General features: G+C 45.6%; 1 protein-coding gene and 1 pseudogene across 2 annotated transcripts; one reads left to right on the forward strand and one right to left on the reverse strand.

Annotated features, from left to right (window-relative positions):
* Nucleotides 1–4,839: 4,839 nt before the first annotated feature.
* Nucleotides 4,840–4,956, forward strand: LOC146039976 (5S ribosomal RNA; annotated as a pseudogene).
* Nucleotides 4,957–20,040: 15,084 nt separating this feature from the next.
* On the reverse strand, nt 20,041–50,270 carry GPBP1 (GC-rich promoter binding protein 1). 2 transcript variants are annotated; one of them, XM_083153411.1, is made up of 10 exons: nt 50,132–50,270; nt 43,313–43,432; nt 33,970–34,093; nt 33,353–33,576; nt 32,187–32,253; nt 29,738–29,913; nt 27,074–27,208; nt 24,845–25,011; nt 23,444–23,546; nt 20,041–20,820 (listed from the first exon to the last, which is right to left on the reverse strand). In XM_083153411.1, exons 2-10 carry the CDS (start codon nt 43,373–43,375, stop codon nt 20,662–20,664), a joined length of 1,218 nt encoding a protein of 405 aa, XP_083009537.1. In that variant the 5' UTR covers nt 43,376–43,432; nt 50,132–50,270; the 3' UTR covers nt 20,041–20,661. The 2 variants fall into 2 exon arrangements, with proteins under 2 accessions (XP_083009537.1, XP_083009528.1); XM_083153402.1 differs by lacking the exon at nt 50,132–50,270 and adding an exon at nt 49,785–50,070.
* Nucleotides 50,271–72,089: the final 21,819 nt, after the last annotated feature.

Here is a 72,089-nt window from a genome sequence, read left to right on the forward strand (position 1 = left end):
CTAATGGGTTTTTTCAATGTTAAATGGTCCCCTTATACGATTTTTTATTGTATAAGCACCTTAATAGGTGCTTACAATGTTAAATGCACCCCCATGCCACCGCCACTATCAAAGCCAACCAGAAGCGTGGCGAGCGTGCCCGCGAGGGGTGGCGGTACGCGTCCTCCGACCTTTTCATACCCCCACTATCCACGTCAGCGTGGAGTTGGTTTTATATAGTGTGGCGAGCGCAGCGAGCCAACGAGCCCGAAGCCTGGTGAGCGCAGCGAGCCCCGCAAGGGGCCCCGCATTACTTCACATGTATTCCGCGTCCCCTCGTGGGGCTCGCTGCGCTCGCCACGATTCGGGCTCGGTGGTTCGCTGCTTTCGCCACACTATATATTATCAACTCCACGCCGACGTGGATAGTGGGGGTATGAAAAGGTCAGAGGACGCGTACTGCCGCCCCTCGCAGGCTCGCTGCGCTCGCCATGCTTCGGGTTGGCATTAATAGTACAGGTGGCGTGGGGGTGCTTTTAACATTGTAAGCACCCATTCCGGTGCTTATACAATTATTTATCTTATAGGGGCACATTTAACATTGAAAACGCCCATTAGGGTGCTTATACCATTTAAAATCATATACCATTGTATATGCCATACAATGGAATACAATTCGATGGTATACAATTTAAAATTGTATAACATCGGCTAACATCACATCGCATACCATCGTATGCCTTATGGTATGCGATGCGATGGGCGCCGTGCTAGGAAACAAGTACCAATATAATTTATACCCCTTTCACACCGCAGCTATAACACAGTATATTGCTGATTTATAAGCGCTGCGTGTCAACTTGGTTCTAGGTGCAGTATGAAAACTCCATAGCCAAAATACCGGGTCAAAAAACCAAGTAATTCACCCGTGTTTAAAGAAAGATCCTACATGGTTCAAAGGCAATTCATTTTGCAGTGCAGCCTCAGACTCAGTATATTGAACACATGACTGTGCCACAGATAGGCTGTCTCCCTGCCTGATGACGCAATCCTGAATCAGGAAACAAGAGAAATAGCGTTGGAAGTAGTGGAGAAGCATTGCTGGCATATTTCTACACTACAGAGCATACATTTATGGCAACATGGACTCATAGGTGCCGATTTATGTTTTTATATAAAATATAGAGGAGTGGCTTCATGGGGAAGGGGTGTGGCCACAAAATAATACCAATTTATATTACGGAGCACAGTTGTCTCCAATATTCAAATTACGGCAACAGAGTTCCACATCCATAAATGCCCCCACTGTGCAGGTACTCCACGGACAGAATACACTCTTCCCGGCATACTGTTTCCCAGGTGGCGGGTCCGGCAATGTGGGTGCTGCAGCTGCAAATTAGCAAGTTAATATGCAGTCCCAACAGCGGGACTCGGGCCCGTCGGTGTTCGGGCCCTTGAGCACCCACAGAATCGGCACCTATGCATGGACTGATGAGGAGGGGAGGGAAATTCTTAGAATAAGAGGGGAGGCAGACATTGCCAGGCTAATCACTGGCACTGTAAAGGATTCTCTAATATATATATAAAAAACATTTGTAATAGGTACCGAACATAAGCCTCAACAACCTTATTTTTAGCTATAATACAAATATGTGAGCAATAAAAGTCCATTGCAACTGACATTACACTGTTTTCTATGGGTGAACTTGGTTCAGTGTGAAAGGCACCAACCTGGTAATAACCCAGTAATAAACCGGAGCCTACACGTCCACCTCACTCATGATCAGCCCTGGTGTGCCCAAGGGATATGTCCTCCCCCCCCCCCCCCCCCCTGCTCTTCTCCCTCAAGACAGTTGAAATGGTGGTAGACTTTAGAAGAAAACCGAACACCGTGGACCCACTAGTCATCTCCAACAGCGCGGTACCGCAGGTCGAGACCTTCAAATTCCTAGGGAAAAGAATATACCGCAACCTTAAATGGGGCCCCAACATAAACACCACCATCAAGAAGGCCCAGCAACGGCTATTCTTCCTGAGACAACTCAGGAAATTAGACATCCCACAAAAGCTGATGTGTATCTTCTACACGGCAATCATGGAATCCATCCTATTCTCCTCAATCACAATCTGGTACGGAGTCCGACAAACGCAGTCTGCAAAGGGTGGTGAGGACAGCAGAGAAGATCATTGGGGCTGACCTCCCCCTGTACAGGAATGGCACTCAGCCAGGGCAAAGAAGTGAGCGGTGAAGACAAGCTTCGCCCTGGGCCCTGGGCACAACCTATTTGACATTCTCCCATCGGGTAGACCCTTCAGGTCGATCCCTGCCAAGTCATCCAGATCCGCAAGAAGCTTCTTTCTGATAGCTTTCCGCCAATTAAACAATGTACAACAAACTAATGCTAATCGATTCATCTAACTATGCTTGTCTAACTATGCTTATCATTGAAACCTAAAACATCCAATGTATGTATGCAAAAAAGTTGAAATGTCTCTGTATATCACGCCTCCCCTCGTGGTCCCTTGCTTGTAGCTGCTCTGAAACCCATAAAAAAAATTCCTAGTATGTGCGAGAATACATCTGATTCTGATTCTAAAAATGGGATTCCCAAATTTACTCCAATATCTGCTATACTGTATGCGATGGGTAATTGTGTTACCTATGATCATGTTACCTATGATCGCTTGTATTTGAATATTCATTGACATATTGGAAGTTATCATTCTTACTTTTCCAATAATGATCACATAAACAGCCAACATTATAATACAACAAACCAACCACTTAGTAAATGTGAGCTCTTCTATGTCATGTGTTTCCCCATACAAGTGTTGCACAATGGTACAAGTAAAAAACATAGAACAGCTCTACTGCATTTTAAGCCCCATAGTCATGCCCTAACTCACAAAATGCCACAAAGTGCACCCAGTTCATATTATGCTACATTGTAGTGCCCCCAGTGCACATTATGCCACATTGTATTGCCCCAGATCCAGTGGCGTAACTAAGTTTTGGGCGCCCCCCTGCCATTAGGGGGGGCGCCCCCCCCCCCCGCCGCCCCCGCCCCGCCAAGCACCCCCAATCCCCCGCCGCCCCGCCGCCCATGCAAACCCCCCCCCCCCCCAATCCCCTGCAGCCTTACCTATCGCGCTGGTCCCGGCGGCTCCGTTCTTCTGCTGAGGACCACCACAAAATGGCCGCCCCCATACAGCAGACAGTTTCAGAGAACTGTGTGCTATATGGGGGCGGCCATTTTGTGGTGGTCCTCAGCAGAAGAACGGAGCCGCCGGGACCAGCGAGATAGGTAAGTCTGCGGCAGATTGGGGGGGGGTGTAACTATAGCACCGCAGCCCCCGGCGCCCCCACATGCACAGCGCCCCCCCACGGTGGCGGGGGCTGCGGAGCTATAGTTACGCCGCTGCCCAGATCATATTACGCCACATTGTTTTCCCCCCAGATCATATTATGCTGCATTGTATTGCCCTAGTTCAGTTGTCTCCAACCTTTTTTGGGGCCTGAGCTACTCGCAGTAAAATAAGCCACCAAAGAGCTACTAAAATTTTAAAAATAATAATAAATAATGCCCTTTACACATGATGCCACACACTGTAATGCGCCTGACACATGATGCCATATACCACAATGATCCAGACACAATATGCCACACACTGCAATGTCCAATATGCCGCATACATTCCTTTCCAACACTGGAGGCAGAGGCCTTCGGCAAGAGCATGAATTTAGGTGGCAAGACATACTTTGTGAAACTCCTACGAGGCTACATCCCCCATTTTTTTTTTTGCGCTATGGGGGCATTGCCAGTGCTCTGAGAGATGCTGGCCATGCCCCCAGCCTCTCTGAATAGATGCTGTGCCATATATATGCCACCAATACCTGCACTAATGCCATAAACACAATGCCCCCCAGCAGTGCCAGATAAACAAGGGCTGCCTGATTGTGGTGCCATTGTAAATAAATACTCTGGCAGTACTGTGTGCACGTGCCATAGGCGCATGCCAAAAAATAGAATAGGTGTAGCCACATGCTGTGCAGCCAATTAAAGTAGGGGTGTCATACACATATGCCCCCAATAGTGCAGTGCCAGATATACATATATGCCCCCAATAGTGCAGGTATGCCCTCAATAGTGCCTGATACACATATGCCCCCAATATAGTGCCAGGGATGCCCCTAATAGTGCTAGATACACATATGCCCCCAATATAGTGCCAGGGATGCCCCTAATAGTGCTAGATACACATATGCCTCCAATATAGTGCCAAGTATGCACCCAGAAATGCAGGTATGCCCCAATAGTGCCAGATACACAAATGCCCCCAATAGTGCCAGGTATGCCCCCAATAGTGCCAGGTGTTCTCCCAATAGTGGAAGATACACATATGCCCCCAATACAGTGCCAGGTATGCCCCCAATAGGGCCGGGTATGCCCCCAATAGTGGCAGATATACATATGCCCCCAAAAGTGCCAGTTATGCCCCCAATAGTATTAGATTTTGTTGGTATATGCATGTGTTATACGTTATTGTGTATGCTGCTACTAATGATTCTGTGTCCATTGTGCACATACACTAATCCATGAATCATAAAGACCTTACTCACCCCTGCAGTGCACAGTATTTCCCATTACTGGTACAGTAACTACAAACCCATAAAACTCCTGCAGTGGGTACATATACCTATTTTATCTGTGCATTATTCCCTCCTCTCTTGTCTATTTCTACCTACTACCATCTCTCACCTGGACTCGTTCACTCTCTCATTCACCTGGGTGACACCGGGTGAAAAGCAGAAGTGACAACTGGCTCCTAGTTACATTGGAGGCTCTCTCATCTGACGATATATACTGCCATACATCGCTGTGCCGCCTGATCCCATCCGAACTCAGCAGCTAAGCAGTGACTGGCTGGATCAGTACCTCTTGGGAGACCACCAGGGAATATCCAGTGCTGTATCAAACATCCAGACAGCAGAAGTAGCGAATGCACACGAAGAGCATTCCCCCCTTTCCTCTCATCTACAAACTCTGCTTCACCAACAGTAACCTAAACCTGTAACCCTTACAACTATATATGGGTTAAATTATTGTATGATATCAATTGAGGGTCCGTAGCAAGACTCAAACAAAACAATCAATGCACCTTGGTTGTTCATTCTATTATTATCTTGTATTATCCTGTCTTGCTCATAAATTGCTTATTGCCTGGTAAATTCCCTGTAAATCATTTTCGCCTACTTGACATACTTTGTATTACGACCCTTTTTTCTGCATTGTGTATTAACTATTATAATCGATTACCATAGTTTAACTCACATGCTATTTTGCATATTAAATTGTCCTTTGTATCAAAATTGACGTGTGCATGTATGTATTTTAAGTGTTAATAAATAAAGGTTAGATTTTACGTCACCCATTTGTTCACAATCTTTTCACCTACTTACTATTTAAAGTGTGCCCCAAAAACCCGTTTTGTTCTCCCTGCGTCTTTCTGTAGACACTTATTCTAATTCATGCCCCCAATAGTGCCAGGTATGCCCCCACAGTCCCAGCAACACAAATGCCCCAAGTGCCAGAAACAAATTTTGCCCCAATGAATTTCCGAGCAGCAGTACAACTCACCATTGTTGTTCCTGCTGCTGCCGGGGAGAGGAGGTAGTGTAGGCCCTGGGAGCTGACCTGCAGTCCAGTGAAGCAGCGGCAATGACGGAGTTCAGCACCAGCATGTGTCCTACTAGTAGAAGGCGTGCCACGGCCAGTGATCTCACGGTTAGGTCTAAATTGAAGCGGGCTAAAGGACCTCCTGACATCACAGAGGAGGAGAGGGGGTGGAGAGAGGAGGAGCAAGGTCGGAAAAAGGGTCCCAAATGGACCCTCGCGTGCTCGCTTCACTCGCCACGCTTCGGGCACGCAAAGCAACCAGTGGTGGCGTGGATAGTGAAGGAGCAAGCCCCCCTCCTATATGAAGTGGCCGAAAGGGATAGACTACTCAGCACAACCTAGTGGATAGAACATAGACTGAATAGAATAGGTAATAGTATTGTGGCAAGTAGCCATTAGATTATACCTTGAGGTAATCAATACTGTGTTACACATTCATTCTATGGGATCAGTATGAAATCCCGGTGGTCGGAATTCTGGCGGTCGAAATACCGATGCCGGTATCCCGACAAGCCGACAAGGGGGGGCCGTGGATCCCCCCCCTTTCCCTTGCGGGCTCACTGTGCTCGCCACGCAGCGGGCCCAGTGCCTCGCCACGCTCGGCACACTAGTTTATTCTCCCTCTATGAGTGTCATGTCACTTCCTTCGATGGCATCGAATCCTTCAGATTTCTGGCACTCTGATACTTATTTCAGTGTTGTCTGCTGCTGGTGCAGACATGTTTATTAACCCAGTACTTGTCCTACATTGTCTTGAATCCTGTAAGGGAGAGTAGTACTGAGCCATGAAAAGTGATAAAATGGAGAGTGATAAACCACAAACCAATCAGCTCCTACCTGTCACAAACACAGCATGTGACATGGCATGTAGGATCTGATTGGCTGATGGTTTATTACTATACATTTTATCACTTTTCAAGCTTAGTACATCTGGCCCAAGGTCACTGTGGACTAGATCTATGTCAGCCAATCAGCTGCTCTTTATAATATTATAGTATTCAAATTATAAATGTTACTTTAATGCTGATTAGTTCTCCACTGGCTCACTACTCCACTTTTATCACTGATTTATACATTTACCCCACGTGTTCCTGTTTTGCATATTTGTTTGTGCACTCTGTAATTGAGAGCTGAGGATCCCTTGTGGGATATTAACAATAATAATAATAATAATAATAATACCCATTTAATGCAGACACCTAAGGATATATTTAATAAGGTGCAAGCATTGTGCTAGCTGCCTAATGTATACAGAATGCATTCATTCTGCTAATAAGCTGGCACTGCCAACAGTGGCGTAACTAGATACATGTGGGCCCCATAGCAAAAGTTTGTAAGGGCCCCTATTTATCACCTTATGCTGAAAAATGTATACAGCATATCATACTTTGACAGGCAAAGTGGGCCCCCCTCAGCTCTGGGCCCCATAGCAGCTGCACTCCCTGCACCTATGGTAGTTACGCCCTTGACTGCCAAGGTAGGCATCTCTGTTAGAGGGCATTGACTTTAATAATAAAAGACCCAGACATACCCTATATTCCGTAAAGTGGGTGGGGCCTTGGATGGAGGAGGAGAGCCTCGAGTGGAGGGGGCTTGGTCTCACTACACAACCCCCATTATCGGCATATTGGGGGGGGGTGTCTAGCATGTTCTGAGCAGCAGCCTCCCCCCCCCCCCCCCCCCCAAAAAAAAAACACTGTTATTTAGTGATCACCGGCTGCTTTGCAGAGCATAACAGAGTTGATCACAAGCTACCCCCATCTGACACACACACTCCTGCCCGCGGGTGGAAAAATGGGACTGTGTTCAAGTAGCGAGAGTTGGGAGGTATGATGCCCTAATACATAACAATTTAAAATTTCCTGTACAACTAATAGAAATAATGTATGTGGCCACAGCGACAACGCAGCAGGGTGCAGCCATGGGAGCAGGAGCAGCAGAGGGAGCGGCACAAGCAGCAGAAGGCAGCGCCACAGATGAGATGGTAAGATAGCGGCTAGCTGCTTCGTGCTTCCCTCCTGCTTCTCTCCCTCTGCTCCCCACTATTTTTTCTTTAATAGGGTTCATTTAAAAGTGCTACGGTACTATCTCAAAATGTAATTTATATAGTTCCGCCCATGGCCACGCCTCATTTTTGTGCCATAAATGGGGCGAAGCCATGGGCGGAGCTATCCAAATTACATTTAAGAGCTCCCACGCTCCCTAATTAGCTGCCCTCTCCCTGGTCTCCCGCAAAGGGGAGATGAAAAGTCAGCAAGTATGCATCACACAAGTCAGTCATACTTGCCTACTTTTGAAAACTAATTTCAGGGAGATTATAGTTGGCAGGAGAATTTTGCACAGCACCCCATTGAGGGGGCATGTCGGGCTCCACCCAAAGGGCGTGTCTAGTTCCATATAAGGAGAGATTGTGAAAAGAGATTGTGAACGTGACACCTAGAAGCGTGGGTGTGTACTGCTACATCTGAGAGGAATGTTTTAAAATGACTTGTATACAAATGTAGTTGAGCCCCAAAGCAGTTAGTAAGAGCTACTGGGAAATGGTGCTGATGATTCAATGTAAATACCGGTCTATAATTCCTTTCTTACCCCAAAAATGTAACAGTGTAATGTGGGCTAGGTGAAATGAGGGAGATTGCTAGACTAATGAGGGAGAGAGGGAGATTGCTGCTATTTCAGGGAGTCTCCTGCAGAATGCAGGAGGGTAGGCAAGTTTGAAGTCAATATAACCATTGTATATTCAGGACACTGCTATGTGTTACAGTGGTATCAGACGGAAGAAAAATAAAGCACCTGTCCTATTAAATCTGCGTATCTTTCACCCTGCCACATATATACTGTGTATACAGGAGTGTGAGAAATGCTGTTGGGAAAGGATGGGGATATCGAGAATGTTTCCTATTGTCCCATGACTTTCCCATCTTGCACAGAAAGTTAGTATAAACATCCTGTTTAAATGTATATAACTAGGAAAAATAAAAGGAAAGGTCAGATGACAGTAAATGCCAAGCTAAGACATTGGGCCTGATTCACAGATGCAGGCAATCTCAATTCGGTTGCAGATGGTTATAGGTAAGCGCAGATGTCTGGCATGTACTGTGATGCTACTGCGAACCTAGTAGTCAGGGTTAGTTTCTTAAAACAGAGGTGGGATACCTCCATTGTGGGGACTTGTTGAAGCCAGTGTCTGGGTCTTTGGAAACAGATTTCCTGAACAATAAAGCAGGTCAATTTTGTCAGACAGTGGCCCTTATTCTGGTTCGCTCGCAAAGGCAAATTCCTTCTCAAATGGACAAAACCATGTGCACTGCAGGTGGGGCAGATGTAACATGTGATTTGGGTGAGTTATTTTGTTTCTGTTCAGGGAAAATACTACTTTATTTTTATACTGCAATATAGATCTCACTTTGAAGAAAAACACCACCCAAATCTAATTCTCACTGCACATGTTACATCTGCTCCCCCCCCCCCCCTCCCCCTGCAGTGCAGCATGGTTTTGTCCATTTGAGAAGGAATTTGCCTTTGCGAGGGTCGAAGGGCCAGCGCCAGACTTTCAATGGCTTAGCCGATGCGTGTGATAGTGATCGGATGCTGTATCTTAAGATGCGGAAGTGTGGCATTTACATACAGTATGCACACAGATCCTGTGGTACCTGAAGCACCTATTCCGCCTTCATATGGCCACGGATCCTACCTACTGTTGTTAACTGATAATGTGTTCACACTACGAGTGTGAACTACATGGCATTTAAATGCCAGGAGCTGCGGCGAGGGACCCCCTTTCTCACTGCTAGGCAAATTCCCGGGTGAAGCAGTTCTACCCAGTAATTTGCCTTTTAATACAGGTTTTTTGGCAGTGTGAACGGGTCAACCCGTGTCTGCATAAAAAGAAGGGTTTTACCCGTGTATCAGATCCGGGAATGCAGACACGGTTGACCCGTTCACACACTGCCAAAAAACCCGTGTTAAAAGGCAAATTACCGGGTCTACATGCTAGACCCAGGAATTTGCCTGCTGTGAGAATGGGGCATGAGTGTTCCACAATTCTTAGTTATTATTATTATCATTTTATAAATGGATATATGAAACAAGTGGTTTGATGGATTTTCAAGTATAAGGCAGGGTTGCCAACCCTCCCGGAATGGCCGGGAGGATACCGAAAATCGGGGCCCACTCCCGGCCCCCCGGAAAGGGGGTCAACTCTCCCGGATGCCGGCTGTCCCCTTCCCCCCTCATGTACCCGGTGGTGGCGGACGCGGAAGCGTTAAATTGCTGCGATTCGTGGCATTTCGGCGGAAGGGGCGGGGCTAAATATGCAAACCGTGCATATTTAGCCCCACCCCCTCATCGGAGACCCACGTATTGCGGTATTTGCATTACTGGGGGCAGGGACTGATGATGTCTCCATCAGGCCCCACCCCCCAGAAGCGATGGTGACAGTCTCCTCTCCGGGGATCTCCCAGAGAGGAGATTGTAAAAGTCGGCAACCCTGGTATAAGGGGCAGATGTACTAAGCCTTGGAGAGTTAGAAAGAAGAGAGAGATTAACTACCAACATCCAGCTCCTATAATTTCTTAAATACAGCCATAACATGGTAGTAAAGAGATTTATCTTTATCTTTCCCTACTACGAGGCTTATTACATCTCCCCAACTTATGTTGATAGTGATAGGTCTGATTGTACAGGGAAGATCCTACCATCACCCTATAGATTAATAGCCTCTGTAAGATGCCTAATTGAGGCTGCTATGATTTGGTGTGAGTTTAAATGTAGTAAACTCAATTTTAGTGTCAGGTAATTACTAGGACAACCATATTTAGTAAGTATCATTTATCGCTGTTTAAATTTGCTAATTGGATAATTTTTCTCTCCAACCGTACTGTATCATCCTCATGTCCCCTCTTCTCCGGGAATGTACAGGTCACCCTCCTCACTTCTACATCATCACCCAATCTTCTGGCCCCTATAGTACATCTTTAACATCACCCCCTATCCAGGAATTAGGGGGTTATTCAATGTGAGATTCCGACTGTCGGAACATCCCGACAGTCGGAATCCGAGGCCGTTTTCGCCCAGCTCGACTGAAACTCGACAGTTGGAATTAAATTTTCCAGGGAGTGTCGGAAAGTGGGCGTGATGGCGTAAATAGCTGAGGATTGTCGAAAAACGCCTGTGAATTTGACAATCCGCGGACGTTTCCAACAAAACAGATCTGACTTGTTTTTAATTCGGAACTGTTTTGTCAGAATCCACCTTCAATGCTGTCAGAAACGGCAGCATTGAATAGGCAGAGGCCGTTATTTTCCCTACATTGAATACCCCCCTTTAGAGTTGCTCTACTCTTTTGGTTTAAAATCCACCTCTTTATCAAACTCTATCAGCTCGCCTCCTAACCCACCCCCTTTATCAATGCACCCTGACTTACCCCTCTGTGTAACCATGGTTGGGTGCTTCTCTCCTCCATGGTATAAGCTCTGGCAAAGCGGGCCCCTTTCCCTGGTATATGTTTCCTTTCTGTACCTACACCATCGTCTCTTCTCATTGGATATCAGTGACTGTGATGCAGCTATCAGTTGGTGCATAGGCTCGGAATGCGTTACTTTTTAAACATTTCATTTTACTTTTTTATTATTTTACAATGTGCCAAATACTGTATACAGTATATATTTTCTAAAATAACCCAACAGTTGCAAAACTTGTGTCATGAGCTTTGGGTAACAATGGAAACTTAAGAAAATGAGCTTTAGAAACCATCTGAATGTTGACAGCAGAAAAGGGGATTAAGATTTAATTTCTACCGAACATGTATCAATGTAGCAACTAATTCATAACTATTGACAGCAAAGGTACAGAACTGTTTCCTAAGGGGCCCTGAGCCAGTGTGTATTAGAGTACCAGGCATTTTACACAGCTATTTTTATTGATGGTGAGTCCAGTGTTCTGATGCTGTATCCTAGGACGCAGGTTAAATCACTACTGCAGAAGGATGTGTCTGCTTGTAATTCCAAGGAACCAGAAGTGAGAGCAGCTCCAACCACATCTGATCCAGCACCATTGTCCAGTGAGAGCAGCTCCAACCACATCTCATCCAGCACCATTGTCCAGTGAGAGCAGCTCCAACCACATCTGATCCAGCACCATTGTCCAGTGAGAGCAGCTCCAACCACATCTCATCCAGCACCATTGTCCAGTGAGAGCAGCTCTAACCACATCTCATCCAGCACCATTGTCCAGTGAGAGCAGCTCTAACCACATCTCATCCAGCACCATTGTCCAGTGAGAGCAGCTCCAACCACATCTCATCCAGCACCATTGTCCAGTGAGAGCAACTCCAACCACATCTGATCCAGCACCATTGTCCAGTGAGAGCAGCTCCAACCACATCTGATCCAGCACCATTGTCCAGTGAGAGCAGCTCCAACCACATCTCATCCAGCACCATTGTCCAGTGAGAGCAGCTCCAACCACATCTGATCCAGCACCATTGTCCAGTGAGAGCAGCTCCAACCACATCTCATCCAGCACCATTGTCCAGTGAGAGCAGCTCTAACCACATCTCATCCAGCACCATTGTCCAGTGAGAGCAGCTCCAACCACATCTCATCCAGCACCATTGTCCAGTGAGAGCAACTCCAACCACATCTGATCCAGCACCATTGTCCAGTGAGAGCAGCTCCAACCACATCTCATCCAGCACCATTGTCCAGTGAGAGCAGCTCCAACCACATCTCATCCAGCACCATTGTCCAGTGAGAGCAGCTCCAACCACATCTCATCCAGCACCATTGTCCAGTGAGAGCAGCTCTAACCACATCTCATCCAGCACCATTGTTCAGTGAGAGCAGCTCTAACCACATCTCATCCAGCACCATTGTCCAGTGAGAGCAGCTCCAACCACATCTCATCCAGCACCATTGTCCAGTGAGAGCAGCTCCAACCACATCTGATCCAGCACCATTGTCCAGTGAGAGCAGCTCTAACCGCATCTCATCCAGCACCATTGTTCAGTGAGAGCAGCTCCAACCACATCTCATCCAGCACCATTGTCCAGTGAGAGCAGCTCTAACCACATCTCATCCAGCACCATTGTCCAGTGAGAGCAGCTCCAACCACATCTCATCCAGCACCATTGTCCAGTGAGAGCAGCTCCAACCACATCTCATCCAGCACCATTGTCCAGTAAAGAAGTAAAGTCTACTAAGTATACTTCCCATCTGGGATGGACTAGGGCAGGCATGCCCAAACTGTGGCCCTCCAGCTGTTGTGAAACTACACATCCCAGCATGCCTTGCCATAGTTTTAGCATTCCCTAACAGCAAAACCGTGGCAATGCATGATGGGATGTGTAGTTTCACAACAGCTAAAGGGCCCTAGTTTGGACATGCCTGGTCTAGAGGCAAGAGCCGTCGCAGCATTTTTGTGCCACACATACAGGAAAAGGGACCATTTTCTGTCGCTAAACTCCAGCCAAGCAAAGCACGCTGTTGGAGTTGCATAGCCCGGCCTTCAGTTGGCAGGACTAGCACACCAGGCCAGAAATGCCAGACCAAACCTGTTACGTATGCACTCCAGATGAAAAAGGTGAACTTAAAAGACTTGTAGAGAATGCTTGGAAAACTAATATAATTGTAAGCTAAAATCTGCTTGTCAAATATGATGGTAAATATATTTTTTCAGCATTATGGGCCCTTTAATTGTTGGTCTTTAATCACTCAACTGTGAGCAGTGAATCCTGCAAGGATGTCCTTACTTTCACTTGCTCTGATTAAATGCAGTATTTCTTTGTGTAGAATCCATTTCCCTTCTGTTATTACTGTAGAAAAGCTATTATCATTTGTAAAACCTTCTTTCATTCATCTCTGTAATAAAAGAGGCAGTCACCAATTGCAAACCCTTTGTGGATGGGATGAAAGCCATCTTTGATCTGTATTTCTTGTGATTGTGAATTGTATATAAATAATGACATGAGTTGTCAGGGATGGTTATCTATTATAGGTGGTTATGAGGCTGCAATGTATTGACTGGGGAAGACTTGTCTGTTTTGTGCGTGGATCTTTTAGCACCATGGCGGAGGGTACAAAACTATCAGCAATTACGGGCAATTCAGAGTCCCCGTGTCTCAATCACATTTCCAAATGCAGCTGAGTCAGTGTAATTGGGAGACAATGGAGTGTTTGCACCTAGGCTAAAGAGGCTACACACGTAGAAATTTGCTGAGCGTTCTGAGAAAAGCTAGCCAAGGAACGCCATGGCTGTCAGAGATTTATCGCTCTGGATCAGTATTTTAGCCCGCCTTGGTTTTGCATCGCTGTGCCTGGTTAGGCCACGTAGTGCTCAAGGTCATGCGGATTACCATAGCCAACACATGATACAGCATAGGGTGTTGCGGTACAGTGTCCATGTCTTTGAGGAGAGAAATTAATCCAAATTTATCCAAGCAATTATATGATTTAGAAATGAATTATAAAATTACGGCATTCAGTATACATCTTTCAGAGGTGGGAAATTACGGTGTGGTGCCTGCTGCCTTGCAGGTGTAGCTGGACCAGTTACCTGGCATCACACCCTCTCACCTTCAGGCCGTGAAAAACGTGAATGGTCCTGGTAACTCGCCTGCACTGGACGTGAGGATCTAGGAGGAAGGCCAGGAGGTGAGTACTGTCCTTCCTTAGCGCAGACTGGTGCACCCTCCGTCCCGCGATGTTTTCAAATCGAACTTTGGGCTTATGTGAAGGTCATCCTCAGCACCATTGGCCTCAGAGTCCGAATTAAGAACTATCGGCATCCTGCGCACCAGGTAAAAAACTCAACCTTGCAACGGAATACAAGGTCCACGGCCCACCCAGACGGAAGGGAGACAGGCAGAGACAGACACACAAAGAAAAATGGACAGAGATGATACTCACCCACACTAAACTTGCACTTAGCAAACAGAATGGATATAGTACAGGATGATGTCTTGCGCAAAAACAACACAGTGGACTTCTTTTATCTTCAAAAAAGAAATGTTTTCCTTCTTCGAATAATGGAATGTTCTCATACAATGTGGAACCCAAAAAGAGTACAAGGGATCAGCAATTGTGAAACGGAAATACCATATGGATTTTAATCAGAAGTTAACTCTGTAGGTGACATATGTTAGGGGAGACAGATGTCTCTCCCTATAAATTTATGTCACCCGAGAGAGTACTTGCAGGTGGCACTTACAGAAAAGTGGTATATAAGAAACCCATAAAGGTATCTTTAGATGATCAGTGGAAGAGAGGTGCTTACATATATCGTACATAAGGATTGGTGAGTTGAAGCCCATAAAGGTATCTTTCGTGGTGAATGATCGACAGATAAACACCTCGTGGCAAAAAAACATCTTACATTGAAAAGAAATATGCTCACTCTATGTCTTACTTGAATCATATAGCATATGTACTAAAGCCCCTCTGCATTGGTACCCCGGCGGAGGGGCTTTAGTAAATATGAAAATGGGATAAAACCCCAGAAACTGTTGTTTTTACCGCATTTTTACTTTAGTGCATCCCGCCTGAAGTCTTCTGGCCTTGCATATCTTCTGTGGGAGCATTGCTGGCAGACTTACTCCTCCTCCTGCTCTCACATTGGGCCTTATTCTGGTTCACTCTCAGAGGCAAATTCCTTCTCAAATGGACAAAACCATGTGCACTGCGGGTGGGGCAGATGTAACACGTGCAGAGAGAATTAGATTTGGGTGTTATTTTGTTTCTGTGCAGGGAAAATACTGGCTGCTTTATTTCTACACTGCAATATAGATCACTTGGAAGAAAAACCCCAATCAAATCTAACTCTCTCTGCACATGTTACATCTGTCCTACCTTCAGTGCACATGGTTTTGTCCATTTGAGAAGAAATTTGCCTCTGAGAGTGAACTAGAATAAGGCCCATTGTATGGCATGGTGTAAATAACCCACCGTGCAGTCACATCAAGCAGAACATGAAGCAAGCCCTATTTGGATCACCAACATGCTTGCTCTTGCAGGGAACCGTTCTGTGGAGGCAGTCGGGGGGGGGGGGTTGCAGTGGGCAAAATGAGCTGCCAACAGCACCCCCCTGTCTGGCTGCCACGGTCTCTAAGAAATGTCACCATAGAGCAGAGGTTCCAAGGAATGTTTGCAGCACCTTGTCGAAATCCACGCAATGAAAAAGTAAGGCTTTTCAACATACAGTAGTACGGCATTGGTGTACCTAATAAAATAGGGCACAAAGTAAATATACAATTATGAAAATTAAAAACTATTTATGTGTGTGCAAAATTTACTCCCATATAAATATTTTGAATAAGCACGACACTAGCTGTGCATTTATTTTGTTAATGTGTCAAGATCACTGTGAAAGAGTAGTATGCAGTATATTTTGGGGAGGAAAACTGTATTTCTTCTTGAAATTCAATCTACATTAGATGCATCATTTTACAGACTTGGTTTTATTTTTAACAGTTACAGTGATATTTTTGTTTAGCTACTGACTTCCTGGGGTAAAGTTAACAACGTGCCAACAAATCCAAGGGAGCGGGGGATAAATTGTTTAGCTTATAAGATCCCTGTTGTTGCAAGTTTATGGTTTTGCTAAATTTCCCGGAACTTGACTGTCTGACGTAGGATGACCCTCACAATGTTACACAGTTATTTTATTTTTACTGTAGATGTCAGTGTCTTTGATTACTCACTAATTAGATTCAACAAACTCATAGGAAAGTCATCAAGCACTTCTAACATTTGTAATCACATTTAGTAAGCGCAAGAATGATACAGTCCAGTAGGGTCATGGATGAGTCACTGGGCCTTCCGAACTTGCCTTAAATCTGTGTTTGTTCCCAAATATCAACATGGCGGAGTTCAGATTCGTGTTCTCAATGTAAAGCACCATACTGACTCAATTAGGCAGCATTGTCCATCCCATGTTATAATTAGTATCCACATGGCCACCGAGAATTGCGGCAAGTCCAAGTACTAGGGGGACGTGAAGGTGCGAGTGTGCACCCTTTGGAAAAAATATTATGTACAGCCCAGCACCCTGCGAAGAGGAACATGTGGCCCACTTAATAGCACTGCAACGCTGCTGCTCCACGCCCCCCCCACATTCTCATTGGTGGATCAAAGTGATCGCAATATTTAATTGATTCATTGCTATAGGCATGTTCGTATATCCAAAAGGAAGAGATGAAAAAAAAATTGCGTCAACATTTCTACGCTTGAGTAAGGCACGAAACTATTGAGCAGAGTGGTTGTCACCTGCATGGTTTGACCTATGCAGGCCCATCTTAATAGCATTGTAGACTTTGGGCAAGCATCGCATTGGGGCTTCTACTCAGCCATCATGGGAACCAGCTCTAAAAACAATCATAACATGCCCCTCCTGCAGTATTTTGGCGTCTCTCCACATTCTTCCATACAGTGAATGCTGTCCGTACTCTGGTTGGTGGATAGCACCATTCACTCACCAATCAGCATGCTGACAGCTATTCACAGTCTGGCTGTGGGCTGGGAGGCAGATAGAGATGGCTGCCTCGCTGCTCTGGACCAACGCTCGTCCATGCCCAGAGACCCTCAGAAATGTGGGGCCAATCGCAGCTGCCCAGTGAAACCTATACATTAAGAGGGTCCTGGCCTAAATATACCCAAGTGCTTGGTATAACACTCTTCTGTGTAGCGAAGACACTGCAGTGTTACGCCCTCTACTGCAGTGGTTCCCAACAATGGTACTCAAGTACCCCCAACAGTGCACGTTTTCCAGGTCTCCACACAGAATCACAAGTGACATAATTAGCTCCACCTGTGGATCTTTTCAAATGTGCCTGAATAATCTGTGCACCTGCTGGTGACCTGGAAAATGTGCACTGTTGGGGTTACTTAAGGACCAGGGTTGGGAACCACTGCTCTACTGCACTAAATAGAATTAAGCCAGTACCCGCAATAAATGTAAGGTATGTGTAGAGGGCATAATGCATATAGGGCAGAGGTTCCCAAACGCGGTCCTCAAGGCACCCCAACGGTCCAGGTTTTAGATATATCCATGGCTCAGCACAGATGGTTAAATCAGACTGACAGTTACTAATTAAGTCACCTGTGGCAATGCATGGATATGCTTAATACCTGGACAGTTGGGGTGCCTTGAGGACCGCGTTTGGGAACCTATGATATAGGGTGTAAGTAAAGTGTAATATCTTACAGGCGCTTTTATGTAAAATGTAGATTTCTTCATTTATAAAATGTATCATATTCACAGTGTAAATCAGTAGAATTCGCTCTTAGGGGCCATTTAATATTTACAGCTAATTCTACAAAAACACTAATATTTTGGGGGTTAGCCACGCATATTAAGTACCCCTGGCATGTAGGGGACTGCAGCAGTAATCTCCCATATCTGCGGCGATCCCTCCTGTCCTACAGGCAGCAGCATCTCCCATAGGTTTTTATGAGGGATGTAATGCTTCCTGAAGCATTCCAAATATCTGGTCCGGCAGCTACCACCATTCTGAAGGGATAGCCCATTGTAGACTACGGGCTACTTTCCACAGTGCAGGCTGAGCAATGCAGTCAGCTCTACCCACGTATGCGCAGATCCCCGCACCCATTAGAGCAGTTCAAAAGGGACAGGCTCCTTTCGGAGCTCGTGTCTCTGCACAGACACAAATTCGCCCATTAGGGTTGCATATTGCAATGCGATCCTGGGCGGTAAGATCCCAACCAGATCACATTGTATAGGCAATGCATAGTTATTGGACCCACTAGTCTGTAATATACATAGAAAAACTAAAGGGATTTGTTTTATTCTACTGTCCATACACCGAGCCATTTACTGTCAGATGTAAGATTAGAGCACCCTCTGCTGGTTCCACATATGTATAACCTAAAGAAAACAGTATCAGAGTAGAGCATCAATAACATTTTAAACGATTATGTTTATTTGCAAAACCAGATGTCATCTACATATGAATTAATGTCCACAGTCATTGTTTGTATTACGCAACGCATTTATATATTATTGGAAATTAGATTTGTAGAGTATGGGGTAGGTCTTATTCTAGTACGTCTTGTAGAGACTGCATACAGTTCTTAAATGTTGCATGGAGCCTTCCTCACCAGACTGCATTAATCTGTGCTCCTCTAATACCCCTTTCACACTCGCAAGCCGGGTACAAAATCCCGGCTGTGATCCGGCTTGCAAGCGATTTCACACTAGCCGCCCAACCGGGCATAAAGCCGGATGGGTGAGGTCATCTTGAGGCGGGGCCGGGGCGGCGCTGGGAGATGTCAGCACCTTCCAGCTGCGCCTTTACACTGCAGTGAACGGGACCTGGGTCACGTTGACACAGGATACCCATTCACACTGTGCCTGGACCCGCGAGCATTCTGGTCAAGACCTGAGTAGAAATCCCAGAACGCTGTACCCGGCATCATCTAACAGGACCCTTTCAAACTCTGACCAATATGCACGTTCATGTGCAATAACCCAGGAAATATTTGTCAGTGTGAAAGGGGTATTAATAGCATCTCCAAAGGTAAGAGAATGTGTGTGTGGTGCACGCCAAGCAGTAGGTAAGTCCATAATACCAGTAGGAAAAGCCATTGCTTGAGCCCTGTGAACACCGGTGGTCCGATCTCATGTGGTCTGAGGCTTCTCTCTTACACACCAAGTGTGGACCCCTCACAAGACTAAAGGTGGCCATACACACGCAGATTTATCTTCAGATCCAGCTGGTTGGAACAAAAACCTGGTAATGGATGAGAGCAAATGACAGTTGACCATTTGCTTGGAAATGCTGGAAAACTGCCAAACTGTCACTCATCCATAACCATGTTTTTGTTCCAACCAGCCAGATCTGAAGATAAATCTTACTAGTGTATGGGCACCTTAAGGACCACTTGTAAATCAACAGATTGGGATGCAGTCACAATCCCGGCGGTCAAAATCCCGATGCCGAAATCTTGGCACTTTGTCCCTCTGTGGGTGTCCACGACACCCATAGAGGGAGAATAAATTATTTAGTGTGCCGAGCATAGCGAGGCACCGGGCCCTTGTCGGGATTTCGACCGCCGGGATTACATACCAATCCCAACGGATTATCGTCTAGCTAAACCGTGAACTGGATCATGGCCTGCAGAAAGTGTGGGCAGACTTCCAGTAACCAATGAGTGGAGCGTGATTGGCCTGCGATATACATCTTCCCTGCAGACGTACTGTATAGCGGTCTCATTACATGTCCGTGCACATAGAACATCTGTTACATAAGATCGTCTCTGTGATTATCCCAGCTGAAGGCTTCTCATTGGTCTCCAAATTACTGTAAGGAATAGAAAAGAAAAAAAAAACGTCCTGCAATATTTGTTAAAGCATTGGTCAGGCTCCACTGTTTATATCAAAATAAGTTTATTTTGAACAGAGTTTAGTCCATGTCACATCACAAATGCTAGCCGGAAACCCAAATAAAACCTTGATAGTGAAACATTGGAAAGAAAAGAAATGCATTTAATCTGTGTAATTGCAATAACGAAGTAGTTTTGTTTCAAGGCCTCAAGAAACAGAATATGCTACCTAGTAAACATGCTACATCATTTGTATGAGACAGAGAGGGAAGGGGAGAAACCAACAGGGAAAAAGAAATAATCATTAAAGTGCTTTTTTGTGTGTTTTTTTTTTTTTTTAGAAGACAGTTTAAACAGAAACCTTGGCGGAATATGACAATTGGCTAATTTTATTCTAGAAATAACCCTTTTTATACCGTCACATTACCATTCAGAACACAGCTGCTACGAGGAAAGAACATATGCTGAGCCAATCAGAATCTTCAAAGTCTACAGTGTCCTTTTGCAAATAAGTAGAGGGAGATAAAACACAGCGTAATATTCTTTGTGTAATGTCGCCACCAACAGGATGAGCATTGAACTACAGCAAGTTTTCACAACCTCCAGATGAAGAAAAAAAAAAGGGAGTGGGAGAAATTTTGTGTCACGCAAACTTCTTGGTAAATTCCTCACAGGTTGTCATCATCTGAAGTGTCACTGCTACTGGTCTCAGTGTCCTCATTGTCATCTGCGGCAGTAAAAGTGCCGTGTTTCCAGAGATCAAACTTTAAATCGAAAGAAAGCCCGTTTCTGAGGAGGCCGTTCTTCCTGAGCCCGTTCTTCTGCAGCTGCGAGAAGATTAGCAACAAACTGGTCATTGGCTGTGTGTGAAGCAGTAATTACCTTTATTTACTGATTTTAGGCCAGATGCACAAAGCTTCAATAGTGATCAAATAGTTATAAAGCATGAAAAACAACCAGCTCCTACCTGCCATGTCATAGGCTGTGTTTGAAGAATGGACAGGAGCGGATTGGTTAGTTTATTATCACTTTTGAATCTTATTGCATCTGGCCCTTTATCATTGATAACATTTCTGATTGGATTATTGAAAAAAGCTACAAGGCCAAACCGCAAAGTAAACTTGGACTGTAGTTTTAAATGTAGACAAAAAAAAATAAATCATCATTTTGAATTTCAGTGAGTCTGCACTCTACAGTAAAGCTGTATATAAGAAACTGTAAATAAATAAATAAAGCTGGGTACACAATTTTTGTTAAACGGTATGAACGTTAACAATATCAGCTATTGTGTATACTATTGTTAACGGTGCGTGCTCCTGCAGGTCATTATGGACCCATTCTTTGGTACTGTACATGCAGTAAAATCCTGCGTATTTTGTCAACAGCTATACTCCTCAATGTGGCCACTGATTAATATAGTTTGTAAAATCGCTCATTGTGTATGCCCTATATAGTTTGCTCAGGGAGTTCGATGGAAATTGTTAGTGATACTGTTCATAAATTAATGGACATCAGCTAACGTTTACCCAGCCCAGCTATAAGGCCTCCCATACACTTGTGCGAGTTTGCATGCGATACCTAGGCAACTACCCGCCAGGGTGCTAACTAGCTCTCCGGCTACAAGCATCACATGCGTATGCGATCCCCCTCGGTTGTAGGATACAACGGATCCCTGTGGCAGCCATGATGATCTCTGAATCCGACATCGGATTGGATGACCCTTAACTTATATATGACCAGCACCACTCGTCTTATCGGCACGATGGGTGGATGAAAAACTGCCAAATCGCACTAGTGTGTGGGCACCTTAAGTCACACAGGATAAACATGCCTATGCTTTATGGCCAGCTTTTCCTCGCTGTAGGATCTTATTATTATTAGTGTTCTTTATACTACAGCACGGATGTATGCACCAAATAGGCCCTTCAGTAGTTTATCACTTTCCCAGGCTTAGTACATCCAGCCTTTGGAGAGAGATAAAATAGATGGAAAGTGCCAGCAAACCAGTTACTATAATTTCTCAAACCTAGAACATGGCCGTTAGGAGAGGCTTAGTGCATAGACACTAAGGGTGAAATTTCATAGGATGAGAGATTCAGAAAGTGAGAGATTTGGTAAGAAGTCTTAAAGCGGCAATCATTTGCACTTCAAAATCAAACTGGTTTTGCCGTGTATATGATTGCCGCTTTAAAAAAACTGGAGACTTCTTACCAAATCTTTCACTTTCTGAATCGCTCATCCTATTAAATTTCCCGCAAAGTCTTATTATTAATATTGCTTTATAAATGTACCAGATTCAAAGACTAAATTACAAACTACTAGTTCTTAGTATACAGTAGGATTTCCAACAGAGTTGTATTAGGTCAACCGACCCAAGATATGGACATAGCAGCAATTTCAAAATGTTCCTTCCTATGAGCACTGAAATGGTGCTGTAGCTTCCCGGCACTGTGTTCCAGTAATTGTTATATACTGGCTGCAGTAATTGGGAACATTGTCTTCCCTTTCTGTTTCCCTATTAAACTACATATTAATGTGGCTTACGGTGTACCCCATCTGTCTCACTCGTTTGTCTGCCCCACCCCTTTAGAATGTAAGCTCACACTAGCAGGGCCCTCTTCCCTATTGTGCTTTTCCTTCTCTTACTTAAACCGGGATGCGGTCACTAGGTCTAATGTGTGTCAACATTAGGTTGCATCACGAGCAGACGCAGTACACTTATACTGCACCTAAAAAAAAACATGAACTCACATGTCGACCTATTTAATGTGTCAGCCCTAGTGACTGTTGACCCTGTGACCCATACCCCTTAAACCATCTGTGATGGCACCAAATCCTGCAGTTTACTGCTACGCTGACACTTATTGCAGTGCCCTCTGCTGATGCAGCTATGGTTATGTTCCCTGTACTTGTCCACTCCAGTATTCAACTGTAAGTCACTGGTTTTGCTTATTCATATATGTACTCTAATTGGATGCTGCTGATCCCTTGTGGCACCATATAAATAAAGGATAATAATTATACTCACTGGTGGTTTTGAAGAAAGTAGCAGCACTGCTTTAAAAACATTTAGTGGGAGATTTAGCAGAATTGCCCCTAGCAACCACCCTGATTCTAATTATAAAGAAGGGGGTGGGGAAACTTAGGCCAGGGGGCGTAGCCGGTCTGAATGGCCTGCCCACCCGGCAGCTCTGCCGGGAGTCAATTACAGGGGAATTCTCGTGAGAGGTCGGTAGTTCTCGCGAGATTCCTCTTAATCAACAGCAGTCGGAGACTGTCAGTCCTATTCAGCGGCGGCCGCCGGAGCGTGGGACTTCTGCAGCAGGACAAGTTATAAAATACATTTTTACATATGGCTCCCAAAGGATTTTTTCCCCATACAAACGGCCCTTGGCACAAAAAAGGTTCCCCACCCCTGTGATAGAGTATGGCAAGGTAAGTCCCCATTACCTGCTCACTAATGGCTTGGAACTCCTTCATCTCATCTTCTGTTAGTGGTGCATAGGTCTCGTCATTCTCACTGTCCTCTTGCCATCCCATTTCCTTCAACAACCTGAAAGTCACAACATCTGCACGTCATCTTAGTAGCAATTATCTCGGTCCTCAGATATATAGAGATTTTGGATCTTATCTTAGCGAAGTGTTACAATGTGGCCTACAGGAGAGTAAAGCCCCGTGCACACAGGGTGATGGGAGCCCCATGCTGAGCGACGTGCTTAAGCACAGCTCGCAGAACGATCGCTTGGAAATAGGGCTCAGGTCGCCCTGTGCGAATGCCCATTGACACACCCCTTCATGGGTCCTATTTTACAAACATGTACTACACACACAGCAAACACTCATCCATGCGTATCGAATACGTGGTCTCTACTTGCTGCGCTGCCCTCCACCACTGGATCAGACTCTCCACCTTGCACCAGAGCTTTAAAAAGGCTCTAAAACCCCCCCCAAATTTTTTAACACATTAAGTATAGATTAAAATATTTGGATACTCTAGAATCTGCCATTTAAATGGACATAGAGATCTGAATGGCAGCCGTCATCTCAATACAGTGTACACAATACATTTTTTAATAATGTCCATTTAAATGGACAAAGGATAATCAAGGCTTAAGCACCGGTACTTTTTCCAGTTCATGTTACCAGTCTGTCCACCACTTCCCTGTAGATTGTATGTCCTGACAAGCAGGGCCCTCGTCACCTTTGTGCTTATGCTTCCCTGACCTATACTATGACCTCCTGCCCATTACCAACATTGCAGCCAATGGCGGATTTATAATGGGTGCAATGTGCGCAGTGCACAGGGGCACCTGAGTCCCAAATGGTACCCATTCCTTAATAATTACCCTCCGGAGTCCCGCCATGAAGTCAGCAGCCTTCATCGCAGGACCACCACGGCGGTTTGTGTATGCGCAATACAGTGTGAGCGCTCTGGTGCTCAGACCCTACAGAGCGATCAGCTAGCAGGTGCTGCTCCAGCAGAGAAGAAGAGGCCCAGCCGGAGAAGACTGCACATGGGCCACATCCTCCTCTCTTAACCCCCTGACAGCAGCACCAAACCTTTGCAGCTGGTGCAGTCTTTTGCAATATTGTGACTGCACCGCCTGCAATGCTTACATGGCATGTACTAATGTTCTGCAAACTTTTCCATGTAAGTCACTGTGGACCACTTGAGGCGACAAATTTGGTTCATACAAAGTGACTCAAAGGGCCCGCTATCCTGCAAACATTAATGACGTGCAAAACCGCTAAAGTCCAATTATCAGCCTTTCATATTCTGGGACTCTGCATTCTACATCCCGACCAACGTAAGGTGACAACATTCAAATCTACAGCCAACTGTTTCCATACCTGTGCTCTGCTTCCAATGAGCTTGACAGCACGTCCCCCTGGGTGAAGGCAGAAGACTTTGTGATATGCCTGGAAGTGTAAGAGTTGCTGTTCCCTTGAGGGATCTCACTCTGATCAAAGTTCAAGTTTATGTCCCTTTCCTGATGAAAAATGGAAGCATCCTCCTCCTACAATCACACCAATTATGCTTTAAATCTTTGTAGAAAGACACATGGGGAAAAAAACCAGGGACAATGCGAGAGTGACACATTCTAATTACAGAAGTGATTCAGAAGCTGGTTCTGAGCTCAGAACTGCTGCCAGTGACAGATTCAGTGACTAACGGCCAATAATCTCATTAACAATTTATAAATCCGATACATGAACACTGCTTAAATTGACCGTACACCTAAATATCTTCCGTCCACCAATAAATGGTCTGGAACAAAAATCTGGCCATTTATGGAAGCAAAATCACAAAGATGTATCAATTTGTCTGCATGTGTACTCCATTGCATTGTTTATACACTTCTCAGACTGTTCCTATTGTTTAGCCTTTAAAAATAAATATTGAAGAGGATTATTTGAAACACACACAATTTCTTCTATCCCCAATGCCAGCAAGCACAAGCTTATTATGGTTGTAGAGCAGTGGTTCCCAACCCTGGTCCTCAAGTACCCCCAACAGTGCAGGTTTTCCAGGTCTCCACACAGAATCACAAGTGACATAATTAGCTCCACCTGTGGATCTTTTAAAATGTGTCTGAATAATGAGTGCACCTGCCGGTGACCTGGAAAACGTGCACTGTTGGGGGTACTTGAGGACCAGAGTTGGGAACCACTGTTCTAGAGCACCTACACTGACCAGCAAGTGCTTATAACACACACGAGATGCAGCAACATATCTCCTGCATGTACAGTTGTTCTAAACTTCAACCATCAGGTTTTCTCCAAAAGGTTAAGTTATGTGGGTTCCGGTCTGTGGAAACAGGTTGGGATGATGACTGAATCTGTATTATGAGTAAGGACATCCACATTAAATGGCCTGTTGGCGAGATTGAGGGCTGAAGTTGCAATCCTCGGATTTAAAACATTAACAACTATGGATGTTGTAACATTCATTGCGTGAGATCTATCTACAGTACGTCTACTGCCCGTAAACGCCTTAGGAATTAACAGCCAAGAAATACATGTATACATTAATAGTTCTTGTATACATTAATATAACATCATACATGTAGGGGAGTATTCAATTAGCCGTGGGAAAGGGCTATTCAATCAAATAGCCTTTTTACCATGCTGAAAAAAAAAAATCAGCACTCCTATGCAGAAACACACTTTAAATGGCGCAATCATTCGTTTTTTTTCACCCGTGCAATCCAAGGTACTTAGGTACTATCTGGGCGCCCGATTTTTTGATTGTATGCCTTAACTTAAGGCATACCATCAACTTGATGCGACGCGATAATCGCATCGCATGCGACCAAATCAGATGCGATGGACCCGATTTTTCCATAGGATTCAATGTTAAAATGGTCTGAGTCCATTTTAACATAGAATTCAATGGGAAAAAGGGGTCCTGTTCCTTGCCCCACTATCCAAGTGGGCATGGAGTTGGATATAAACCTGTGGCGAGCGTAGCGAGCCACCAAACCCGAAGCGTGGCGAGCCCCGCAAGGGGACACAGATTTTTAAAAAAGTATTCTGTGTCCGCTCGCCACGCTTCGGGCTCGGTGGCTCGCTACGCACGCCACAGGTTTATATCCAACTCCATGCCCACTTGGATAGTGGGGCAAGGAACAGGACCCCTTTTTCCCATTGAATTCTATGTTAAAATGGACTCAGACCATTTTAACATTGAATCCTATGGAAAAATCGGGTCCATCGCATCCGATTTGGTCGCATGCGATGCGATGTGCCCGATCCAACCCGATTTCTAAATCGGGCGCCCAGATACTACATAAGTACCCAATCCAATTTTGTAGGTTTTCTGCTGGTTAAGTCCAAGCGTGGGGACACGCACATGGGAGAGTCACTGTAGTCACTAGCCACATACCTGTGGCTAGTGGATTACCGTAGCAGGTGTCTTTTGCTGGTCCACTGCGGTGTGCTGAAGGAATCTGTTTGTTTTCCTAGTCTAAATGAACCCCTCCCTTATATGCACCTGATCTGCAACAGACCAATAAATTGATTTCTGCAACTATCAAAGTTCTGATGCATAGGATGAAACACAGAAACGTGAATATCTACCTCTTCCACTGAAGTCTGCGATACAGCTAGAAAATCAGGATTTGCACATTTATTGTCCCCATAGTTTTCATGAGAAGATTCCAGACAGAAAGTTGTTCCCAGCGTATTGACTTCTAACTGCAGATAGCGGTGTTCCTGTGTGACAAATGGTACATTACATAGTGTACATGTCCTGTATTACAGTGGTGCCATACACAGAATTAGAGGCAGCTATTTCCAAGAAGTTCATCATGCCTCAGTGACATCCTAGCTGTGAAAGATCAGATAGTATACTGCATCATTTTGACTACCTGTATTGCTATAGTCATACAATCCAGCAGTTAGGAAAGAACTGCTACAACATACCATAAAGTAGGGATAAACACCGATCTACCTGTTCTGCATTTATACCAAAGGCCACCTACAACTCCTGCAGCCACCACAGCACAGAGCTTTTGGAAACTGATGCACAGGCCAATAAAGTTTTTAAAATTGCAACACACACACACAATATGGCAGCGGGATATGCAATCTCACGCCGCTATTCCCGTTGGGGGAAATAGCACGGGGCCCTATTCAATGCTGTCTTTACCGACAGCATTGAAGAGGGATCATGGCAGAACGAGCCCGACTTTAGAAGCTGTTGGGCCCCATTCTGCCTGTAACGGACGCGGATTGTCGCTATCCCAGCCGCAGATCGACAATCCACGGGCGTTTACGTGGACACGCCCACTTTTCGCTGATCGGCAGGTGGGTCATTGAATCCCGTCTGACGATTTGCTGTCGGGCAAAACGCACGGCTGTCGGGAGGGATTGACAGCAGTGATCCGGGATTGCATACCCCCCTTAGATCACTATGACCCAATCTCCCCCAACAGAATAGATCATTTGGTCATCCGTAAATCTGTAGGAACATGAATAGAGGAAATTAACAGTTCTGGCCGCTGGGCTATCTACACAAGTAGCGAGATTACAGCCGAGCAATTTAACGTGTATTAGAAAAGCAAATAGAATACACCTTAACTGCCCATTTCTTCCATCACAACTAGGGTGGCCAATCCCGGGATTGGAGTTTCCAATCCCGGGATTTCGGGATTAGACTGCAGTCTAATTCCGGGCAGCATCTGAGCACTTGCTCAGACGCTGCCCGGCTTCTCCCATACCCGGCGTGCGGCCTGCGCAGCGTGACGAGGTCAGAGGTCACGCTGCGCAGGGCACAGCCGCTCAGCCTTCCTCCGGCCCGCCCAGCCATCACGACCGCCTGCCGGTCCGCCCCGCCATCACACCCAGCCATTCTTCACGGCCACCCAGCCGGCAACCCAGCCAGCAGCCCTCCCGCACGCATACCTGGCTCCCGGCCACCCAATCAGCCCGGCCGCCCACTCAGCAACCTCCGCAAATGTAAGTAAATAGTGGGCGGCCAGGGCGTTTTTTATTATGCATGTGGACATCTGTACTTAATGTTAATCAAGTAATCAAAAGCTTCAAACCTGCATCCACCTTGGTTCTAGTAATCGTTTGTTCCTTTTCCAGTAAACTTTAAAATATCTATGCCACAGTCTAACCTCTACACTTGGCTTTATCTCGGAGCCTGAACACTGCCGTTCAATTTTTACACTTGTGATAGATAGAGAAAGGGATGCCAATCCCGGGATCCCGGGAATCCCGGGATTGAGCATTTTTCAATCCCGAATCCCAGGATTGAAAAAATGCCCCGGGATTGGCATCCCTAATCACAACTGATTAATAGTTTAAACGAAGGTTAATGCATAGTGGCGGAGTCAGCTGGCGATGTAATGAAGTAGTGTATGGCCATCTGACCCCGGGCAGCAGGATCGCTTGCGATGCATCGCATGTGGTCCATTCACATGCGACTCAGACCCCCTAACATGGGGGTCTGAGTCGGCAAGCAGGTCCGATTCTCCGGATCCCACCAGAAGCGCTTGGGGCCACGCATCAGATGTCAAACACATCCCATCTGTCAGAATCGGGTCACTAGAGTATCAGGACCTTAAAGAGCAAAGTAAAAAAAAAAAGGGCAAGCCACTTTGCACCTTAATGAATTCAGCTTATACGGTAGGGGGCAGATGTAAAATGTGCAGAGATTTGTGCATTTATCCTGTATGCAAAAGAAATACATTTGTATCCTTTGCAGTGCAATGTGGTTTATTCTAGATACAAAGCGATTTGCTTTTTTTTTTTTGCTGTGCTTCCAACTCAGAATCAGCTGCATAACATATTCAGGTGTTACTATGGGAGCATTTACCAAAGCATGACGTGAAATAAAGGAGTAGCCAATCAGCTTCTAATTCATGTTACAGGATGTATTTGGAAAATGACAGTGGGAGCTGATTGGCTAGTGCTTTACTTCTCTTCATGCTTTGAGCAATATCCCACTATATGAATGTAAGCAGTCAGCCCCATTCCATGTACTCAAAAGGCTGGAAATGCTGGTTACAAAGGGGCAGCTGTATTAAGCCTTAACAAGAGGTAAGTGCAAGGGTGATAAGCAGAGATAAACGTCCAGCCAATCAGCTCCTTACTGACTTTTTCAAACACAGCCTGTGACATGGCAGTTAGCAGGTGATTGGCTGGACGTTTATCTCTCCTTATCACCCTTGGATTCATCTCTTGTTAAAGCTTAATACATCTGCCCCAATACTACTATACAGAATCGGCAATTACCTTGGTAGGACTCGTTTCTTTGGGTGCTAGGCCCTTAGCAATATCTGTTCCACCCCTTATTGGAGGACAGCGGGTGCTTGTTGCAATTGGATATCCACATAACGAGAAATCATCTTTCATCCCTTTCCTAATGACCAGCATTCGAGACGTTCTAGATTTAGAATTTAAAGGGTATTCTGTGGAATATGAACACAACAAAAATGCTCATTTTAAAAGCAAACCTAGTGGAAAAACAAACTAAATAAAATATCTAAACCACCCTTAAACAAACCCCATTGTTTTAACATTTCAGAGATGTAATTATCAGACAATTAAAACTGGTATGGATCATAGGGTAGACAGCAACTAGGCCGACATACATGAAGGTCAACATGCAGGAATGTCAACAGGGTCATTAGGTCGACAAGCATTACATCGACAAGAGTTTTTTCACTTTTTTTAACCCGAATTTCGACATGGACACTTAAACGTATCCCCGCGTCCCCTCGCATGGCTCGCTACGCTCAGCACACTATTTTATACTCCCGCCACACCCTAGTAGATGGTAGGGTATAAAATACCACCTGTCAGCTCGTAGCACATAGGTAAAAAAAAAAAAAAAAAAGGCAAAAAAACCCATGTCGACCTTCCCCATGTCAACATAATACTTGTGTCGACCTAATGACCTTCAGTCATGTCGACCTAGTGACTGTATCCCATTAAAACTCCCAAGGGCTGAGATGCCAGCCAATGATACCCATTGTTCTAAATATGGTAAGAAAACTCATGGGAAATAATATGCATTCTATTGCATCACGGCTCTGCTTGCACCCCGGGATCCACCACCAATCCTGCCTATTGGAATAAGCAACAGTAACATGAGATCTGACTCCTGACCCTTTATGGGAACACTGGGTCCTGCTCATGCATTGGGAAAATAACTGAATACATGGCCAATAGCGGTTCACTCCATTGCCCAAAATGCCCACTAAGGATCTTCTCAGCTTTGATGAGATGCCCGATATAGCGTGGCATATTGCAGTGTGTTCTTAGCAGTATCCATCTCACCACATTTCTTGTGTTTTGATACCCAAAAATAGCTGAGTCCCTCTCAGCAGCACAAGACTGACCTTCATGCTCAATCTTCACACAAGCAAAAGCTTCAAGTGTCTATTGCTTTAAAGCTGCAATCATCACTTAGAGAACACAGGAATATAGAACGCCAACTTATTATAGCAGGTCAGGTTAAAAAGACACAGGGCACTGCCATTGCATCATTTCCTAAGTGGTACACTTTACACCAGTCAGACGTCCGCAGGAGCCGAATACAGAATGTTCAAGATGAGCCACTGTATCTATCGAGACACTTAATAGACGCGGTGACGTAAATATCCCTTTTGCTCGGACAACAATCAGGAGGTTACAAAAGGATGAATTCTATTGACGTCGAACAGCTGGTAATGCCGAAATCTGTGTGCGCGATACGGAGCATTTCTCATCCAGCACATTCATAATAAAGAAAGTGATAAGGGAGGAGAAGTGGCCCATGGCAACCAACCAGCTGCTCTGTTTATATTATGCAAATTATAGTTGTAACTTTAGTGCTGATTGGTTGTCATGTGCAACTGCTTCATACATCTCCCCCAGTATCTCTAACGCAGGGATCTTCCCGTGAGAGTCGCTATTCTGTCCCAGCGTTACATTTCACATAAAGGGGCTGATTCTATGGGGGAAATTTACTAAGACCAGAGTTCTATTTCGCATAGGATGTTGCTATGGGCAACCAATCCTCTTCATTTTTAGAAGCTGTAGTAAATTTACCCCCCAAGTGTCTGTTTTTGTGTTATGCCACAGAAGCCAGATGATATACAACCTTATACTAATGCGGGTAGATTGGCTTCTGTGCAGCCAGCTAAATTCCGCTATATGCGGCCATGTTACGAGTGGCATCTGACTGGTAACCTTTCAGTCTTATGTTAACGCTCATCATGTTCTGGCCGTTCAGCCTGAAAGCTTACGCGCCTGGTATAGAGCCCAGGTACATCGTTATATTATAACCATGTATAATGGGAACAGGATATACTATTACATAGGGGGGAGTTTGTGGCTCGGGCAGGTGCAGCGGGGAGAGTGGAGTCCGGGAGGTGGGACCTGGTGAGGGTGGCAAGTCAGAGGTCACCCACGCCCCCAAGGTGTGGCTATTGCTACTACCCATCATCATATCACTGCTGCCTGTATTATTACAGCTTTAGGAATATTATGGTTTCTAGAATTTCGGATAAGAGGGACTCTGGGGAAAGAAATGTCAGAGGAACAGTGACGATATCATTTTTATCTATATTTTTTAAATACAGAATTTAACACACTTTTGGTATAAACCTAGAAAACACCAAGACGTTTCTATCTGCATCACATAAATGCGTCTGATACTTGTATATTGACACACAGACCACAGACAATGCGATCTTACCCCACACTCCTGCAGGAGGAGACTTGTTTTGGTTCAGTTCCTTTTCATGCTCAGGGTTTAGAGAAGGCTGGAAAATAAAGGTCATTTTTGCACGGCATTATCAGATTTTCGGGGGGGGGGGGGTAGGGTCATTTTTATACAATAACTGTAATCACTTTGTGCACGAAACAAAGGGCCTGATTCAGGTGCCAACGGTCCCAGGCGTATTCGCTCCAGGGAATGGTGTTTTTGCTCTGCAGGGGGCAGTCAGAGGGATGGCGCATGACACCCAGCATTTTATGGGGGTCCCCATGAAAGCACTGGGCGTTCCTATGGGTGTATCTGGGAAGGGGGGGGGGTTGCCTGCTGAGAGCGAGCGGATGAGGTCACAAAACGTCAGTTGCCCGCCCCGCTCTTGGAGCCGCAAATATAAATCAGTCAAGACTTATATTTGCGAACAAGGGGAAAATCATTTGATGGTCGATGACCATGGAATGATTTTTTGCCCCGTATGCTCCCGTGAGAATGGATGTTTAGGCGGGTGTGGATCATTTGGTCTACAACAACTGGGTCGACATGGGTCTAGGTCGACATGGGGTTTTTCACTTGTTTTTTTGACCCGAATGTCGACATGGACACAGTTTGTAGTGCACTGCATCGCTCGCTGCGCTCGCCATCCTTCGGGAACAATATTTTATTCTCCACCCACGCCCTAGTGGATGGTAGGGCATGAAGTACCGCCTGTCAGCACATGGCTCATAAAACAGTGAAAGACCCCATGTCGACCTTTTGACTGTCGACCTAATGACCTGTGGACCTAAACCCATGTCGACCTAGTGGTGTCGACCCAATGACCTAGTTCTTGTATACCAAATAAGGCTAAATATCCATTCACATTGTGGCGGTGATGTTAAGGCGAGGGGTTTGCAGGCATTAGAGGGCTCGCTAAGCAGCAACGCGAATCAGGCCCAAAGTTTATGTCAACTCAAAGAAATGGGAGACTCAACCTGTGGAAGCCAAGATCTTATAAAAGGCTGAAGACTTTATCATTGTACATTGTAGATCCATGCTGAGACAAGTACTTGTAGCATGCTGTACTGGTCCTGTATGTTACATATACTGTCAATCCATAGGGGTCGTTCTGTGGGAGATCGGGCTGCATACATGGATATCCGCTCTATACTTACAAAGTCTTCAGCTTCAAACTGCTTGCGTCTTTCGCGGTCATCCCTACGAGTCACGTCGTTCTCTGAAGAACTGCCCTCCCGGCTCACGTGGCTTTTCCCGCCGTGGAACGTGCTGCTACGAGAACGGGAGCTTGTACCATTGAAAGAGCCGCTGAGGTTTATATTCTCTGAGCCGTTCCTGCTCTGCGAGCGCCAGCCATTCTTTTCCTTTCTTCCAAAATTACCTTTGACCGTAAAGCACAGATATAGGTCGATTAGCTTGGAGTCACGTGAGAGGTTAAAGCGAATCAGTCTGATCGGTCTCTGTGCTGACGGCTGTAGCCTAATTCTACGGTCTGAACTCAAGGTAACAGGGTGCTGGAGAAGAAGTCACCTTATTAACAAGAGGTCCACCAATAGGAAAGTTTAAGAGACCTCGATTCCCACAGTCAAGGTCACAAGTGCTTCTGGTACTTTATCACCGACCAATCAGCTCATGACTGTTAAGTTACAGGCTAATTTTAAAAAGGGACAGTCCGGAGCTGATTGGCCGGTGATAAAGTACCTGGCACTTTATCACTTCTCCCTTATCAGTGCTTCATACATCTACCCCTCTGTGAGCAGCGCACAGTACTTACCACCACTGGGCCGGCCAAGAGCAGCATCAAACGCATCTGAAGAATTGTGACGTCTCCGGATCACGTGGTAACGGCTGTCAGGACGTGTCAAGCTTTCAGGCTGCTTCTCAGTGTTCAGAGAGGTCTACAATGGGGGAACAGTCTACAATCAATATCTGTAATCTTTACGTGAATCCATGCCAGATGTGAAGCCTTGTACTCACTGGCTGGCCAAGAGACCAGACCTCTGGGCAGCACATGTCAAGATGAACGCTAGTCAAGAATGATTTATATATAAAACAAGCAAAGTGCATAAATAAATAACGATTTGATTGGACAAGGGAAGACTGGGGAGATCCTAGTTGGGAGAAGTGTGAGCTTATTCCTATACAGGCAGCTTTAAAGTCACCTATATGGGGTGAGCAGATACTATCAAGCCTTAGTAAAGCTGGACACATGCACACAGGCCCACCAAACATATACAGGCCGATAGAAGCTTTAATCATTATGGATCTATAAACAGGTTATAGAAAAATGTAGGGTCAACCGCAAGAAAATAGCAAACCGCCCATACTGTCATAATTCAGCACTTTCGGCATCATACAGGAGGGGATGTATTGGATAACAGTTTGCAGAGTGTTGCATGAGATTCCTATGTGTGTATACCTATGAAATGGTCTATCCAGGGAGCAACAGAGGGTGTTAGGATAGCATACATCTGAAAGATTTATAATTCTGATCTGAATTGGGAAAATCATTCAAAATACAGTCGTGTGTAACCAGTTTGCATATTTACAGCTAATGCAGATCTAAGGAAACATACACTCCAGTTAGGAAACATTTTATTAAAGCCATCACTGGGCAGGTTCAAATATACTCTGATGAGGACTTTGTCGTATACACGGCAAATGTATTGCAGTTTTTTTTTTCTTTTTTGAAGTGTTCTTAAATGTAAAGCATTATTAGAGATAGACAGGAGCACACCAGCAGGATAACAGTCAACAAGATCTACTACTGTCAAACTACTTTGAAGGAACTGCGCTTTGGCTCAGACATTGTTTGAAAGGGGCAATCGTTTACAAGGTGAAACAATGCCTTGCAATGGATTGACTCTTTAAAAAAAAAAGTCAGCGTTCGGCAGGCCGCCATCATTATATCCCACCCATTGTATTTGTAAAATTGTTTTTTAATTTTATTTTTTGATCACAGAAAACTGTTGGATTGACTACACACACACACACACACACACACGTGTATCGATATATATATATTAAAATCATCACATACAATGAATAGCATCAATTTAATAAACCATTTGGTTAGGGTTAATTCTGGTCCATCCAGGTTGGATGTCAGGGTTGTGCTGTGACTGGTAGTCCACCTAACGTGTTTCGCTGTGATAAAGCTGCTTTACAGCGAAACACGTTAGGTGGACTACCAGTCACAGCACAACCCTGACATCCAACCTACTGCCCGAACCAGCCTGGATGGACCAGAATTTGTCTCAAGCTTACTAACAGTGAACTCTCCATGCCTCTTACCTGGATTACAAAGGGACTTCTCCTGTATTCATCCAAAAGGAGCTACCAACAACCTGTCAAGGACTCGGATCCCTATTCCAGATAGGCGGGTGGTAATTATACCCACTCTATCTAGCTATCTATCTGTGTGTGATGTCAATCCAACAGTAACTATACAACTCCTGCCCCCACCACTTTCTTTTCTCCATGCTTTCCTGGAAGGTGGAGAGAATATCTGTTCTCCAATAATGTGGGACAGCAGCATTATAGACACTATGTTAGAGTAGGCTCGGGGAGTCTTTAATACACATTTATGGATGTACATAAAACAAAAAAACGGCCTCAGTCCCTTGACAGTCTAAGTGTATGGGTGTGGTATGGGACTCCGACAGTCGGGATCCCGACAGTCATTATCCCGACGTTGGGATCCCGACTGCCCGGAGTCAGACAGCATGGCGAGTGCAAAAAAGCCCCTTGCGGGCTCGCTGCGCTCGCCACGCTGCGGGCACGGTGGCTCGCTACGCGAGCCACCTATTCTATTCTCCCTCTATGGGGGTCGTGGACCCCCACGAGGGAAAATAGCGGGTGGCCGTCGGTCACCCGGCTGCCGGCGTTTTGACAGTCGGGATCCCGACGTCGGCATAATGACTGTCGGGATCCCGACTGTCGGGAACCCATCCGGCACCCAAGTGTACCGCTGCGCTCCGCACACTGTTTTATTCTCCCACCACACTGTAGTGCATGGTAGGGCATGAAATATCATCTGTCGGCACAAGAAAATGAAACCTGAAAAATTCATGTCGACCTATTTCAGTTGTCAACCTAAGGTCGATCGCTGGGTGCTGTGTACACACTTCATGGAATTGAGCCGACAGTCATACAGATATAAGTTCCCCCGCAGACCTGTAGTATGTGTTTTTGTGACAGTTATCGCGTTTAAAAAAAAAAATTACATATATTGGATGTGGTTTTGCCTGCCACCAAATCCATGTCGGTGGTAATTAGCCCTAGCTAATAGGATGCCACCCATAGGAGCTTATACTAAGTTGAGAAGAAAACTAAACAGAGCAAGTAACTGTGCACCTGGGGACCACCACGCTGACCTACAGGTGGGCAGACAGAACATGTGCAGATATTTCGATTTCAGAGGGGGGGGTGCAAACTCACATCTACATTGCAGTGTAACAATCAAGCCAAGTTGTCCGACATGTGCTACATGCAAAAACAGTCAGTATTTATCCTGCATGAACAAAAAAAAAAAAAGAGGCTCATTTATCAATATTTGCATTTGCAGTGCAATTGGGGAATTATTAGTGCTCAAAACTGCAATGCAGTATGCAAATATATCACCCAAGTTTATCAAATAGCACACACAGGGGCACCAAGAGAAGCCCAACCTTGTTAAGTGCTCAGCGACTGACAGAGTGCAGACTACTGACTGGATAGTTTTGAGAAGTGTTTGCTAATGCAATCTTTAGATGGCGTTATTTGCAGGGTCAAAATTCTGGAAAGCTTCACCTTCCAGAGCTTTGAGAATATAACAGCATTGCATGCTCCATAGAAACCTATGGTGGCTGCAGACGCGGCTTCTGGGGGAACTGGAGGGACCAGATATATGCTATAGTCCCACCTTCATACATAGGGGTTATACTGAGTATTTGTGGATATCCCCAGAAAACAGGTGTTTCCAAGGAATAAGTCACAAATATCTGATGATTAATAGGCCCCTAAATGTAATAACACCCCTTGCATTGTTACTTGCCTTCCCCCCATTGTACTGACATGATACTTTTACCTTATAAGGACAATTAGCGAAAAGTATAAAAAAAATTGAATAAAAATAGAACTGAATAAAGTCTACATTGCAATTAGCATGATCCACAAATATAACATTTTACAGAATACCAACAGACTTTCAATTTTATATTCTTTTGTCACCATTTCTAAAGAGAAGTCTCCTTGTACAATAGGATTATTAATGGCCTCTTCTCAGCCAAGATACCGTAGTTCAGGGCTCGACAAACCCCGGGCACCAGGGCGACCAAATTCTGCATCCTGGCGACCAAATATTTTGGGGGAGAAAGCAGAATGTGGTTAGCCGGGTGGGCTTGCAGTGATGTAGTCAACCCCTCCCCCGGCTGTATAGGAGCCAGAGGCAAGAGGTGATTAGTTCTGTTGCGGCGCGGCTATAACAAAACTCCAGCCGGCATCGCAAGAGTTTGCGGTTTGGGAGCCAATGAGGAGCGGCAGTGGTAGCTCGGCTCCTGATTGGCTGTGGGACCCGCGATCAAGTTTTGAAATAGCCGCGCCCAGGCGGATCAATGAGCGAGTTAGCTCCTGCCTCAGCTTCGCCATGGTCGGGCCGACCGCTTGGAACCGATTGCTGGAGAGGGCCCTAGAGGAATCTGCGGTCACCGGTTCGCTGAATGTGAGCGGCAGGACACAGAGTTTCCATGGAACGGAGCGCAGCAAGACCTCAGTGACAACACACATGCCGGTGAGAGGGCCGGGGCAGAGGGGAGTGATCAGGGCAGCGGCTCTGACACTGGGCAATGGTGGGTGACAGGGTGGGCTGAGCCAGTTACATGCCCTGCTACGGACAGGACAGAGGAAGTCACAGCAATTAAAAGCCTGTACTTGTGTAGTTTCACGGCGCCACCGCGCGCCCAGTGAAACTTTGAAACTTGGCAGTCTGCCAGACTCTGTGTTTACTGTGCGCGTGCCGCTCTAGCTGTTCTCAGCGCAGCGCAGCGCGTGGCTGCTTTCCTTATGTAAGCTACGTTATCAGCGTGGACCTGTCAGCGCTGGGCAGCGTGCGCTGCTGCTGCCCAGCGCTACGCTGATAACGTAGCTTACATAAGGAAAGCAGCCACGCGCTGCGCTGAGAACAGCTAGAGCGGCACGCGCACAGGTTAACAGAGCGTCTGGCAGGCTGCCAAGTTTCAGACACAGACTGTGCGTGTGGTGGCGCCGTGAAACTACACAATTACCTAAAAGCCTTGCTACAAACACATGGCTCTGCTCAGTAGCACACAAATTTCATCATCACTTTTCCCCCCGTGTTGTCTTTATCCTCAAGGACACATTGGTGTGTGTGTGTGTTTGGGGTGGTATTCACTGTTCAATTGTTATACCCTGCAACTGCCATTAGATGGTGGCCGATGGAGACATTCAATTGTTGATCCGCTTTAGCATGAATAATCATGGAGGGACACCTCAGCTTGCATCCTCCTGAGGTGGCACATCAGGAGTTTGGGCAACCAAGCAATCATGTAGAGGGCTTTAGCATGGCTAAACCTGGTACTAAGCGGTACATACATGCATACATACATACACACACACACACACACGAGGGGAAGCTAATGAATTATGGGCGGCCATAATGTTAAGGGTGCCCACAAAATAATGGAGTTCTCGCCATATTCTGGTATAACCCCCATGCTCCGCTATTATAGAGCACTGGATGTGGACTGAATAATCAGGACAGAAAAGGGAGGTGAGAGGGGGACCACAGAGTACCGGAAGAGAAAGCCAAATGGGGGATACTGGCAGAGTAACCAAGAAAGAAACAAGGTGAGTGAGAGCGAGAGAGGAGTAAAACGGAGAAAAGAAGAAAGTGGGAGGATCTGTGTTTAAGACAAATAATGTGGTGGAAGTTAGAGAGAAGTAAAATTGGGAATGGATGCTGGGAGAGGGGCCGGCATTGGCATAGTGTCTCTATACCCCCTCCCCTCAGATATAGAGGTCCTTTTGCCCAATCCAGCACAATTTTTTTTTTCAAAAGTAGACAAAATATGCCAAGGATGTCAATGGCAACACTGCTACTTATTGATAACACTACCAAAGTAGCTCCAAATAAACTATGTACAATCACGTATTTGTTGCTTCTTTAATGTTAAGACATTTAGAAACCTATTGCCATTTAGGAAGCAGCATCGGTCGAGATTCCGTAAAATATACGGAAACAAAGGACAACATTACGCAACACTGCTTATCCCACCCTTTAAAACAGCAAGAAAAGCCACAATATTGCATTCTTCATTACTCCTATAACTACTACTTGATGCTTAAGAAGAATGAATCGATATGGATCTTCGACCTGGACACTATCCCCTCGAGGGCTAAATGAATATAACCCATTCTCAATTTTTCTGAGATGAAAAGGCCCTGTCTTTGCCCCTTTCCCTTTTTTTCTTCATTTTCTGATTAATTTTTACATTGTCTGAGTTCGGATTTTTTTATTTTTTGAAGCTAGAGTGGGTGGCTCCGAGCTGTTTCCCTAGTTTTCTTATATGTGTATTTTTTTGTATATATTTTTTGTAAGTTATGTATTGATACTAATACAGAAGATTGATACATGGAGTACCGTAGGGTGCCAACCCTAGTACCCTTATAAAACAACAGGGACCAAGTTGAACCCTGTTTTATTTTGCTTTATACATATGCACATATGTAACTACTTAAAATAGGACTAATGAATCCTCTAAAAATAATATAAAAAGTTCATAAATGGATAAAAATTATAAAAACAGTGGACCCTGTATTTAGAGGGACCTACTATTAATGAGCTTAATTAGTAGTAATTTCCAGATTGTATATATTATTCTAAGTGTTATTTTTATTTATTTTTTTATTTTTATGATTAGTATGTTTTTGTTAGTATTGATTTGACCATTGTGAGTGCTCCCACCGGGCTGGTTTGATTACCCGTCCGCATCTACACCTACCTTACAGACCTCTCTTTTTTTATTTTCCTATGATAAACAATGTCACATATTACCTAGTTGGCATTGGATTTATACAATTCTTTAGTCATACATTACTCATTAGTGTGACTTTGTGTTATTGCCTTATACATAGAATTGATGTTATGTTAATATACACATTTCACATAAGCCCACTTATCAAATAAAACAATAACGGTTCCCCAGCCGGTTATCGGCAGGTGGAACGCACAGGACACTCCTTTACATCTGATGAAACGCTGGTGACCTCTGACCCGGCGTGATAGCTGTGGTACACACAGCGCTCCTCCGTCACATGCACTATCAAACAGTAGCGATTCCCCGGCCGGCTATTGGCAGGTGGAACGCACAAGACACTCCACCTTCATACCCGGTGGAACGCCAATAACTTCCGGTCCAGCGTGATAGCTGTGGAACGCACAGCACACTTCCGCCGTATACACCTGACACGCATGGGACTTCCGGCCCGGAGGTTATCAATGTGTTTTACACAGACTATTTGCACACCTAATATATTCGCCCAAGCTGCATTTTACACCCAGTCACATTTGAGTTTCGTTTTTCATTTATATATGGACATTTTTTAAGCATGTTTTGAGAGGCTGATTGAGTGATATGTGGAAGTGCATGGGGTGATGATGTCACTTCCTGCATATAGGTATTTAAACTGGCCTGGTGAGGCAGTACAGCTGTATCCTCCCCAGGGATGGATGCCAGGTTGCTTGTCTGACGGTTGTAGAAATTCAAGCTCTATTGAATCCTGATGATGGTCTTTTGTAAGACCGAAACGTCACGTTACGTCGATGGTATGTCAGCTTTTTCTACTTTCATGGAATAAAACCTAAAATTACATTTAATATGGTGAGTGCCCTTTTTTCACCTCTGATATATTTTGATGTTTAGGCATCTGTAGGAGCACCCCCTTCAAAAGGATGGTCAATTTGAGTGCGGACTTTGCCGGAAAAAAAAAAAAAAAAAAAATATATATATATATAATGCTGCCCATACATATGTGCGATTGCATTCGATCTCGGGTTCGATTTCCCTTGAAGCTTACCATTCGATAAATCGCATGAAATTTGCATTATAGTGCATTCGATCATGCAATTTATCGAATGCACCATACAATAGAAAAAAATAAAAAATAAGAGGAGGGGCCAGGAAGTGACCAGAACTCTTCAAGAATCGCACGTCGCCGTTTAGAAAAATCGCATGCGCACAAAACAGCATTAGACCGCACATACAATTCGAGAAATATTATGTGCAGTACATAAGACCGTGAGACGCGACATTCGAGCGGCGTGCCCACGCATCGCGTCGAATGGTACACATTTTGTGCATACAATCATTCGATTTCTCTGCCAGATGCGGTCGAAATCGAAGGATTGCATGCGATACCTCACATATGTATGGGCAGCATTAGGCTGTGCATTCTGGAGCAGAGTGCCTTGAGTCCTGTTGGATAAAGAGCGCTATACAAGATGGGCATAATATTCCTGAAGAGTTTATACTTCCACTTCAGTGCAGCAATTTGCCACAATTAGGGAATCAGTGATTCTCTATCACGAGACCTCATTTACCAACTTGCATTTAGGAGGAACATTGGCACAGAATTACTGCAACAAACTAGCAACTAATTTCTCCTCTGTACAGTGCAAATAAGACCATGAAAGCAAATGATGATTGTGGTGGCTCAGGGCAAATTAATCCCAGAAAGTAGCCAATAGCGCACAAGATATTCACGGCAGAAACTATACAGAGAAGTTGTTTAATATCTAGAGAAAGTTATGTCGCAGCAGCTGAAGGGGGTGGGGGAGGCATTTGCAGATATATTGCAATCATCTCCACCTGACCTGGACATCATATCAGCATTATACAGTATATAGCCAGCATGCAGGGATAATGTCTTGCCAGGGCAGCTATGGGGGCTATTCGGAAATGCACAGACATCTAGATTTATGACCGTAGTGTTCCCGCTAGGCTGTTTTAGCAGGGCGCTGCGCCCTGCCCGATTTTTAAAGGGCAAAATGCGCCCTGCCCCTCTGGCAGCGCCCCACTAAAACAGCCTGCCTCCTCCTCTTATCAGGTAAGAAACAGAAGCTGCAAATTGCCACCATGAGGATTTGTTGTACAAATACCAGAATCAACTTTTCAGCTCTATCTTACCAATTCCTTGTAGGCATTTACTCTATTATGGTGTTTTTGTCATTCAATGACAGTCAGGCTTCACAATCATTAAGTGGCTGCTTAAAAGTGTTGGCACAGGCTGTCCCATAGCTTTCGGGCCTCATTTATAAAACTTTGAGGTTATACACTTATATACGGAGTTTTATCAAAGTCATTACTATATATATATACTGTGACACTGACTGGATCAAAGAGTAAATGCAACTTCATTGAACCTTCCACCATTATTCATGTTTAAATCTAGATAATATGTACGTTTTCACATTAACGTTCTTGAACACAACACACAAAACAAAACAAAAAAATCTAAAAAAACTAAGATTTATCTCACTGTCACAATAGACCAGTGGTTCCCAGCCCTGGTCCTCAAGTACCCTCCAACAGTGCACGTTTTCCAGGTCACCCGGCAGGTGCACTCATTATTCAGACATTTTAAAAGATCCACAGGTGGAGCTAATTAGGTCACTTGTGATTCTGTGTGGAGACCTGGAAAACGTGCACTGTTGGGGGTACTTGAGTACCAGGGTTGGGAACCACTGCAATATACAACTAAACTCCCCTCCCCAGGACATTCAGTGAATGTTTAACAACCTAAATAGTATACAGCAGGTGTGACCAAACCAGTCCTCGAAATCTACCAACCTCTTCATGTTGTCCAGTCCTCCGGTGAAACTGTACAAGGTATCGGTTAGGATTGAAAGCAGCACGTTTGAAAATGTGACCGTTCGTAATGACTGCACCTGTGCACCAGGTAGGTGGCCTTGAAAATGTGAACTGTTGGTAGATCTTGAGGACCGGTTTGGCCATCCCTGGTCTACAGTTTTATCAGTCTATCATCCCAACAGTTGATACCAAAACTTCCATCTCACTACATGGAAAACACCAGGTTAGGAACACAAGGCAGAGTTTTACCTTTGTGGATGATGGCGGTGTAGGGAAATTAAGCCAGGCTGGAGCAAAGTCATGCTGCGCCATCTAGGTCAAGTCACTTGGATAAAGTGAAACAAGGTTCTAACACCTCATTGCAAGTCCCTGTTAAAAGATTTAATGAAAAACAATTAGCAAGTATATCAAAATACAAGTACAGATGGAACGACAAACAATGCTGTATCTGAGGGCTGAGAAAATGATAATTGTCTTAGTTGTTATATGACTAAAGGCATTTCTATAATGGTTAGAGTTGTTGCGTGAACAGTTGTGGGCAGATACAACGTAATACAGCAGCTACTGGGTTGTTTTTGTTGTGTTTTAATGCTTCTGACAGATGCATTGATGTAAAGGACAGTATACTATAGTACATTGTATAAGAAAGACACAGCTGGCTTACCCAGCACATGGCTAATCCATCATCAACAGCAGCCATACACCAAGGTCGTCATTCCTCCCAAGGAACCAGACAATCTCATCCTTCTCTCCAGGAACCAAACAACACGGGCTTGAGTCAATTAAATGCAATTTAACAACACTGGGAAGGTGGTCCCGGCGCTATTTAACCCAGCTCTATTAACATTGCATTGAATTTAATTGAGCCTCATGACGAACATAATCCTCTCCAGAAACCATACTCCACGCTCACGCCAACCATAGCCGGGCAGCCAGACTCCACGCTCACGCCAACCATAGCCGGGGAGCCAGACTCCACAGTCACGCCAACCATAGCCGGGGAGCCAGACTCCACACTCACGCCAACCATAGCCGGGGAGCCAGACTCCAAGCTCACGCCAACCATAGCCGGGGAGCCAGACTCCACGCTCACGCCAACCATAGCCGGGGAGCCAGACTCCACGCTCACGCCAACCATAGCCGGGGAGCCAGACTCCACGCTCACGCCAACCATAGCCGGGGAGCCAGACTCCACACTCACGCCAACCATAGCCGGGGAGCCAGACTCCACGCTCACGCCAACCATAGCCGGGGAGCCAGACTCCACAGCCAGGCGCAAACCATTATACCAAATATATCGTTCACCCCGCATGAAAAAAATAAAACATTTCACCACAATACCCCACCTCACATTGCCAGTCACATGCAGTCCCCACCCCTAATGCATGCTCTACATGTTGTAACCATCAGTAATACACTCTGCTGCTTGCAATTATTAGTCTGATTGTAGTTAAAGAACGTTGACCCAGTCCCCCACACAATACCGTTACAGGTTTTAAGTTTAAAGGTATCCTTTTACACATAACTCCTTTTATAATATAAAGTAAAGTTTTGCAGACATAAAACTAGAGGTTATTGATATAAAAAAGGAATATAGGTAACGCAGGGCATACATACAATCACCTGAGCAATCCACCAGATAGCCCAGATAATTGTACTATGTATCTCCATTACCAATCTAAGAATTTCATTCAGACATGTCAAATCATCCAGAAAGTCCATCCATTGCGGGGTTGGCCGTATGTAGCAGTGTATGCGCTGACATTTCCTCCGCTCCTTCACACAGGATGAATGCGCATGTGCAAGCGCTCTGCAAGCCGGGTCGCACACAGAATTTTGTACCCGGCTCCAACCCAGCTTGTGAACCCAAGAACACATTACAGTCCCCAACCAGCAAAATGCCGGGCGGGTGAGGTCATTAGGAGGCGGGGTTGGGGACGCGCTGGGAGAGGAGAGCATCTCCCAGCGCTGGCTTTTGCATGGTAGTGAACGGGACCCGGGTCGCGTCGACACAGGTTACCCGTTTACACTACATAGTGACCCAGCTTGAACCCGTGTTCAACCCTGATCGCTACCTGGGTTGAAATGCCGGGTCTCACAACCTGGGTTATTTCAACTGGAAGAGTTTCCACCTGCCTAAAATCCCAGGTTTTGCGCACTCCTGTGCAAAAACCTGGGATATTTAGGCTAGTGGAAAAGGGGTTTTATAGTAAACAGGAAGGAGCTAGGGCAGCCGGTGGCAGCTTTAAAGGCCGTTTGTGTTCCTTTCTGTTGTAAATCACTGGCCAATTACTGAAGACATCAAATGGTTGTGTCCTCCAATTCATTGCTTAGCACATGTTGTGATGTAATAGATGTGCTGATTGGTTCCCCCAGACATCAGCAGTGCTCTGTGTATCAGGCGCCACCCGGTACTGACCATAAGGCATCACAGTCCTAAGACCGCCCCCACACTCCCATTGGCTAGTTTCACAAGAGTCGGTGGGCCAGCTTAAAGAAGGGGGATTCCTTATACAGAGTCCTGGGTGGAGCATGGCAAGCTGCCTATCCCCAGGGAAACCAGCCAGCACATTATATTACACCAGAGTATGCAAGTTTATGTGCGCTAAGTGATTCCACTCTGCAGCCAGCGCTGCTCACTACTGTACTCTCCCTCTGAGCACTATCCCTGTAACCCACTAATACCCCTTTCACACCAGAAAATGCAGGGACTTACCCGGGAATATGGTCCCTTGATCATCCCCTTTATCACCAGACTAGTGCCTGCATTTTCCAGTGTGAGGTGGGCAGCGGCGGCTGGGCACTTTTAGCACTATTTGCAGGGCGGGAGAATTTGAAAACATTTTGAAAAGACTGTCCGGACGCTGATTGGCTGAGAGCGTCCGGCCAGTCTCTTCAAATCCAGCAGCACTTCCCACCCCGCTGCCCGGCATATAGCACTACAAGCGTCCAGCCGCCACTGTCGGATCCCTGCAGTCTGGCCCCAGGACCCTGCCGCCCGTATCGTAAGCCACCGGGATGGAAGCAAGCCGGGATGCCGGGTAAGTACCTTTCACACCGTCCTGTATCTATCTAGCAGGGTTGAATTCCCGCTAAATTTTCCCAGGAATTTGGCCCGGGAACCTCGCACACCAGCACCACCAGGGCAAACCTGGGAATTCAGGCTGGTGTGAAAGGGGTATAATGTGGGTCAGTTCATGTCTCCCAACCTCTACAGTATAATTCTATTGTTAATCCTTCAACAGCGCTGCATACACCTTTTGGCACCATGAAAACAAATCTAACAGCTGTGATTGGAATACAGAGTGTGTACGGAATGAGGCAAAAAAAACTTTATTGTTGAAATAAGTGATTCCGAAGCCTTATTTAACATACAGATGGAATGAAATGTAATCTTTCTTCTCTGGTAAATCACCAGCCTTATCTCCTACTTATGGGAGAGACATTAAGCATGCTACAGATAGTAGGGGCTGCTTATGCATTGTCATATGGATGCCAAATAGAACACATTCTCCTGTGTACTGTGAGATACTGCAGTTTAGCAACAACTTAAATCTGTCATATCACTGAGACTGGGGAGACTGCTAGATATGGATAACTAATATTGTATTATTGCATACAAGAAAGAAAACAAATTGCTCAAGTGAAGACAAGGTTTAAAAGACCTAAAATACAAGGCTGGGTACAAAGACTTTTTTTTTTTAAACTTTATGCATGATAACAATATAATTAATGATGTATTTGTACATATTGTTTAGTGTGTACGCACCATGGGCCTAATTTAGACTGGATCACAAAGCACATTTTTTCTCTAATAGACAAAACCATGTTACACTGCAGAGAAATTTATGCTGTTTACACGGGATGCGGTCAAAATCCCGGCGGTCAGAATCACGACGGTCGAAATACAGACGCCGGAATCCAGACCGCCGCAATGCCGGCACTTTGTCCCTCTATGGGTGTCCACGACACCCATAGAGGGAGAATAAAATAGCGTGCAGAGCGTAGCGAGGCACCGGGCCCGCTGCGTGATGAGCGCAGCGAGCCCACAAGAGGTGGTTGCAAATCCCCAATGTGCCACGATGGAGATGAAGGATGCCAAAGTGAAATGCTGCCGTATTGGGGGCTCCTAAAAATACCAACGAGTTTCACGGATTTCCCTCAACTTTTTTACCCTGAAAAAAGCTGAAGGAAATCCGTGAAACCCTGTTGTGTTTTTAGGTGCCCCAATATGGCAGCATTTCACTTTGGCATCCTTCATCTCCATCTTGGGGTTTTGCACTTACCACAACAAGAGGACATCAATTTGGGTAATTCCAGAAGGTCCATAGAAGTTCCTCCAGTGGCAATACCAACTTCTACGCAACCTTGTGAGGACAACTGGACCCAAGCCCGGAAAAAAACCCAAGTACCTCCATGTGGTTGAGACCCTTTCAAAAGTACAAGTGTCCACCCATTTGCATTATTCATATGAGGATCCAACAAAAAAATGCCATTGAACATAAAGGTGTGCACACATGCATCGATTTTACTTTTGATTCGATTTGCTTACTATTTCCTCAATTCCACCCCCTTTCGATTTCACATTCGATCTGCACTTTAGATATCGAATTCGACGTGCATTCAAGGCACACAGCGTACACATTCGATTTACTGGATCGATATTTCCTTGCCTGCACAGTCTATTTTTATTTTTCGATAGAGCGAAAACGGGAGCGTCCATCAAATGCAAAAGCATCTTAAAAACCATTTGATTTTGCTTCCATAAGATCAAATTGAGAACCTGTCAAAATCGAAGCGTGTTTACACCCCTTTATAATTGCCATGGTGGCTGTTCCTAAAATGACTGGTTTTTATAAATATCAGACTTGACAGATTGCAAAGTACATTTGGTACTTGTTTCCTAGAACGGCCACAATCGTGAGTGATCGTGGCTCTTAATTAAGGGACACGATCCTCACGATGTGGCCGATTTTTTACAAATTTTTCACTTTGATTGACAGAAATCGGGTCAATCGGTCGGTCGCGACCAATTAAAATCGGCCGCGATGCGACCGACCGATTGACCCGATTTTTCCATAGACTTCAATGTTAAAAAATCTTTTAACATTGAAATCGGTCGGTCTTGTGCCATTATAATGGCACAAGATGAGATGGACTTGATTAAGTCCATCTCACATAGGGAAAAATGATAAAAAAGGTGAAATGGGCCAATATGACCCATTTCACATTTTTTATGTGCCCGCCATGACCCCACGATAGACGTGAACCCGAAGCGTGGCGAGCGCAGCGAGCCCGCGAGGGGCGGCGGTGCGCGTCCTCCGACCTTTTCATTCCCCTACTATCCACTAGGGCGTGGAGTGAGAATATAATAGTGTGGCGAGCGCAGCGAGCCACCGAGCCCGAAGCGTGGCGAGCGCAGCGAGCCCCGCGAGGGGACGCGTATACCTGTGAAGTTAGACGCGTCCCCTCGCGGGGCTCGCTGCGCTCGCCACGCTTCGGGCTCGGTGGCTCGCTGCGCTCGCCACACTATTATATTCTCACTCCACGCCCTAGTGGATAGTAGGGGAATGAAAAGGTCGGAGGACGCGCACCGCCGCCCCTCGCGGGCTCGCTGCGCTCGCCACGCTTCGGGTTCACGTCTATCGTGGGGTCTAGCACACTTATTAACATTTGGGGGGGCAATTTAAACAAATCTGGTGAAAAAAAAAAAAAAAATCGGGTGAAAAATCGGTCGATCGGATCGGTCGCATCGTATGCGACCAAATCGCATGCGATGCGATCGATCCGATTTTTTATCTTACGACCACAACGATCTAAATCGTTGTGGCCGTTCTAGGAAACAAGTACCGTACATTTTGTTTATTAATACTATATTAAACTTTATTGTCTTAAATAAAAGTCAATATCATTTGACAGGCAATCTCATTTTAGTCATTAAAAAAAAAAATATTTCGAATGTTTAAGCTAAATATTTAGCACTGCTTCCATCTATGTTTATCTATGTGCAATATTCGTAGGGGTTGACTATAACCCCCACCCAAGCAGATGCTCTTTTACAAATAGAACCACCCCAGATCAGCACCCAATTTACTTTCCCCTTTGGGTATAAATCTTCTAGATAATTATACACACACATGTAAAAGGAAAAAAGATATTAGCGCCTTAATATTTTTGGTGTGAACTATTTGCGAACACGGCCTGTGTAACATGCGGTAGGAGCCGATTTGCAGGTACTTTATCCCTCTCCATTTTAGCACTTTGTGAAGCTTAGTACATCTGGCCGAGAGGTTGCCATAGGGAGGGGGGATACAGCGAGAGAGAGAATGTATGGTGGGAGTGTGTATGAAACTTGTTTATCTGAAAATCGCTACATAGAAGACATAAAATAGGGACAGACGTGGTAAGTTATGGCTCCACAGAGGAACACGGGTGCAAGCAGAAGGGCATTTGGCAGGTACTGTATGAAGGAAGTCAGGTCAGCCACCATAGTAAATACCAGCACTGGGGCAGGTTATAGCATGGTGACCCCTGTGGTGCCTGCCTGGCTGTGCGGGCACACACTCATAGCCGACACAGAGGCAGGCAGTGTAATGAGGGAGAGGGCGGTGGGCACAGTGCTGCTAGTATAACTCAGGGGGTGTGAGGGGGTCACACAGAGTCCTCACTCCCCCTTACACCACAATCATCCAGGGCACACTCAGGGGGAAGCTATACTCACACATTGCCCCCAGCTGGGAGGGATGCGGGCCCGATCACCGGGTGACGGCAGCCATCGGAGCCCGAAGTCCCGACACCCGTCCCGGGCGGAGAGAGAGAGTTTCACGCAACCCAAAGCGGCGGCATCACGAGACACACATGCCAGTAGTAACCCGTCAGGCGCACGCCGGGGCGGCCTAAACTTGGGGGCTTTCGCGGATCATAGACCCATTCCGCTTATAGTAAGGATGAGGGCAGAAGTGCCAGGACTTAGCTGTCCGCACACATGCCTGTCCGCCTTCCACTTTGCACTTCAACGTCGGCCCGAAGAATTCAGCCGTAACTCTCACACTCTTCCCACCCATTCACCTGATGAGTGCGACGCCGCCTGGCGGCTACACCTTGATGAGCGGCGCAGAGCAGATCGGAGTAATCGGGCGGCGCCATCTGGAGGCGAAAGGGTTAAACCGCGTGTGGTAAACGTCACGGAGGGAGAATCTTCCTGAGAGATGACGTCATATAAGTCTGCCAACCAGGCGGTGGCATGGTGCTGATGACGAAGGAGGCTGCGAAGTGCAGAGGGAGGGGAGACATGGGGGAAGCCCACTGATCTCATAGTGACAACTCACATATTATTTATCACTGGAGCAATGTGTGGCTGGTGGAGGTGCATGCTCAACATATAAGCATGGCCAGCAATGGGTTACACATCTATATAGTCACCATCGATGGTACAATTCTTGGTTAACCTCATTGCAATGGAAATACTGGGGGAACCTATAATTGTTTTGCCTATCACTTGTAACCCTGCTCTATTAATTACCAGGCCAATAACATGTGGAGGCAGTTTGGTTGTTATACAGTGGTATCGGCTAAAGTCTAGACCAGGGATGGGAACCTTTGGCCCTCCAGTTGTTGTTGAACTGCACATCCCAGCATGCCCTGCTACAGTTTTGCTGTTTGGCCATACTAAAACTGTTGCAGGGCATGCTGGGATGTGTAGTTCAACAACAGCTGGAGGACTTAGGGTTCCCCATCCCTGGTCTAGACCCTCTTCACTGGGAGGAGCTTTTCCATCATGCACTGGGTCTTTGTGTTCTTGGTAAACTGGGGAGCGGAGCAAACCACCGTGCCCAAACAGTGGCGAGCGAAGTGAGCCCTCGCTGGTAAAATGCACCTGAATTAAAAGAAAATAACCTAAACCAAACCTAGATTAGAGACAAAATAAAATATGCTGGGCATCAATCAACATCCACCTTCACCTGACTTTACATTCGGGTCCTTTTGGCGAAGGGGAAATAGTTACAACCATTATACAGCAGGGAAGAGTTAGGCGCCATATCCTGGCATCATGGAGAAAAGGGGAAAATCCATCACAGGGCTCTGAGCCTAATTCATATTTGTATGCAAACCCAATGGCTTGTGTACAAATATGATGTTTGGCAGGGTCTGTGCAGGCACAAGATACATTCTGTGCAGGTGCAGAAATGGCCATATGCTGTTGATTGCAGCCCCATCTCAAGCTCAGCATGATTGACATTCGGCATTTGGGAGGAAGAGCGGGGGTGGCATCTCGCACTGTTTTTCAAGGAAATGGGTTTGGTGCATTGCCTGTGGTGAACATGCTTAGCTGTCTAGATTGCTGCTCGTCTCGCAGTTCTGGCCTGGCAGGAAAATAGGGTATATTACACACATATGAGAGGTCTTGTTACTGTCTTGAACCAAAGTATTTGGACACCTGACCATTAAACCAACAGGTTCTGTAATGATATTGTATTAAAATATATATACTCCCCCGTTCCCCAACTCCGCTGCCTGGGTGTCACTCTTGACTCCTCCCTCTCCTTTGCACCCCACATCCAAGCCCTGGCCCATTCTTGCCGGTTCCAGTTACTCAACATTGCTCGCATCAGGCCCTTTCTCTTACAGAGTGCAACTAAGCTGATCATCCACTCATTGGTCATCTCACGACTCGACTACTGCAATATTCTCCTCACCGGCCTCGCTCAATCCCAACTGGCTCCTCTCCAATCTGTCCTCAATGCTGCAGCCAGGCTTATCTTCCTCTCCCGCCGATCTCAATTCTGCCACTCCCCTTCAACAAAATCTGCACTGGCTTCCATTCCCCTACAGAATCCTCTTCAAACACCTCACACTTACATACAGGGCCATCTCTAATTCCATTGCTCCATATATCTCTAACCTCATCTCCATTCATACACCCTCCCGCCCTCTACGGTCGGCTGACGACTGTCGTCTCTCCTCCACCCTGATCACTGCTTCCCATGCTAGAGTACAGGACTTTGCCCGTGCTGCACCCCTTCAGTGGAACGCACTCCCTCGCTCCATTAGACTCTCCCCGACCTTGCAAAGCTTCAAACGGGCACTGAAAACTCACCTATTCATCAAAGCATACCTTTCCACTGCATAAACCAGCTGGTTCTCTGACCCCTTGCCTGTTTACATCCTGCTATCTAACCACCACCCACTTGCTTGCACCTCTTGTAATCTGTCTGTCTCCCCTTCCTACTAGATTGTAAGCTCCTCCGAGTAGGGCCCTCTTCCCTCCTGTTGTCAAAGCCCTCTTCTCTTCACATGTCACTCACAGCTCTCCTATACTCCAACACTCAGTGACCATCTTTGTCCGCATACTCATCTCCATCATTGGCCTCAAGCCTCTAGTTGTATGTTGATTGAGTCCTCACTACTTATATCCAAGCTGTAATGTGTATTGAACTGTGCCGCTCTTTATTTGTACTGTATTCTTGTTATTTATTCAATGTTATGCCAAGCTTTGTCTCCCTGTATTGTTCCTTTTTACGGCGCTGCGAAACACTTGTGGCGCCTTATAAATAAAATAATAATAATAATATACTGTACTTTAATATAGAGTTGGTCCTGTTTTGTACCTGTAACAGCTTCCACTCTTCTTGGAAGGCTTTCCACAAGAGTTTTAAGTGTTTTTGTGGGAATTTTTGCCCATTCATTTTGTAGAGCATTTATGAGGTCAGGCGCTGATGTTGGACGAGAATGCCTCATTTGTAATCTCTGCTCCAAAGGTGCTCTGTTGGTTTGAGGTCAGGGCTCTGTGCAGGCCGGGCAAATGTCAGGCTGCATGTCAGCCATTGACCTTTTTAAAAAAACAAAAACATGTGGCCCTGCTCAGAGTAGTGGCCCCATCCTACTCCTGTCTCCCACACAAACAACCTCCGCTGCTTCACATAACAGAGTACCCGAGGCTGCAAACCCTATCTGTATTAATTGTGACATTGGTTAAAGGGACAGGAGTGGGTGCTATCTGGGGGTTTAACAATATCTGAGGTGTTTCTGGTCTCCACTGTGGGAGGGATGGGGATAATTGGGACATTCAGGGGATTATAGTAAAGAGTTGTTTGTCTGCTTAATATAAGATTTTGGGTATGTGTTCAGTTTCAGTGGCGGTGTCACATCTAAGGGCTGAACTTAAGTTGTTTGTAAATGAACCCCAGGAACTTGCTTGTAAAGGAAATTGGGATTCCTAATATGTCTAGCTCAAATCAATGGGAGGACCTCAGGTAATGAGGTAGAGTCCAGGACCCGAAGGCATGGCTAGAAGATCTGGAGCAGGGGACCTCAAACTTTTTCTCTCTGGGACCCCATCAAACAATAAAAATAATGACAGGACTCCAGCAAGTTACTGCAGAAGGTCATCACATAACATGTGTAGTCACCAGTAAGCACATACATGGCAGCATTGTGGAGGCACAAAATGTGAAAATTCTAAAATAACAGGCAATTCAACAGATTTTTCAGATTCCTTGAATCACTGAGATTAGAAAAGTCATCAGCCTAATGGTCAGCAACATGGAGTCGCAACCCCATGCTGAGAAGGTCGGGACCCACCAGTGGTGCAAGTAGAATTTTTTTCTTGGTGGTACTGATAGCCTCCACCAAAAATGGTTGTGGCCATGTGTCATGAGGGGCGTGGTCACACAAAGCTAGAGGAGTGATTAAATGACAATAGTGGCGTGGCATCAGGAGACAGGAAATGAGAAACAGGGAATGACTGGTGGTGGGTTGGCTCTTGCTTGGGGGGGAGCCGGGCAGCTTGTGCTTACAATTGTGGAGCCTGCTCTTCATGCTGTCCGTGCCGCTGATGCCTGTCAATGTGAGAGGCTAAATCAGCAGTAGCCCTTATCTGCACCAATCATAACACTGGGTGCATTATATTTAGCCTTAAAATAAAAATAGAATTGACAGTGGGTAAGTGGTACTGCGTACCTACAACATATTTCTTACAGGTACTCCGTACCACCCCGTACCCCCTTACTTGCAACACTGGGACCCACTTTGGGGTCAGGACCCACAGTTTGAGAACCGCTGATCTGGAGTATGATACCCCTTTTACACTGCCGCAAAACCCCGGGTCTTCGGCGGGTCAGACCCGGGTCAGCGGCGGTGTAAATGGGACACGCCGTGTCCCTTTACACGGGACTTCTACCCAGGTCCTGAGCTGGGTAGAACACGGCTAGAACCTGGGTAGAGGTCGGTGTAAATGGGTACGCCGGGTCTTCCGACCTGGCTCCCATTTACATCAATGGGGGACGTGCAGACTGCAGCGTCCGCAGGTTGGACGGGGGGGCACAGACTGCCTGCGCTGCTGTCTGCTATACTCTGCAGGCGGCGGCAGCAGCGTAGGAGGTGAATGGATGCCTGTGTCCGGGATCCATTCGACGACTGGGGGGGGGTGCACGGGGGCAGCCCAGCAGCTTACCTTGGTGCTGGGCTGTCCCCAGCACAACGATCGGTGCGTCCGGCAGGGATCACCTCGGTCCCGGCGCTTGGAGATGATGTCATCTCCAAGCGCCGTCTACACTGCGGGTGGGCAGGTAAAACAATCATTAGCACCTGCAACTTGGCTAACTTTCTGTATCCAACACCTTATAGCAGCTGGAGGATGACGATTGACTAGGTAATTAGCAATGCTTGAAGGCAGTCAGGATTGGTTTGATAGTGGCATGTGATCAGGAAACACATGGCTGCTCCCATATAAGGGAAAGGCGGGAAGGACAGTTTGTACATCACATGAATGCGGCCTATGGCAATGCCACAGGAGACAGAAGCCGGGTATCAGGCAAGGAATGGCGCACAACTATGGAGGCCGCAGCACTGGGGGACTGCTGTAATACTGCATCTTAAGCAGCACGCAGATAGAAGCATGATCTGGAGCACAGTGACTGACCTGTCAGACACTTGGAAGGTATATAAGCCTGTCTTAATACTCGGATTGTGACAGGTGACTGTTAAAAGCGAGTGGAACTAGGGTATGAGCAAGCAGGTAGTGAGCAGTGAAGGCTGGAGGCAGAGGAGAACCGATGGTAATCAGAGATGCTTCAGAGACTTTATATAGACTGCTGGAGAAGCTGGAAAGCTTACAGAAAACACGGGGAGTCAACTGAAACAGATGGAGTATCGATGGCGAATCAGTTCAACCCCAAAGGGGGTGAACAGGGGTAAAATGTGTTTTGCATAATTATTTTCTTTACTGCCGATTAATCCGACCTAGTAAGTGGTCTCTTAAGAACCTGGCAACTGCAGAGTCATCATAGCTAAAATGAACATGTGTTTTTTTCTGGTTTAGAGCTCACATGCCAAGTACCTTATCAGTGGCGGAACTCCCGGAGGCAATGGAGTCATCTGCCGCCGGACACCAGGCTTAAAGGGGGCTCTGACTCCATTGCCTCTGGTGTTCCGATGCTTAATTGGGCCACAGTTATCTTATGCGGCCGGGCGCCCCCCTCCCCCCACACACACACTCAGTGCGCGATGACCGCGGCACCGCTCCCCCTGTCACCCAGCTGCTGGCTGCTCACTTCTCTGCCAAAGTCGCCTGACATCCGCCGGCGGCCTGTGGGAGCAAGCCAGCAGCAGTCCCAGTACGAACAGCCGGGAGGGAGACTCACTGAAGAGACGGATCCGCTGCCGGCTGGTGAGTGACAACAGTACCTGAAAAAGAAGCTGGCTAGTAGACGCTGCAGTGGCAGTCTGGCCCTGTGAGGGTAAGAAATGGGTGAGAAAGCCTGGCCAGCACATTGCAGTAGCCAGCACATGTCAGTATAAATATACTGTTGGAAAAGAGATTTTATATTTAATTTATATTATATATATATATATATATCTATATATAGATATATATATATGAAGAAAGGGAAAAAGATCAGGGTGCGCTTCCAGATATGAATTAACACATTTAAAAGTAACAATATTATTTAATGATAAAAGATGCTCAATGAGCAATAATAAAATATACAATAAAAATGTATTTTGGCACAATTTGTTATCAAAAGAACTGTTGATTGGACTTCCGATCGTCGAAGAGATGCCCAACGCGCTTCGTCAAAAAGACTTCCTCAGGGGCAGTGGAAGCAGCATATTATATGAACAGTTCACACTGTAAGTCACAATACATAACAATAAATGTACATATAATGATACAGATAATTATTACAAATCTGTGTATAAGATCATATAGCCAAAAAACAAGGGAGAAAAACGTGCTAACGGAGAAAGAGTTGATATGGAGAGAAGGACAATGGAGAGGGGAAGTAACATGAAATTCAATAGGATCTACAGTGAGTCTCTAGATCATAAGGGCAACAAGTGGGCCACCCATGGGAGAAGAGACCAACAGTTCTCTGCCAAACCAAGAGATGTGAACAAAAAAATGGCCTGCACCAAACAAACTCAGTGAATGTACATCATACCGTATTCTGTAACAGGAAAGTACGGAGAATTTTTTTTCCCTTTTTAAATCAAGGAATCCTAAAATTGTTCCTCCAGAGTGGAATTTTGCCACCATTCAGATATAACTGATGATAGAGGAAAAGAAGACCAATTCCCCTTAATCACAGGCTTATAAGATGTTAGACAATTAAATAATGGGTCTAATGACCATAGTTTACATACCATCCAATAAGCATATATAGGGAACACAAGTGGTAAAGATGCCACAGCGATAGTATAAGGGTTCCACAGACAGTCAATAGAACAATCAGAAACTTTGCCAGAGTGTCTAATGGGAATCACATTACAGCATATATAATATACATACATAATAGGGTTATGCCACACTGATCAACTGCCAGATAGAGGTTTGAAAGTACTTACAATGGACCACAATAACAGGATGTGCAGTGCAGGAGTTCCAAAGCTGGAATGATGCTCTGGGGATTGAGTGAGCTCTTATAGGGCTCTAAGTCTGGCATCACTTCCTGTATTTTCAGACTAAGATCAACCAGGTGGATAAGATATCTTAATTCCACATTGGTTCAAGAAACCCAATAATCACATATGCGATGGCCGCTAACACTGGCTACAAAGGGCCCGAATCTGCAATTCTAATGACAGAATAAATAGTATAAATTCACTTAATAAGTGTCCCATTATTGAGGAGCTGATGTGAAGTGATGTAATGATTATATTAACGGGTTCAATTTAGGATGTATTATCAAAAAAATAATAAATAAATAAATAAAAATGAAAAAATTAAATATAAAAAAATATAAAAAAAGGAAAGGGGGGGGGGAGGGGGTAGGTGATCTAACCTAAAAAGTGAATCTTAACACATAAATAGGGTTTTAGACTGCATATGCTGTCAACTGAATACTGCTGGCTGACTATTGACTTCTAAGGACTGTATTCGTCTATCCCCCATAATAAGGGGCTTCAGTCTGTGGAGAATATCCTACGGGAAGATCCTGACAAGTCAGAGGCCGAGATCTCCTTCTTAATAAGCAGTATGAAACATATCCTTGAACATAATTTTTTTTAGTTCAACGGGGAGTTTTTTCTTCAACAACAGGGGACCGCTATGGGGACTAAATTCGCTCCAGCATATGTGAATCTCCATATGCGGGCCTGGGAAGAACAATTCATTTACGGTTCTACATTTGAGGAGAAGATAGTAGTGTATAAGAGGTATATAGACGATCTCCTCATCTGGCGAGGTGACGAATCGAGCATCTCAGAGTTCATCTCTTATATACATGTGAATGATTTCAATTTAAAATTCACCTTCAAATCTCATACCCAAAAGATAGAGTTTCTTGACCTTGAGCTGGAAGGCAACCCCGGTGAAGAAATCATCACCCGAACTCATTTCAAAACGGTTGATGCAAATAGCTTCATACCTGCCACTAGCTGTCATTTCCCTCCTTGGAAAAATAATGTCCCCTACGCGCAGTTCCTGAGAATTAAGCGCAACTGCAGTAATGATGATGATTATTGGCATCAATCTCTACTCCTTAGGGATCGGTTCCTTGAAAGAGGATATAAAAAGGATTCCATTGAAGAAGCCAGATCAAAAGCCTCCCTTAGAGATACAGTAGAAACAGCCTGTTGGTCAAATCAGATAGACCAAAAACTGAATTCAAGTGTCGGCTGTTCGTGACTCAAAACAACTGTGAAAACCATCTAATCAGAAAAACTCTAGAGAAACACTGGAGTCTGCTTCTGAGAGATCCGATTCTGGGCCCACACCTACCATCTAGACCCAACTTAGTTTTCCACTGAGCTAATAACCTCAAATCTGTACTAGCGCCAAGTAATCTCAAACCAGTACCATCTCTTAACCATAATGGGACAAATTTTCTAAATAAAAGACCAGGAACAACACCTTGTAATAAATGCATATGCTGTCCATTTCTGGATAAGTCACAATTCAGCCATACCCTCGCCAATGGAAGGATGTACAGCATCAATCACGCAGTCACATGTAATTCTGAACATTTTGTCTACATGATCACCTGTAGCTGTAAACTCAACTACATTGGCAAGACAATACGACAGGCCAAACTGAGAATCCAGGAACATATGCGGAACATCAAGAATAAGGTGAAAGTCCATAGCCTCCCCAGACATTACATGGAGAAACACAGCTCTTCCGTAACTAAGGAAAATTTAAAGTTCACCATCCTTGAGCATGTCCCCCTAAACCCAAGGGGTGGCAATAGAGGCCAAGAACTTATTAAAAAGTAAAGTTATTGGATCTTTACGTTAAATACACTCGCCCCTAAGGTTCTGAACGAGGGAGTGGACATAGTCGCCTTTATTTAGGATTTTATAGGTCCCCGACTAGAGATCTTTTCTGTACCCTCTTTTGGTAATATTTTCTTTCCGAAAACTTTCTTTATATGAATACCTTCAGTCCACCCTTTCACTATTAATTTTTCTTTGTCGAGACGATGTATATCTGTATTTGAACTTTGACTTCGTTGTAAATGCCACAGTGATTAACTTACAGACCCTAAGTTTGCTGGCACCAGTCCCCAATTAATAGGGGTGCACTCCTTAAATAGTAGGTTACCCTATCAATATCACTTATTTGAATTAGCAACATTCCCAGGTATATTATTCCTGGGTAATCACATTCATCCATAGGCCATATTAAACCCCTTTCACAATACATATTAATATCCTCACACTGCATATGCAGTCTAAAACCCTATTTATGTGTTAAGATTCACTTTTTAGGTTAGATCACCTACCCCCCCTTCCCCCCCCCCCCCCAGTTTCCTTTTCTTTTTTTTTTTTATTAAATTTTTTTCCTTTTTATTTATTTATAAATTTTTTAGTTATTTATTTATTTTTTTGATAATACATCCTAAATTGAACCCGTTAATATAATCATTACATCACTTCACCTCAGCTCCTCAATAATGGGGCACTTATTAAGTGAATTTATACTATTTATTCTGTCGTTAGAATTGCAGATTCGGCCCCTTTGTAGCCAGTGTTAGCGGCCATCGCATATGTGATTATTGAGTTTCTTAAACCGATGTAGAATTAAGATATCTTATCCACCTGGTTGTTCTTAGTCTGAAAATACAGGAAGTGATGTCAGACTTAGAGCCCTATAAGAGCTCACTCAATCCCCAGAGCATCATTCCAGCTTTGGAACTCCTGCACTGCACATCCTGTTGTTGTGGTCCATTGTAAGTACTTTCAAAACTCTATCTGGCAGTTGATCAGTGTGGCATAACCCTATTATGTATGTTTATTATACATGCTGTAATGTGATTCCCCTTGAGACACTCTGGCAAAGTTTCTGATTGTTCTATTGACTGTCTGTGGAACCCTTATACTATCGCTGTGCCATCTTTACCACTTGTGTTACCTATATATGCTTATTGGATGGTATGTAAACTATGGTCATTAGACCCATTATTTAATTGTCTAACATCTTATAAGCCTGTGATTAAGGGGAATTGGTCTTCTTTTCCTCTATCATCAGTTATATCTGAATGGTGGCAAAATTCCACTCTGGAGGAACAATTTTAGGATTCCTTGATTTAAAAAGGGAAACAAAATTCTCCGTTCTTTCCTGAATACGGTATGATGTACGGTATGATGTACATTCACTGAGTTTGTTTGGTGCAGGCCATTTTTTTGTTCACATCTCTTGGTTTGGCGGAGAACTGTTGGTCTCTTCTCCCATGGGTGGCCCACTTGTTGCCCTTATGATCTAGAGACTCACTGTAGATCCTATTGAATTTCATGTTGCTTCCCCTCTCCATTGTCCTTCTCTCCATATCAACTCTTTCTCCGTTAGCACGTTTTTCTCCCTTGTTTTTTGGCTATATGATCTTATACACAGATTTGTAATAATTATCTGTATCATTATATGTACATTTATTGTTATGTATTGTGACTTAGTGTGAACTGTTCATAGAATATGCTGCTTCCACTGCCCCTGAGGAAGTCTTTTTGACGAAACGCGTTGGGCATCTCTTCGACGATCGGAAGTCCAATCAACAGTTCTTTTGATAACAAATTGTGCCAAAATACATTTTTATTGTGTATTTTATTATTACTCATTGAGCATTTTTTATCATTAAATAAGATTGTTACTTTTAAATGTGTTAATTCATGTCTGGAAGCGCACCCTGATCTTTTTCCCTTTCTTCATCTCTAAAAAACTGGGTCTCGTCAAACAGGAGACCTTTCAGTGGTGCTGCTTTTATTTTACCCGGGCGCATATTGGGGTTTTCCATTCCTATATAAATATATATATATATATATATATATATATATATATATATATATATATATATATATATATATATATATATATAGGGAGAGTAGTAGGGAAGGCACTCCTGGTCCGTCAGATTGCTGGCTCCGGTGCCAGTGCAAATGGCCACGAATGGCCTGTAACGTAGCAAGAAATCAGCACGCACCCACGGAGACTTGTCAAATGAATAGCAGAGACTCAATCACGATCAAACGTTTTCAATGCTTTATTGCATCTTCATCAGGATAAAGAGTGTAACAAACTGCGGGTATATATAGACGAACAAACATAGAACTCACCCCCCGTGCACTCGGTCACCGGCTTCCGGTCAGGTCCAGCACGCCCAGGCGATGACGCAATCAGCCAGCTCCGGTTACTAAGACAACGTGATGCCGGCGCTGCGGCTGTGACCCGTCGCTTACTGCCTGCTGCGTCTTCCTCACGTCCAGCCAATAGGCGCGCACCACCTTCCAGGTAGCCATGGAGACCTATAATAAACAAAAGTGAAAATACATCGAGTGAAACAACATGTAGTAGAACAGATTAAAAATGGTAATCGTTACAAATGAAGAACATGGATGCTGACATAATAACTATATAGAGTAGCTATAATTATAAGGAAGCTGTACGTAAGCTAATAAGTAAATATGCTGATATATAGGAAATGGAGGCTGTGAGAAGCTATATACAAGGCCAAGCAGTGAGATGAAGAACTCACTGTAGAGTAAATAGAACACTCACAAAAAACAATGAAAACCTGTGGCCTCATTTAAGCCTTTAGGGGACAAGGTACCGAGTAGGGTGGCCAATCCCGGGATCGGGATTGGCGGGATCCCGGGATTTGGCCCCCAAAACGCCGGGATTTAAATCCCGGGATTGGAGATTCCAATCCCGGGATTTTGGGATTAGACTGCGCATGCGCAGTCTAATGCCGTGCAGCGTCTGAGCACTAGCTCAGATGCTGCCCGGCTTCTCCCATACCCGGCACAGTCCAGCACTGCGCAGCGTGACGAGGTCAAATGTCACGCTGCGCAGGACGCACAGCCACCCAGCAACCTGGCTCGTCTGCTCCGAGTCCTCACCGTACAAGCACACCCGCCCGCCTAGCAACCCCGCTCTCAGACATAGCAGCACGCCCGCCCACCCAGCAACAGGGCCCCTGGACATACCTGCACACCAGCCCACCCCGCTCCCGGCCCCTGCACATTTCTGCACGCTCGCCTGCCCGCCCACCCAGCCCCCGCAATTGTAAGTACCGTAAATATGAAGGGCGGCCGGGGCAGTTTTTCATTAGGGAAGCCAATCCCGGGATCCCGGGAATCCCGGGATTGAGCATTTTTCAAACCCGAATCCCGGGATTGAAAAAATGCCCCGGGATTGGCTTCCCTAGTACCGAGTCGGTGTATCCACCTGGCTTCTCTTTGTAACAGGCGAAGTGACCGATCACCTCTGCGTATGTTATCAGGTTCATGATCAATGATCATGTACCTTAACGTAGATATGTTGTGTCCATTATTGACAAAATGTCTAGCGACAGGTTGATCACTTCTGCCACTAGCAAATGCAGCTCTCAAAGTCGACTTATGCCCTGCTATGCGTTCCCTCAAGGTACGGTCGGTCTTGCCGACGTACCCGAGTCCACACGGGCATGTAATAAGGTACACGATGTACTTGGTCGTACATGTGACCCTGTGCTTAATGGGGATCCTAACCCCCGTGTGTGGATGTGGGAAGTCTGCACCAGTGTTAAGAGCACTACATACAGCACAGTTAAGGCAACGAAAACACCCTTTCCTCAATTGTAGGAAGGTGTTTTGGACAGAGTCAGCTTGTTTCATACCTGTTATGTCTGTCTTCATCACCCAGTCCCTAATGTTCTTACCACGAGAGTAGCATGACATAAGGGTGGTGGTATTGAGGTTAAGATCTGGGTCTGTGCTAACTGTGGGCCATAATTTCCTGGCTGTTTTTTGTATGGTCCCACTACAGACATTGTAGTGGTTGACCCATGGCATGCGTTTGGTGAGGGAGGATTTTGTGCGCGTTTTAAGGGTATCAGGGCGGTCACAAGCCAAAGCTCTGGTTCTTGCTAAATCAAGTTGATTAAGTTTGTAGCCCCGGGCCAGGAAATCAGTATACATTCTGTCTATATGTTTGACAGCAATATCACGGTTGGAACAGATTCTTATTGCTCTTAAAAACTGTGAGTATGGTAAGGAGTATTTGAGTTTATCAGGATGGAAACTAGCCGCATGAAGGGTAGTGTTCCTATCAGTATCCTTATGATAAATCTCTGTACTGATCAGCCCATCACTCAATGTCACCTGTACATCCAAATAGTTAACGCAATTAGCACTGATATTATAAGTAAATTGTACAGGATGTCCAGAGGAATTGTGTGACCCAAGGAAATCCTCTAGTAACAGTTGATCACCTGTCCAGACCAAGAACAGGTCATCAATGTACCGTTCGTACATCAATGTATTAGTAGAAAAGATGTTATTGCTAAACATGATATCATCCTCCACACTGTACATGTAGGCGTTGGCGTACGATGGGGCCACATTGGACCCCATCGCACAGCCAGACGCCTGTAGAAAAAACATGCCGTCAAAAATAAAGTAGTTGCAGGTAAGTACCATTTCAAGTAAATCAATTACTAAGCTCACATCAGGACCCACATAGTACGGACTGTTGTTAATCAGTCTGGTAACAGCCTGTATGCCCTCCTTGTTGGGGATCACAGTATACAGACTGGATATATCGAGACTGCAAAGGAAGGAGCCAGTGGGAATAGTGTCAATCAGTTGGAGTTTGTTCAGGAAGGAAGTAGTGTCCTGTAAGTATCTTGGATGGTTCTGTATACATGGTTGCAAGATGGAGTCCAAGTAGGTCGAAACTTTGTGAAAAAGTCCATTGCGGGCCGATATGATCGGGCGCCCTGGTGGATTGCTAGTGGACTTGTGGATCTTCGGAAGTGAATAAATGATGGGGACTACTGGAGCCTCATTGATGAGTGCTGTCATTAATTTCTTTGAAATGACGCCATCAGTTACTGCCAATTGCAGTCGATCTTCTAATCGCTTTCCAACGGTCAAAGTTGGATCATGTTGCAAACGCCGATATACACTCCCATCATCCAGTTGTCTTTTCAATTCGGCCGTGTAGTCAGTCAGGTTTTGTATAACAATAGCCCCGCCTTTGTCCGCGGGGCGTATCACTATGTCAGTGTACCCGGCTAGGTCTTTCAGTGCCCGCAGTTCAGATGGATTCATGTTGTTATATGTAGCTTTCTGCCGACATTGTATGTCGATGTTAGATTTAGCTTGTCGATCAAGTAGACGATTGAAAGTCTTTATAGAGGGGTTATTGGACAGAGGGTCAAAGCGAGATCTTCTTTGCAATTTTTGTACTGCGGTGGGGATAGGTAAACTGTCGTCACTCATCACAGGGCATGGAGTTGCTTTTGATCCGTTAAAGTGCTCATGTAGCCGAAGCTGCCGGCCAAGCTTGTATTTCTCTATGGACCATTGCATGTCATTGAGCTTAACTGTGGGAACAGTTCTCACAGCCTCCATTTCCTATATATCAGCATATTTACTTATTAGCTTACGTACAGCTTCCTTATAATTATAGCTACTCTATATAGTTATTATGTCAGCATCCATGTTCTTCGTTTGTAACGATTACCATTTTTAATCTGTTCTACTACATGTTGTTTCACTCGATGTATTTTCACTTTTGTTTATTATAGGTCTCCATGGCTACCTGGAAGGTGGTGCGCGCCTATTGGCTGGACGTGAGGAAGACGCAGCAGGCAGTAAGCGACGGGTCACAGCCGCAGCGCCGGCATCACGTTGTCTTAGTAACCGGAGCTGGCTGATTGCGTCATCGCCTGGGCGTGCTGGACCTGACCGGAAGCCGGTGACCGAGTGCACGGGGGGTGAGTTCTATGTTTGTTCGTCTATATATACCCGCAGTTTGTTACACTCTTTATCCTGATGAAGATGCAATAAAGCATCGAAAACGTTTGATCGTGATTGAGTCTCTGCTATTCATTTGACAAGTCTCCGTGGGTGCGTGCTGATTTCTTGCTATATATATATATATATATATATATATATATATATATATAGAATTCCAAGAATGAAGGCACACGACACAGGATAAACTTTTCACCGCAAGTGTATTTTCTGGCTAGTTACATCTAGCGCTAGAGCGCTAGATGTAACTAGCCAGAAAATACACTTGCGGTGAAAAGTTTATCCTGTGTCGTGTGCCTTCATTCTTGGAATTCTACAAATTGATTAGGAGTGCACCGACCAAGTTGTCTATTATAATTGGAGTGCCGGCATATATGGAAAATTATATATATATATATATATGCAGGGCCGGCGCTACCCACTCAGCAGCTCCTGCAAAGCAGGGAGGCGCCATGCTGAAAAGGCGCTGTCTCCCTCCCTGCTCTGCTAAAGCTGCCTCAGCCCTCACTGTCACTGCCTCCTGCATGCCGCCCACATCGCCTTTCTGACAGCGGGCAGGTGGCAATATAAAGAGCTGCTCCCTGCACTGCGAGTGCACACAGCCTGCAAGCCGACCGCAGTGCCTGTCTGACAGCGGACGGCAGTATGGAGAGGCTGAGCAGCTCCCTGCACCGTGCACACACTGTCCTCCTCCTATGACCTGCCCCCTCTTCCTCATGGACACTTGCGCTGAGGCATGTAGCGCTGTCTGTGAATGCCAGGATGACATGTCATGTCCGGATCCGCCCCTGACCCATTGCTCCCTGCACCTGTCAGCTGTCAATCAAATGACGAACAGGCAGTAGCTCCGCCCTTCCTTCCCTCTTCTCAGTGTGCTGTGCCAGTGCCATCTGCCCCCTCTATCTCCTCCCCTCTTCTTCCATCTTCTCCTTCTCTCCCCTCCTTTCCCCCTCTGTCACGAGAGGGGTGTAATGGCGTCCTCAGCATCCTGCCTACGCAGATAGAAGAGGAGGGACTACATTAAATAATGGGCTGGGTTATGTGTCTAAAGGTGGCCATACACGCTACAATAGCACATACTTTTTGTACTGCTTTCGGATTGCATCGCACACACATTGCATGCATGCTGTGCGATGCGATCTAGCCCATAATGTATGCGATTCTTGCAGCGTGTATGGGCACCTTTAGTGCCTGCAACATTTTGCGGACACAGCACTGAGATGGTGTATGCATACATGTACATGCACTCCATAGGATCGCATGTTGCATACGCTCCCACAATCGGGCTGCAGCTTGTTGCAATGGCAATGTGAAAGGGTGCAAAATTTATGGTTTGCAGGAGGGCGACGGACACCCCAGCACCGGCCCTGTATATATGTTATCTATCTATCTATATTTCTGAACAGAAATATATGTTATATAAGGTTATATAGGGTTGTGTGTGTGTGGGGGGGGCACCAATAAATATCTTGCCTCCGGGCACCTGGAACGAACTTACGCCATTGTACCTTATGGCTTTTAAAGGTGAGACAGTCACCAACACAACTCTGGCTCAGCATGCATTCAAAACAGGGCCAGCACGGAGCGCTAATATGCCTTTTTGTATTGCAGTGCTGCCAGCAGTTCCGATGGGAAGACATGGGGGTATATTTACTAAGCTGCTGCTTTTTCAAAGGACAATAATATTGAATGTAAAAGTGTTTTATGTTTGATGTGTAAACCCCAGGTGGTTGTGATGCCTTATATCAAGGGTAGGTAACTGGCGGACCGCAGTCCACCTCCGGACTGCTAAGGTAAAAAATGCGGACCTGCAAGATGTGGCCTTTACGTCTCTCCTGGCCCCATTCGCCTCCTAAAGCCTCTTCTGGCTTCATCGGTCCCAGTAATGCATTGCGCGGGTGTGCCGGTGATGTCACCACGCACTGCAAGGGCTGTGAATCTTTGGCAGTCTGCCAGGAACACAAGCAGCAGAGGCAGGAACGGTGGCAGTGCAGAGAATACAGCGGTGGAGGTAGCGAGCAGACCACAGTGGTGGGGGCAGTGGGCAGAATACAGCTGCGGCAGCAGTGGGCAGAATACTGCCGTGTAAGTTTGAAATGTTTTTTTTTTTTCCTTTTAACGTGGTTGCTGCTTGCTGTGGAGGGGGTGGAGAAGGGGGGGGGGGGGTATCTGTTCATCCCAGTTCAATGGGATGGAGCTTTGTGGCCTCCATGGAAAAAAGAATAACTTTTTTTTTGGGGGGGGGGGGGGGGGGTCAGTCCTGAGAGGCACAGGGAATGAGGTTTTATGTGGCAGTTTGTTTTTTGTCAGCAGAAGGTGACCCTTAATTACAATGCATATATTTGATTTTGTGGACCTCAATAAAAATAATTAGAACTATCCGGACTCCATTAAAAATGACTTGCCTACCCCTGCCTTATATGTTAATACTGAGGGGTAAATTTACTAAGATGGGATTTCTATTGAAGATGGGATATTGCCCATAGACAAAAATCAGATTCTATCTATTATATTGTAGAAGATGCTAAATAAATAAGAAGTAGAATTGGATTGGTTGCTATGGACAACATCCCATCTTCAATAGTACTGCAATCTTAGTAAATTTACCATTAGTATTAAAATTCATATGTAATCATAGGCAGTTACCACAAGGTGGCGCACAATATCTGTTATCGATTTCTGCTTACCAAGGGATCATTCCCACTGCTCCTGAATTCGACTCTGTGGGGCCATTTATTAAGGGATTGCATATGCAATGCGATCTGGGCGGCATTTACCTCCCAGGATGATCCTTTTATCATAATGTATTACCCTGCATGCACAGGGGCTGGGACTTTGAAAGAAGCCTGTCTCCGCTCTCTGCTTAGGCATAGCTGGGAGGTCTGCGCATGCGCAATCAGCGCTGCCCCCTCCCCCACCGACCCTGCTGATCTCACTGCCCCGCTGGCAGTGCGGTTTGTAGTCCATAGGCTTCAATGGACTACCGCCAACTTGGAATGAAGGTAGCACCAGGACCAATGTTCCCTCTAATTTTACGAAGGCTGTGTGCGGCAAAATTTTGGCTGTGCAACTTTGGAATGAAATTTTTATTTTTGTGCATCACTTATATATAACTGGAAAATGATGTTCAGCATTTGTGTTAACTTTACTTAAAAATTATAATAAACATTTAAACATTCAAAACACAGCACACAATGTAGTTAATGGGTGAAACACATTAATTGAGTTCAAAACTGCAAAAAGGGACCACTGCTACTTTGTGCGCTCTGTTGTAATGTCTGTGCGCACGCTCGTCGAGTTGTGTGCGCGCGCACGAGCGCACAAGTTAGAGGGAACACTGACCAGGACCCGCTGCGATGCTGCCCGATGTTAAAGCATCACATCCCCCAAAGAAACCTATGTGGGATGCATCTGGTGATAGGGCAGGAGGGAGACGCAGCAGGGATTGGAGATTCTTGCTGCGGTCCCTCCGTGAAACATGCGCGGGATACCTAATATTTGCAGCTATTTCCTCAGAAACTCCCTGGATACTAGCCTGTATAAGAAGGGGCATGGAGACTAGGGCCTCAAATATAATTATGCCACTCCACAGAGCACTGGTTAGATCACCAGCTAGAATACGGATTTCAATTCTGGGCCCCGCACTCAGGGCTGGCAACAGAAATCTTGGGGCCCTGTACAATTATATTTCTGGGGCCCCCACCTAATCCCAAATCCACACAACCCTCTTTTGCTGCTCCAGATCCTGCTTTCAGGTGCGGACTTCTCCCGTTCTCAGTCCTGTTGGTCTGGCTCCTGGCTGCTGCCTTCTGCTGGCCTGTCACTTTCACAAAAGAACGCCGAGCACTACAAGCAGGTGCGGAACAGACGACCCGCACATGTGCTATAAAGTACAGGAGCCAGAGACTGAGGCTACAGTGCCAGCGGCGGGTATGGCTGTGCACCTGAGGCCACAGGCCAAGTGCACACACAGAGTAGATGGCTCTGAGCACCAAACGGAAGGGCGCACACACAGTAGACAGCAGTGGCACACAGTGTCAGTCAGACTCAGCCACACACAGATGGTGCACAGTAGACGGCCTGGCTGTGAGGGTCACTGACAGGCCATCGGCCATGATGGGGCATGGAAGCTCTGGGGCCCTTAAAATTGCTGGGGCCCGTCACACTTGTCCCCCTTGACCCCCCCTGTCGCCTGCCCTGCCCGCACTATAAAAAAAGGACATCATAGAAAAAGTCCAAAGAAGAGCAACAAAGCTAATAAAGGGGTTGGAGAATTTAAGCTATGAAAACAGATTGAACAAATTGGGATTATTTAAACAAAGAGACATTAAGGGGAGACATGCTAAACATGAACAATTATATCAGGGCCAATATAGGGAACTGTCAGGCTCCTTTATCACTTTTAAGGAAGGACTCTAGGACACATGGGCATGAGTTTAGACTAGAGGAAAGAAGATTACGTTCCCTTAGAACAGGCATGCCCAAAGTCAGGCCCGGGGGCCAATTGCGGCCCGTCCTGTCATTTCAAGCGGCCCGCAGCCTCCAGTTGGAAGCGGGCAGAGCATCAGATGTGGGAAGCACAGCACAGGAAACTAAAGGTGGGGCCCCGACGAGCGCGCTTTTACCTTGCTGTCTGCTGCAGTGAGGAGGAAGCTAGCTCCCGTAACATGCAGAGCGGAGGAGGGCAGCAGCGCGAGCCCAAGCATCCCCTGTCCTTGCAGTGCCTGCTTTACCTCTCCGTTCTCTGGCTCACACAAGGGGCTGGGAAACATACAGAGAAGGGAGGGGGCAGGCAGGAGGACATACAGTCAATGGGGGCATAGTGGGGGACATACAGTGAATGGAGGCAGTGATGGTCATTCAGAGAAGGGGGAGCAGGGGCAGGCTGGGGGACATACAGTGAATGGGGACAGAGTGGGGTACATAGTGAATGGGGGTCATACAGTGAATGGCAGTCATACAGTAAAGGAGGAGTCATTGCAAGGTACATAATGGCTGCCCATCTTTCCTTGCACAGATTGTCCATCCCGAAGTGCTGCGGCATCCAAGAAAAGAAGGCCCGTTGCTGCAGAATCTGTGGAAGCAGGTAAATGAACAAAAAACACGCCATTACACATACAGTACACACACCCATGTCACATCAACAATATCTCACACTACATTCATCTCCTGCTGCTACATTGCAACGGAAATGAATGTAATCTGAGCTAGACATGTGATTTATTACTAATGTCAATGTTACATGCTGTATCGGGGTACATGTGTAAGTACATAACACCCCTAGGTATGTGCGTCCAGCATCTCAAGCCCTTTCTAAAACAGTACAGAAGAGAGTCTGGCCTATATATGCATCAGTACTTACCTCTTCATCTGTATCCACAGGTACTATACAACTAGGGACAGACCAAACCGATTCTTCAATGATGGTGTTAGACGAAATGGACATCATTCTTGAACCGGTGGAGACCTTTGCGGCAGAGAAAGAAATACAGACCTCATCACAGAGTGATCTTCCCCCAAGTGGGGTGTCTCCCAACCCACCCACAAACACACCCCATACAGCAGCTTCTGCTTCCCAAGTAGCTAACTAATTGGTCAATTTCAAGGACAAACAAATAGAATTCATGGCCTCCCAAAGCCTGCAAATAGGTAACATCCAGGGGTACATGCGTGACACGTTTCTTCAATTACCAAAAATTGCACGTAGTGTACGGGTAGGTGTAGGCACTCATGTGCGCATTGCTAATAGTATTGACACCCGTTTTGCAGATCTAACTTCTGCTGTAAGGGAACAGAATAGCCATATTGGCAGCCTTGCGCAAAGTATAGCTGCACTAAGCCAATTATGCACAGCACAGACCAATGCCTTAATAGGTATGCAGGCCCAACTACAGCAGCTGGAAGCCAATGTCGGAGGTGGCGCAGCATCAACCCTCAGCAGTGTATCTAGCACCCCAATAAGTGGCTCCCCCACTTCCCCACCCCGTCGGAGTATTAGGACCCGTGGTGGGCTGGGTGCAGGTTCTAGAAGTGGTGTAGGGTTGCCTGATGCTGGGAGAAGATAGCTCATATGTTTGATAGTTTTGTAATATGCAATACATCTTGTTACATCCCCCCACAGTTTTTATGTTTCACTTGCAAAAATGCAGATTGCTTCTGACATAGTAGACTGCAGTAAAAATGTCTAACCGCATACCATTGTGTCTATGTATTATTTTTAAAACAATTATTGTGTGAATTATGACATATTGTAATGGTATATGACAATGGGATTGCACTAAAGTAGTGTGGGGTAACTCCTGGCCCGTCAAAGGTTGTGGAACTACATATTCCAGCAAGCTCTGACACTCATGGTTTGGACTGTAATGGTTATAGTGTGTCAGGGCATGCTGGCACGTGTAGTTCCACAACACCAGTGAGCCATGTTTTCCAGCAAACGTAATTCATACATGTATCAAATGTACTTACAAGCTTGATACCAGCAACGGATAGGTCAGCACCACCAGCTGCATCCGTTGGCCTCTGTGTATTAGGCTAAATGTGGGTGGAAACAGATGGTATTGGTCAATAATTTGTTAATGAGTACACTTACAGCACAGGTACATTTTGGAGTACAGGGCACATGTGCTTACCAGAAAAGTAACGGCTGATGTTGTGTGTGCGGTGTGGTAGGTTGGACTTTCTGCACGACTGCTGCATGTTCCTCCTCCACATAGGCAGGTTGGGACAGGGCTATGTTGTGCAACATGCAGCAAGCCTGGATGATCATCACTACTTTGGCAGGGTGGTAAAGCAGCGTACCCGATGACCTGTCCAAACACCGGAATCGACTCTTCAAAACGCCAAATGTGCGCTCCACCACATTGCGGGTTGCAATGTGGGTTTCATTATACCGGTGCTGTGCAGGGCCCTCTGGGGAGCGCAAAGGTGTCATGAGCCAGGAAACACACCCATATCCTGAGTCACCTAAAACACAGATAGGAAGTGATTGCCTTAGATGGTAATGTATGTGTTTCTTTGAAACAGGACACACTGTAAGAAGAACAATATGCTTGTGAAACAGGAAACACACACATTAGAGCAGGTACAAATAAGGACAGACAGGGTAATATGTAAAAAGGTACTTACCTAGTAGCCAGCCCTCTGGCATTTGGTGGTCGGTAAATCGGTTCCAGAGGGCTGAGTGTCTCAGAATATAGGCGTCGTGGCAGTTCCCAGGAAAGCCTGCAACAACACTCAGGATTTTGAGGTGAGCATCGGATACAACCTGCACGTTCAGGTAATGGCGCCCACG

The sequence above is a fragment of the Crinia signifera genome, chromosome 1 (assembly GCF_055691185.1).
Source record: "Crinia signifera chromosome 1, ASM5569118v1, whole genome shotgun sequence".
NCBI lineage: Eukaryota > Metazoa > Chordata > Amphibia > Anura > Myobatrachidae > Crinia > Crinia signifera.

Coding starts and splice junctions, on each gene's coding strand:
- GPBP1 (XM_083153411.1), bottom strand. CDS start 43,375: ATGGCGCAGCATGACTTTGCTCCAGCCTGGCTTAATTTCCCTACACCG. Junction 33,577..33,969: donor TCTTGGCCGGCCCAGTGGTG/GTAAGTACTGTG, acceptor TTACGGTCAAAG/GTAATTTTGGAAGAAAGGAA. Junction 20,821..23,443: donor TCCAAGCCATTAGTGAGCAG/GTAATGGGGACT, acceptor ATCTTCTCGCAG/CTGCAGAAGAACGGGCTCAG.